The sequence below is a fragment of the Coffea arabica genome, chromosome 6c, assembly GCF_036785885.1.
Source record: "Coffea arabica cultivar ET-39 chromosome 6c, Coffea Arabica ET-39 HiFi, whole genome shotgun sequence".
Classification (NCBI taxonomy): Eukaryota; Viridiplantae; Streptophyta; class Magnoliopsida; order Gentianales; family Rubiaceae; genus Coffea; species Coffea arabica.
In genome coordinates this window covers 31447377-31519465 of record NC_092320.1, presented here as the reverse complement: position 1 = coordinate 31519465, position 72089 = coordinate 31447377, and the positions used below count along the sequence as shown (strand labels likewise).

Sequence of the window (72089 nt, the reverse complement as noted above, 5' to 3'; positions counted from 1 at the left end):
TAATTTGCTTACGTTGCTGCGAAGAGAATGCAGCCTCTGTGAATGTTCCATTTGCCGGTGAAAGGCCATCCCCAGACTCCGAATCAGTGAATTCCCCCTCCTCAAGTTGGTTCGTATCTTGGGGCTTTAACGAACGCATCTCTTCGGTTTCCCTAAACACTTGATCAGCCAACTTATGAATGATTTCACCTGCGGTAGAAACAATGGTCTCCTCTACTAACGCAGCGACAGACAACCCAGGTTGCTGGGGTTGGGGCGAGGGGGGCGCTGCTGGAGAGTATCCACCATCCATCACCTGCTGCCCCCCAGGCGATGGGACAGTCCCTGCCGACGTATGCTCAACCCGCAGCTCGCCCTCTTCCTGCACGCTTTCCAGAGCTTCCTCTAAGGCAACGCTCCCAGATCGCTGCACCTCCAGAGTTAGAGTAGGGTCATCCAGCACCGTGCCCGCATCCACCGTTGTTGCTGCAGCATGCTCTTGCCGCATCCTATCTGCACCTGCCGCCCACACCTGCTGCTGTTCCGTCACCTGGCCGTCAAGCAAGCGACCGATCTCCAGTGTCACAGCAGCCCCGCTGTCCGCTGTTGGTCGGTCCTGTGCTGGAACCTGATCAGATGGGACTTCTCCGATAACCTTCGGCACATACGCCCGCACCAGCTTCGGAACTGCTTTCTGAGCGTCCTTCGCCCGATGCAAAGCTGGGTTCTTCGTAAAACAGCCCGCCTCTTCATGCCCAAAGTTACTGCATTAAGGGCAATACGCAGGGACGTTCTCCCATTCCACTGCCTGCCAGAAGCCAAATTGTTCATCTCCTATCCAAACCCGCTTCGCCGGCGGCGCCGCCACATTTACTTCCACCATTACCCGAGCCACCGACGGACGGCGCAGATCAATGGTTGCTGCATCTACCCGAAGAGGGCGGCCTAGAGTCGCAGCAAGGCGCAGAAGCTGGTTCTTCTGAAAGAAAGGGATTGGGAGTTCTGGGAAAGAAACCCACACCGGAGCTATCGCCAGTTCGTGATCTGCTTTAAACTCCAACGACCACTTCGAGAGTGACATGGGGGAGTTCTGGACGTACCATAGTCGGCGAGCAAACAGTCGTGTGTAGTCTTCTTCCAACGACGGCCGGATGAGGACGTGCTTGGAATCCAAAAGACCCACTGCGCATTCTCCCTTTAAGCCGATGGAGGTGATAAATTTTCGGATGATTTCCATTGGCGGTCTGCTGAAGGGAAACCGACCCACCAAAGCATTCTGGAAAGGCTGTGAAAGTGTGTCAATATCTTGACGGGAAAGGCGCAAGGCAGGTTCTCCCCTGAAAGAGGAAACCTCCCCCAACGCCATGGATTCTGTCGGGGTTGATGAGACCACTACTGCAAAGGACCGCGGCGCTCCGCCTGGCGGAGGCTGCCCCGACGGTCCCTTGGCCGCCATGCTGCTGCGACGAGCGCCGCAGTGGAGCCCTAGCGAAGGTTCCTAGGATTTCCTCATATATCGGACAAGAAAGGCATTCAAATTATCAAACTCTATAATATAATGCTCTTGAGCACGCACACCTTGGATGGCTGTGTTTGAAGTCAAATATTGCCTTTAGTTTGTGTCGCATTTGTTCTTCTCTTTATTCTTATCCTTATTCACTTTTCAAGGAGTTCGATGTGTCTTGCGTACTTTGAGACACCTGGGAATCTATTTATATTCTTAATATAAATGATTGAGTAACTCGCATTCCATGGGCATTCTTAATCTCGCATTCTCCTAATTAATACAGTTTTGTAATTGACCTAATTAATAAGTTTTTATAATTGAGGATTTTTATTGTTTAAATATTGATATAGTATTATGTGTTTGTAAAAAAATCATAAATATTTTTAAATATATATTTAATATAATTAAATAAAAATACAAAAATATGCTCTATTGACTTGGACTACATAATATAAATATTATTTAAATGTAATGATTGTATAAATTATAAATGAATATTATATTAATGTATAAATTATTATATGATAAATATATGTATATACATTTTATGTATATATGTATTAATTCATTTTCAATTCTGCCTTCGCTTATTGTAATTTATTATAATTAATATACATATATATGTACATTTACTTTTAAGTTTGAAAATTTTTTGACATAATCTCCCCTTAAAAGCTTCCCTTAGCTCCCTGCCAGCAAATCCAAAATAGACCACTCCATTTCATCTAAACAATACTTCCAACAACTTGTCCACATTGGTATCATAAAACTACTACAACATAGACCACACATATTCCTCCCCTACACTTAGAATAATATTGAATAACACAATCACACAAGTAGAGTTTTCAATATCAGTGATGTCCAAGTTTTCCATGAGTGCCACATCCTCGAGGTTTGTGTACTCTTTGTGTTCGACGTGGCTGGGCTGGCATCACTATATCGACTTGAGTAATTTGTGACTCAAGTCTGGCATCTAGTGCTTGGGTACCTTGGCCTGCATCTATACCTCCCACATGTTGTTCACCACTGCCGTGATGTAAGTCTGTATTGGTCGTGAACTCCGCCATAGACACTGGGGACCTAGAATGAGCAATAGGTCCCGTAGAGGTGCATGGATGCTCAGTAGCCTGTGAGCTAGTAGCAAATCCAGTTTGGACGGTGGGTTCTGGTGATCGGAATCTACGACGCCGTCCACCACCATGCTAGCCTCCGTGAACATTCCTATGAGCTCTTTCAACGCGACGCGGGTCTACTGGCTGTGGAATTTACTGTGGCACTCTTGGAGGGCGAAATGCAAGTCGGGAAGACTCACCTACAGTTTCCAATGTCATGGATGCAAAGTCCTTCATTGCATTAAAATAATTCGCGTGCTGTTCGTCACTCTGTATTACAGAGGTCTCTGCCATGTAATACACCTGAGTCATAGCATCCATATGATGTGCAAATATAGCGATGCATAAGGATCAATATAGTTAAATCTATAGCGACCTCATTGGGAATCTATTTCATAAATTGTAAGAAAAACTTACCAGATATTGAGCTCTGGCGCTATCACCTTGAAAGCCCTCCGGGAAAGCGAGCTGCCTAGTAGGATTTGAAACATACAGCACTGTCCGCTCGCGATACCACTGACGATACTCATCGGACGGATATCTGGGATCTTCAGCTACAACACCGTCTTCCACATGAGAATGGCGATCAGTCCACACATCAATGTATGCTCCATGTGTAGTTATCCAGTTCTGATTCCCCTTGCCACGACGATCCAAAGAATGTAGTGCTGCTTGATTTTTGGTCAATCTCATATCAGGCACAGACTGATGATATCCAAACTGTCTCATGACGCGATACGGAAGATGTGGCTCGACAACTCCCCAACATATTAGATATGTGACAGATCTCCAAATAGCGCGTCCAGCTGTACAATATGCAGGCAGAGAAGCAAGCACATCCTCCGAATATGGCTGCCATATGAACTGCAAGACAATAATTATTCCAACTTTCAAATTATTTACTATGGTATAATATAGCCAAATTAGATACAGGATAATACAGAGCATAATATATCTAAAAATAAGACCTGAAGATCACGTAGGCCTGTCAACTGATCTCGAAATATGGACACAACATGTCTCGCTACTCTGTGTAGATCTAATTGAACATTCCACCTGCATTGAATAAATCATGACTCTTGACAACTCCAAAATGTCTCGAGCATCTTCTCATTTTTAGGTGCATATATATATCTGATATACATACCGAGCTCCATATGGACCAGGATAGTGCTCTAACGGTTGCACTCGATCAGGACGCATTGTAGGTATCCGTTCCCACGCCCATAGCTGGAAAAAAAAGTTAGATTTGAATTCGACTTCCTTTGATGTTGGAGTAAATTAACAGGTACATAAAGCCAAGATACCAATTACGGTACTGTACCTGTAGCAAAACTAATGGTCCGGCGATAGAAGATCTTAAGGGAGATGTTGCGGCACATAATGAACGATACAGAGTCGCCAAAACCGCACTGCCCCAACTGTATTGTCCAACAGTTTCCAAGTCTCGTAATAATGGCATATACAATAGCGGGACTTTATTGCCGGATTTATCGGACAATAAATGGCCCCCTAACAGCAGAAGTAGGTATATGCGGGCCCGCTGTCGACATTGGACATCCGGGGCATCCGATGGCAGCTCTACATCTAATACTCTAGATAAACACCCCAATTTGAGCCGTTGTCCATCAAAATCGGACATCATTGGAGGGAAACCAAGCAACTCCTCACATAAATTTTTCCACTCCTCAATGGTATGAGACGTATCTATCCCTGTAACTGGAGGTCCATCTGTGGGTAGGCCCCGCAGGACCTCTATATCCTGTAAGGTAATCGTCGTCTCCCCAACGGGGAGATGGAATGTATGAGTCTCGGGGCGCCACCGCTCCACTAAACTAGTGATCAACGCATGATCAATCATCATATATCCACACTCTAATACCCCTCCAAAACCCGCCAAACGAATATAATGCAGAACAGTTTCGGTTATGAATCTTTCTTTCCAAAATGAAGCATTACAATCCGGTCTTCTTAATACATTTGTTAAAAACATATCTTTATACCATCTAAAATCTGATAAGGTTGGACATCTTAAATTTGTTAAAAATGTTTTATTAGAATTTAATTCTTCTTTTGGATTTCCTATAAAATATATGACTATTGTTACAATTAAAAATTCTGCAGCATCAGACTGTATTTGAATATTTCCTTGATCATCTTCGATTTCTTGTGTATGATCTAATATTGATAGTTTATCTTGTAATGTTAAAGCATTATCCCACCAATTTTTTAATTGTCCAGTAAATCCTGAAACTAATAATGTTGCAATATTTCTTTCTTGAATGTTTTTTATTTTGTAAGCTAGTCTAGCCATTCCCATTTCTTGCAAATTATTTAATACTTCATATTCAGCTTTTCCATCTATATTCCATTCATATATTGAATCTCCATCATATTTAGTAGTTCTGAATCTTGATCTTTCTTCATATTGAATATCTGGAGGACTTGGTCTTGGATAATAGTTTTTTGAACTTACCATTTTCCAATTTTTATTGTTATTATAGTTCCTTCTTTTTATTCGATTTATTTGATTATTTTCTTCTTCTTCTTCAAATTGATTTTCTATTGGTAAAAGTATATTTTCTTCTATATCTGAATTTATTGATTCTTCTGATAAATCTTCTAATTCTTCAGTAGAGTTTTCTTCTATTATTCTGTCTAATGTATTTATTTTTGGAGTAGAAGGTTTAGATTCTGTAGTTAAGTTTTGTAGGGCTTGAGATATTTTATTTAATAAATTATCTGTAGTATTTATTTTTTGATTATTAATATTTTGTACTAAGTCTTGCTCTTTTTCTCTTGTCAGGCTTCTAGGTTTAAAATGAGGTGCTGAAATATCATTTGGAAATTTTAAATCTGATTTCTTTATTGTATCAAGCTTAGTATTTAATACTTCCATATGTTGAGATATTGTATGAATAATTTGATTTGTATAATTATTTTGTTGATAAACCTTTTTGATATCATCTAAATTTACATTATTATTTGTACTTGATTCAGCTTCTCTACCCTTTTTAAAAGGTGAGGCTATTATATCTCCTTGTCCTGTTTTAATTTTTACCTCTTGTAATGGGGGATGTATTGAGGTTAATATTTGATCATCTTTTAATTTCCATTTTTTATATAAATTAGTTTGAACATTTATTTGTGGTGTATTATATACATTGTTTATTCCTAATTTTGATGTATAAAATGTTAACCATGTAAAGAAAGGAAAATCAAATTTTTGTTTATCTATTTCATTTTTCCATTCTATAATTAATTTTTCTTTATATTGTGATTCTAATTGGAAAAACCAAATTCTTTTTTCAGTATTTTCTTCATCATCAAAATCTTCTTGTAAATATTTATGATTTATTTTATATGGTCTATCTATTACATTTATTTCTCCTACTTTCATTTGTGAATGTGTTGGGGAATATTCTGTTTGATTTTGATTTATAACTTCTGGAACAGGAGTTTTATATTTAAATGTTGAAGTATTTTCTTCAGGAAAATTTATTTCAGTAGATTCATAATTAGAATGTCTAGCTGGTAGCCAGGAATAACTTGAACTAGGTCTTTCTCTTAATGAAGCGAATCGTATTAAAGTATTTCCATCAGGTTTTTCTATAATATCTTCAGCAGTAGTTTGTTCTATATTTCTTGCTATTTGTGGATTTTTAATTTCAAATTCACTTGGTATGGTTATTTCATTCCATTTTAATCTTTTGGGAGTATAAGTTGTAGGTCTATCTGCATCTACTTGTAATAAAGTTGTTTCTTCTTTAAGAGTTGGAGTCATTATAAATTTTGGATTTAAATGTGATGATAAAGGTCTATAATACATTCTGTATATTATTGCAAAATTCTTTGTATGTTTTTCAAATTCATTTCCTTGTAAATGAACATCTAATACAACTGAATTTAAAATATGTGGGTCTGTTAGATCTATTGAAAAATTTGGAGCACAGTTAAAATATATAGGTCCATTACAAACATTTGTTTGAATCATAGAAAGTAAAGAAGTTTTATATCTTTTTAATCTAGTATCTCTTAATGCTAAATATATAGGGGCATCAACTCCTAAATGGAATAAAGGTTTTACAGCAATTTGTATTAAACCTATATGAATATATCGATATCCTTTACTTAAATATTTTTTAATTGTATTATGATTTAATAATGGAATTGTTTGATATTCTTCTTGAATAGAAATTGTTTCTTCATGAGTTTTAACTGATAATGCTATTTTGAAATCTAACGAACCTATTCTATATATATGTTCTATCTTTTCTTCTGGAATAGTCCAATCTGAATTATTTATAGGTATATGATATTCATGACTTTGTACTATATTAGCTTGCTTTGAATTAGATCCTAATTTAAATTGTCTAAGAAATGCAGCCATGCTTAATATTTAATTAAATTTTACTTAGACGGGAACAACCGAGCACTATGCCTGGAACATCCTATCCTGGACTTACCAACGGTCTAACAAGGCATCAGGTTTTACCAACGTTTTTAGTAAAAGTTTAATAAAATATGTAACATGAATGCATGAAATAGCCAAGTTAAAATAGAAACGTAATTCGAAGTAAAGCAAATATAAATGCAAAGTTTAAATATGCGTATGCACTTTAATCAGGGGTGTGGCTCTGATACCACTTCTACCCAGGCAATATAAATTTGTAATAAGCATGAAGATTTGGACTTATAATATAAAGGACTTACGTGTAATTAGAGATTTGCAACGGAAGATTTGTAGGAATGAAACCTTTAAACTTCTTTATTGAATTCTTGAAAGTTTGTAACAAGAGCTGGAATACAAGGTTTGGTTGAAAGTAGTTGGGAGTAGGTAAGAGCTAGTAAGAGTAGTTGAGAGGTTTTTTATACAAAGAGATTTTGCTCTGATACCACTTCTACCCAGGCAATATAAATTTGTAATAAGCATGAAGATTTGAACTTATAATATAAAGGACTTACTTGTAATTAGAGATTTGCAACGGAAGATTTGTAGGAATGAAACCTTTAAACTTCTTTATTGAATTCTTGAAAGTTTGTAACAAGAGCTAGAATACAAGGTTTGGTTGAAAGTAGTTGGGAGTAGGTAAGAGCTAGTAAGAGTAGTTGAGAGGTTTTTTATACAAAGAGATTTTGCTCTGATAGTTCTTCGCCGATGCCTTGTCTTCTGATTTTGAGTCTATTTATAGAGAAGTCTGTCCCGCATTTCATCTGGATTTGAATCTGCATTTCATTTGTATTTGAATTGTGGCCGACATCTTTTTCAAAAGTCGTTTGGGTCTTGTCCGCATGGTCCACCAAAGGGATCAAAGGTGGATTCGGATGATCCGGCTGACTCCTCAATTTTGTCAGTTTCTTCCTTTTTATCTTGCTTTTGTAAATAACTCAGATATTCTTTTAACATCTCGGGATTCTGCATCATTTGCTTTATAAAAAAGTTACTGGCAATTTCTTCGGATGCCATTTCCGTCACTTTCTCTTTATCTTTCTTTGGAGTGGTTGGATAAGACGTAGTTGTTGGAATAGTGGTTGCTTGTCTTGTCATCTTTGGAGTAGTGGTTGAAGTTGGTGCAGTGGATGACGGTTTCGTCCATTTGAGTTTATCTCCGGTAGTTAAGAATCTGATAACATTTTGTTGATCTCCAAATTCTTGATTGAATCCCGTCCACCATTTAATTTTGAATTCTCTGACTAATGACATTGGGAGTGGTTTTTCCAGTTCTTGATGAATTTTGAAACTCCAGCAAAATATCCACGGAACTTTGAACTCCATATGGAATAAAATTGGTCTTGTATATTCTTCCCCCCTTGCTCTTTTTAGATATGTTTGAAATCCCATAAGCACATTCGGAGGTAATATCTCTGGTTGTGGTCCAAACCATTTCCACCAGTGATTGAACCAAATTGGAAATTCTCTGCTGCAATTTTCTTTGAATGTGAAGAACCATGAGTGATTGAATGGTCTAAAAAGGAAGGCACGATACCATGCCATTTTGTAATCTTGATATGTGAATCCATCCGGAATGAATCTTACTGAAAAGGATTTTTTAGAATAAAGAGAAGTCCATTCTTTTGGAGAACAAACTTTCTTTATTATACATTTTGAGTGGCTAATTATATTTGGATTTTTTCTGTCTGGAATGGGAAATATTTCTACAGATTGAGTATCTGTAAGAATTAATTCATAATAATCCAGATTTTTGGAGGGATCATCTGGTTGCCAAAAACATTTTGGAGGAAAGATCCTTTGAGTAATTTGATTGAGTGTAGAATACAGAGGTACTTCTTGGAATTTGGTTAAAGTAATATGTTGAGTAAATGGCTTTGTAAAATAGGTATTTTCTATGGATTTTTCTAGGGATTTTGGTAGTTGTTGAATTGGTCTAATTTGAGAAGAAGTTGGAGTACAAGCAGCTTGACTATAAGTCAGTGCTGGAAAATCTGATAAGAGTTGGAATCTGTTTTGAGTGACAGGAGTAAGACTCATCTCATAATCCTGAGGAGTCTTTGGCCTGGAATTTTCTGCTTTTGAATCCATAATCCTGCAATATTAATAAACAATGTTTTTAAGCTGGTCAGATAATTTCTTATTTTGCTCTCTGTGATATTGAATAAATTCCTCACTTCTCTCAATTCTTTTCATAACTTTGATACGAATGGTATTTCTCTGAATCTCTCTTTGAATAAGAAAGGCTTTTTCTTGAGGAGTGATTGTAGTGTAAGGACTTTTTCGAATGTGTATGGTATCATATTTAGGAATTTGATGAGCTGGAATACATTGTCTGCCATAGCTGGTTTGGGCAAAATATTGATATCCTCTAGATTGGATATCTTTTTCTTTATTTTGAAGTGTGGGAGAATCCCTTTGAGCTCTCAAATAATTGGTGTATTCTCGTTCTTCTCTGTGTGCCATCATTTCACGATCCATGTCCTTGTAGAAATTCTCTAGTAAGAAAATCTGGTAAAGAATTATTTTCTCCTTTAATAAATTCTATATCAAAATCGAATACAGATAGAATAGCTTGCCATCTAGCAAATATTTGTTTTGAAACAATATTTTGAACGTCTTTCTGTAAAATTTCTTTTGCAGATTTACAATCTATTCTAATTAAAAATTTCTTATTATATAAATCATCTTGAAATTTTGATATACACAAAACTAGGGATAAGATTTCTTTTTTAATTGTTGAATAATTTTTCTGAGGATCAGACCAGGTTCCTGAATGAAATCTAACTAATTCTTCTTTTGAATTATTTATTCTTTGTTTTAGTATTCCACCATATCCTAATTCTGATGCGTCTGTTTCTACTATCATGAATGCTTCAGGATGAGGTAAACATAAACATGGTAAAGTTTCAATTTTTTCCTTTAGATATTTTATTCTTTGAGTATGTTCTTCTGTCCAAGGTTTTGGATTTTTCTTTAATCTATTAAATAATATAGAGCACTCTTGTCTTAACTTAGGAAAGAAATCTGCTATATAATTTAAACATCATAAAAATCTTTGTAATTGATTTTTATCTTTTATCTCATTTGGAAATTTAGTAGTAAATTCTAAAGCTCTATTAATTGGTTTTATTGTTCCTTGATGTATATTATGTCCTAAAAATCTTATTTTTGTTTGAAATAATTTCATTTTTGGAGCAGAAACAACTAATCCATTCTTCTTAATTATTTTTAAAAATATACTTAAATGCTTAAAATGTTGTTCTATTGATTCTGAAAATATTAATACATCATCTATATAGACTATACTGAATGAACTGTAAGGATTAAAAATATCATTCATTATATTTTGAAATTCTGATGGTGCATTTTTCAATCCAAATGGCATAACTTTCCATTCATAATGTCCAAAAGGTGTTGTGAATGCTGTTTTATATCTATCTTTTGGGTCTATTATTATTTGCCAATATCCGGATTTCATATCAAATTTTGAAAATATCTTGGCATTAAATAATCTGTTGAGTAAATCTTTTTTATTAGGAATAGGATATCTGATCCATTGTAATACTTTATTTAAAGGTTTATAATTTATTACTAATCTTGGAACTCCTCTTTCTTTTTCAGCTTGATTCATAACATAAAATGCAGCACAGCTCCATGGTGATTTTGAAGGTGTTATTAATCCTTTATTTATTAATATTTTTATTTGTTTTTTACAAAATTCTAATAATTCAGAATTCATTTGTATTGGTCTAGCTTTTGTTGGAATATCTTTCTCATTAAAATTTTTTTCATAGGGTAATTTTATCATATGTTGCTTTCTATCCCAAAAGGCATTAGGAATATCTGCACAAATTTCTTTTTGAAATAGTTCTTCTAATTTTATTATTCTTTTTTGTATTTTAATATCATTTAGTTGTTCTTCAATTTTTAAATAAGATTTTTCCTCTTTAATATAATTTATATGTTGTTGTACTCTAGTAATAGTATTTATTGTTTTATATATTGAGGATGTTTGTAACGTTTGTAATTCCTTTTGTCTTATTGGAGTTAAAAATTTAAAGGTAATAATTTTTCCCATTATGTTTACTGAAATTCCTTCATTGCTTACTAAAAATGGATATATTTGAATTAAAAAGGGTGTTCCTAATATTACATCATGATTTATATTATTTACAATTATGAAATTATGTCTAATACAATATTCATTATTACATATTGATCCTTTTGTAAATTTATATTTTACTTTTAAATCTTCTCCATTTGCTGCCATTAGTTTTTCATTTGTTCTTTCACAATATTTTGTGGGGATTATTGTGAGGCCCCGGTCCGTTCTACGTTGATATATTCACTAGTTAGGCGGTAACGTTTGGGTTTGGGAGTATTTCGAAAACTCTAAGTAGGGATTAAGATTTAAACCCTAGTTCTATATTAGTTACAAGTTCGAGTGGTGATTAAAGTTAGTTATGTTAATGTGTGCCTTAGTGTGGGTAAGTACAGGATTTAATCCATTTGGTATAGGTTAATTAAGTTTAAGAAGGTTAGAAACCCTAAGTGAGCAAAATTCCTAATGTTAGGATTTATTAGGAGTGTTAAGTTGGGTTTAAACCCTAAATTTGGCCTTGACAGAAAGGTTATTGTTTAATTACTTTTATGTGGGATAAAGTATGTTTAAGTGTAAGTGATTAAGATGAGAAAGTGATTAGTGAAGTAATTAAGTGTGATTACATGTTTTAAATGAGATTAAGTTATGACTTATGGAGTAAATTGAAAGATTATCAAATGTTTGAGGGAACATGTATAAGAAAGAGAAAGTTGAAGTGCAAGGGTTAAAAGTGCAATTGAGGAGCTTTTATGTGATTGGCTAGCCTTAAAAATATCTCTCCTAAGTGGTCTTGCACCACATATTAGTCTCAAGGGTCATAATTAAGTCATTTGTGAGACAAACAAAACAAAAATTTGAGAGAAAAATAGAGAGAGAGGGCCAGCCACCTTGAAGTGAGAAACCAAGAGAAGTGTGTGAAGTTCAATCAATTTCCTTCCATAAATCCTCATTTTGAAGCATAAAGAATCCACTTTGGAGTTGGCCTAAGATCATTAGTCATCTTACATCCTTAATCTTGAGGTAAGAAAGTCTATTTGAAGTCTTAAGTTGATTCTTGATTGATGAACTAGTGGCTATGTTGGTAAAGGATCTTAGTTGTGCTTGATTATGGCACCTCTTATGTCTATCACTTGTTTTTATGAAGTATCATGGTTAATTTTTGTGAGTTATGTTGCTGGAAATTTCGGTCAAGAAAGAGAGGAATTAGGGCTTTTGTTTTAATGCTTTCCTTACTTGTTTTAGTTGAGAAATGAACTTGTAGTGGTTGTGTTTGATAAATTGTCTCACTTGATTGGTTGGTTTCTAGCAAAATTCTGATTTGGGTTAAGAAACCCTAGACTCCATGAGGTTAGTTTAGTTGAGCTTATGGCTATTGAGTTAGGGTTTGGTTAGTTGGATGTTAGTGTAAGTTGATGGGTGCATATGAAGTTAAGTTAGGTGTTGTGGTTAGTATTTGGTAATTTGGTATTGACTTGGGAGGGGAATTTCGGATCATTTGTAGACCATTTAGATGTTAGTATATGTGTGTTTATTTGGTACAAAAGTGGTTGAAAAACCTGCATAAGAACCATGAGAACGAACCATGTGTTTGCGACATTTGAAACCGGCAAAATGGGTAAACAGGGCAACCCAGAACCTGAACTTGAGCTCCATTTTTCCATTTTTCTTGATGTTCCGTGCTGATTCAGAAGTTTTGTAAAACATGAAAGTTGTAGCCTCTTAAGTCCTGGGTATGCCTGCAAAATTTCAGGTCAAACGGGATAGTGTAGCCCGAATTATAGCCAAAACACTTGAACCTGCTTTGGGACACTGGATTTTGTGCGTTTTGCATTTCAGCTTCTGCCCGTGATTTTTCGGTTTTGATCCCGTACGAACTAGGTGCTGATTCCTTCATAAGAAATTTAGATCTTGATCTCAGCTTCGAAACGGTATAAAGTACGTCGAAATCCGAGTTCCGTAGCCCCTGTTATGATCAAAACAATATCGCTCGTCAGAACTGCCTTGTATCTGGACAGTTCTGACGGGTACTTTGGCACTCGATTTTCGTTCTGTTCTGAATGGATTCAGGTCTTGGCCAAAACATTAAAGTTTTAGCCTTATGTCTCAGCTTTCTAACGCCTCTGGAATTTCTTGATTTCGATTTCGGAGCCATAAGTTACGGCCTTGTAAACAGGGCCTGTTTGGTAAACCGCAATGACACAGCTGGAACTATTTCGTGTATTTTTGACCTATATCTATTGCGATCTGGGTTGAGATGTCTAAAGGGAAGTTGTAGCCCTTCCTCTTAGCTTCGCAACGGTACCTCATGTACCTTGATCCGACACTCCTAGCCTAACTTTTGACCAAAACGGTTTGAGATGGCCGATTTGGCCGTTTCCGTTTGCCGTTCCGCGCGAGCGCGTGCACCGTTTTTGCCGTTTCCGCAATTACGTGTGCCAATTTTGTCATTTTACTTGTTTTGGGACTGATAGTAGCCGTTTGTGATATAAAGTGATAAAATCTTCTATTTCAGACAGTGATGAGCTAGGCGGTGCCGGTGGGGCCCACTACTAGCCAACACACAAAGTGATTTCCGCTTTTGTACTACTTTTGGTATTTTGAGTAAGTATTCAGGCCGCTCTTATGTGTTAGTTGTTTATGTGTTTCGTTATGCGTAAAAAGGGTACCTAGGCGAGAGTGTACTTTATCGCGCTCGACCTAAACCCTAATTTGCCCGCTTATTTGTACATGACATATGTATATGAGAAATTTTGGAACTAAAACCCTTGAGCTTGTGGCTCGGGGTGACTTTTGAATAATTTTGTGAATTTTGTGAGTTTGAGGTTGAACTCAATACCTAGATGGACTATTCGAGCCGGTTAGGGCTTGGTCGAAGTCAGTCCAACCTGGATTGAGGTCACCAAGTTTGTGACCCGAGCTTGCGACTCAAGCTCAAGTTTGTGATTTCGTTCGCCTGGGCAAGTTTGTGAGGTGACTGGCCAGTGAGGGTGATAAGGTGTCGGTGGGTGTACAAGTGAAGTTCTACGGACCTTATTTAGGGTCGACGGAGGGTCGACAGGAGATCACGCATGGTAAATGACTTGGCTTTGGAGCCACCCGTATCCTTATTATGTGATGTTACTTTTCTGCTTTTGCTTTACTCTTACTGTGTAATTGATGCTACATGAAATTTACGCTTTTGCCCCTGTTTACTTACTAAGCTTTTAGCTTACCCCATTCCTTTTGTTTTCCTTAGCAGGGGCCGACGCGGGTACGTTTGGGCACACACACTAGTATAGTAGATTGGCTTATAATAGTTGAACCATTAGGATGTTTGTTTTATTTCTGGTGGTTTGTATTAGGATCCTTCTTAGGGTCTACATTTTGATTTTGGTTGTAATTATACGGATGTAATAGTAAGAGCAGGTACTTTTGGAGAATGTAATTATAACCCTTTTGGGATTGTAAATAGTACTCTTTTGGATTTTCTGGCTTTTATTGTTTTAAGTTTCGAGTCCTGGCGCGAGCTAGGCAGGCGGCCCGCCGATACCCTTGGGTTCGCCCTTGGGAGAAGTGGGGTCGTCACAATTATTCCTTCTTTAATACAACTTATATCAGCTCCACTATCTATTAGGGCTACAAAGGTTTCTTTGAAATCTTCTACTGTGATAGTTACTAAGGCAAACCATTTTTGAAAAGTCATTTTTTCTATAGTATTTATATATTGATTTTCATTTACTGGGTTTTCTGCTATTTCTATTTCGTTTGTTTTAACATTAGAAGTTGAAGGTTGATTATTATTTATTAATGTTAGTTTGGCTTCTATTTCTAAGTCTTTTGTCTTTAAATCTATAATTTCTTGTTGTAATTGTTTTACTTGTGTTTTAAGATTATTAATTTCTGATTGAAGATCTTTAGTAGTTTCCTTTTTCATTATATTTATATTAGGATATTTGTCTATTAATTTAGAAATACTAAAAGGTTCTATTATCTTAGGCATTTTGTCTTCTTGAATAATTAAGCTTTTTAATCTTTCTAAATATTCTTTTTTAGCTATTTGATCTTCAATTTTATCTATTATATCCAATAAAAATTCTTTGTCTTCTTTTTGTAGTTATTACATTTATATATTTTGGAGTACAATCCGAAAGTAATATTCTCGAATGAAATGACATCTGTTCCCATTTCTTTTTGTAAATTATCCATTATTCTTTGTGAAAATAAGCTTGGTAATCCAGTTATGAATCTTTCTTTCCAAAATGAAGCATTACAATCCGGTCTTCTTAATACATTTGTTAAAAACATATCTTTATACCATCTAAAATCTGATAAGGTTGGACATCTTAAATTTGTTAAAAATGTTTAATTAGAATTTAATTCTTCTTTTGGATTTCCTATAAAATATATGACTATTGTTACAATTAAAAATTCTGCAGCATCAGACTGTATTTGAATATTTCCTTGATCATCTTCGATTTCTTGTGTATGATCTAATATTGATAGTTTATCTTGTAATGTTAAAGCATTATCCCACCAATTTTTTAATTGTCCAGTAAATCCTGAAACTAATAATGTTGCAATATTTCTTTCTTGAATGTTTTTTATTTTGTAAGCTAGTCTAGCCATTCCCATTTCTTGCAAATTATTTAATACTTCATATTCAGCTTTTCCATCTATATTCCATTCATATATTGAATCTCCATCATATTTAGTAGTTCTGAATCTTGATCTTTCTTCATATTGAATATCTGGAGGACTTGGTCTTGGATAATAGTTTTTTGAACTTACCATTTTCCAATTTTTATTGTTATTATAGTTCCTTCTTTTTATTCGATTTATTTGATTATTTTCTTCTTCTTCTTCAAATTGATTTTCTATTGGTAAAAGTATATTTTCTTCTATATCTGAATTTATTGATTCTTCTGATAAATCTTCTAATTCTTCAGTAGAGTTTTCTTCTATTATTCTGTCTAATGTATTTATTTTTGGAGTAGAAGGTTTAGATTCTGTAGTTAAGTTTTGTAGGGCTTGAGATATTTTATTTAATAAATTATCTGTAGTATTTATTTTTTGATTATTAATATTTTGTACTAAGTCTTGCTCTTTTTCTCTTGTCAGGCTTCTAGGTTTAAAATGAGGTGCTGAAATATCATTTGGAAATTTTAAATCTGATTTCTTTATTGTATCAAGCTTAGTATTTAATACTTCCATATGTTGAGATATTGTATGAAGAATTTGATTTGTATAATTATTTTGTTGATAAACCTTTTTGATATCATCTAAATTTACATTATTATTTGTACTTGATTCAGCTTCTCTACCCTTTTTAAAAGGTGAGGCTATTATATCTCCTTGTCCTGTTTTAATTTTTACCTCTTGTAATGGGGGATGTATTGAGGTTAATATTTGATCATCTTTTAATTTCCATTTTTTATATAAATTAGTTTGAACATTTATTTGTGGTGTATTATATACATTGTTTATTCCTAATTTTGATGTATAAAATGTTAACCATGTAAAGAAAGGAAAATCAAATTTTTGTTTATCTATTTCATTTTTCCATTCTATAATTAATTTTTCTTTATATTGTGATTCTAATTGGAAAAACCAAATTCTTTTTTCAGTATTTTCTTCATCATCAAAATCTTCTTGTAAATATTTATGATTTATTTTATATGGTCTATCTATTACATTTATTTCTCCTACTTTCATTTGTGAATGTGTTGGGGAATATTCTGTTTGATTTTGATTTATAACTTCTGGAACAGGAGTTTTATATTTAAATGTTGAAGTATTTTCTTCAGGAAAATTTATTTCAGTAGATTCATAATTAGAATGTCTAGCTGGTAGCCAGGAATAACTTGAACTAGGTCTTTCTCTTAATGAAGCGAATCGTATTAAAGTATTTCCATCAGGTTTTTCTATAATATCTTCAGCAGTAGTTTGTTCTATATTTCTTGCTATTTGTGGATTTTTAATTTCAAATTCACTTGGTATGGTTATTTCATTCCATTTTAATCTTTTGGGAGTATAAGTTGTAGGTCTATCTGCATCTACTTGTAATAAAGTTGTTTCTTCTTTAAGAGTTGGAGTCATTATAAATTTTGGATTTAAATGTGATGATAAAGGTCTATAATACATTCTGTATATTATTGCAAAATTCTTTGTATGTTTTTCAAATTCATTTCCTTGTAAATGAACATCTAATACAACTGAATTTAAAATATGTGGGTCTGTTAGATCTATTGAAAAATTTGGAGCACAGTTAAAATATATAGGTCCATTACAAACATTTGTTTGAATCATAGAAAGTAAAGAAGTTTTATATCTTTTTAATCTAGTATCTCTTAATGCTAAATATATAGGGGCATCAACTCCTAAATGGAATAAAGGTTTTACAGCAATTTGTATTAAACCTATATGAATATATCGATATCCTTTACTTAAATATTTTTTAATTGTATTATGATTTAATAATGGAATTGTTTGATATTCTTCTTGAATAGAAATTGTTTCTTCATGAGTTTTAACTGATAATGCTGTTTTGAAATCTAACGAACCTATTCTATATATATGTTCTATCTTTTCTTCTGGAATAGTCCAATCTGAATTATTTATAAGCATATGATATTCATGACTTTGTACTATATTAGCTTGCTTTGAATTAGATCCTAATTTAAATTGTCTAAGAAATGCAGCCATGCTTAATATTTAATTAAATTTTACTTAGACGGGAACAACCGAGCACTATGCCTGGAACATCCTATCCTGGACTTACCAACGGTCTAACAAGGCATCAGGTTTTACCAACGTTTTTAGTAAAAATTTAATAAAATATGTAACATGAATGCATGAAATAGCCAAGTTAAAATAGAAACGTAATTCGAAGTAAAGCAAATATAAATGCAAAGTTTAAATATGCGTATGCACTTTAATCAGGGGTGTGGCTCCGATACCACTTCTACCCAGGCAATATAAATTTGTAATAAGCATGAAGATTTGGACTTATAATATAAAGGACTTACGTGTAATTAGAGATTTGCAACGGAAGATTTGTAGGAATGAAACCTTTAAACTTCTTTATTGAATTCTTGAAAGTTTGTAACAAGAGCTGGAATACAAGGTTTGGTTGAAAGTAGTTGGGAGTAGGTAAGAGCTAGTAAGAGTAGTTGAGAGGTTTTTTATACAAAGAGATTTTGCTCTGATACCACTTCTACCCAGGCAATATAAATTTGTAATAAGCATGAAGATTTGAACTTATAATATAAAGGACTTACTTGTAATTAGAGATTTGCAACGGAAGATTTGTAGGAATGAAACCTTTAAACTTCTTTATTGAATTCTTGAAAGTTTGTAACAAGAGCTAGAATACAAGGTTTGGTTGAAAGTAGTTGGGAGTAGGTAAGAGCTAGTAAGAGTAGTTGAGAGGTTTTAATAGATAGACCATATAAAATAAATCATAAATATTTACAAGAAGATTTTGATGATGAAGAAAATACTGAAAAAAGAATTTGGTTTTTCCAATTAGAATCACAATATAAAGAAAAATTAATTATAGAATGGAAAAATGAAATAGATAAACAAAAATTTGATTTTCCTTTCTTTACATGGTTAACATTTTATACATCAAAATTAGGAATAAACAATGTATATAATACACCACAAATAAATGTTCAAACTAATTTATATAAAAAATGGAAATTAAAAGATGATCAAATATTAACCTCAATACATCCCCCATTACAAGAAGTAAAAATTAATATAGGACAAGGAGATATAATAGCCTCACCTTTTAAAAAGGGTAGAGAAGCTGAATCAAGTACAAATAATAATGTAAATTTAGATGATATCAAAAAGGTTTATCAACAAAATAATTATACAAATCAAATTCTTCATACAATATCTCAACATATGGAAGTATTAAATACTAAGCTTGATACAATAAAGAAATCAGATTTAAAATTTCCAAATGATATTTCAGCACCTCATTTTAAACCTAGAAGCCTGACAAGAGAAAAAGAGCAAGACTTAGTACAAAATATTAATAATCAAAAAATAAATACTACAGACAATTTATTAAATAAAATATCTCAAGCCCTACAAAACTTAACTACAGAATCTAAACCTTCTACTCCAAAAATAAATACATTAGACAGAATAATAGAAGAAAACTCTACTGAAGAATTAGAAGATTTATCAGAAGAATCAATAAATTCAGATATAGAAGAAAATATACTTTTACCAATAGAAAATCAATTTGAAGAAGAAGAAGAAAATAATCAAATAAATCGAATAAAAAGAAGGAACTATAATAACAATAAAAATTGGAAAATGGTAAGTTCAAAAAACTATTATCCAAGACCAAGTCCTCCAGATATTCAATATGAAGAAAGATCAAGATTCAGAACTACTAAATATGATGGAGATTCAATATATGAATGGAATATAGATGGAAAAACTGAATATGAAGTATTAAATAATTTGCAAGAAATGGGAATGGCTAGATTAGCTTACAAAATAAAAAACATTCAAGAAAGAAATATTGCAACATTATTAGTTTCAAGATTTACTGGACAATTAAAAAATTGGTGGGATAATGCTTTAACATTACAAGATAAACTATCAATATTAGATCATACACAAGAAATCGAAGATGATCAAGGAAATATTCAAATACAGTCTGATGCTGCAGAATTTTTAATTGTAACAATAGTCATGTATTTTATAGGAAATCCAAAAGAAGAATTAAATTCTAATAAAACATTTTTAACAAATTTAAGATGTCCAACCTTATCAGATTTTAGATGGTATAAAGATATGTTTTTAACAAATGTATTAAGAAGACCGGATTGTAATGCTTCATTTTGGAAAGAAAGATTCATAACTGGATTACCAAGCTTATTTTCACAAAGAATAATGGATAATTTACAAAAAGAAATGGGAACAGATGTCATTTCATTCGAGAATATTACTTTCGGACAATTATTTGCTTTTGTGAAAAAAGAAGGATTAATGTTATGTTCAGAATTAAGATTACAAATAAAATATGGATCAAAACAAAAAGAAGTAGGATCATTTTGTGATGCATTTGGAATTAAAAGAATTAAGTCACCATCAGCATACAAAAAGAAAGTTAAAAAATATTCCAAGAAAATAAGATATAAAACCCCTAAAGAAAATGAACCAACTAAGAAGAGGAAATTTATTAAAAAGAAAATTGTTTGTTATAAATGTGGAAAAATAGGACATAAAGCAAACAAATGTAAATTAAAAGAAAAAATTGCAGAAATCTGTGTAAATGAAGAAGAAATTAAAAATAAATTAATAAATTTGTTAATAAATGAAAAAGATAAAAGTTCTGAAGAAGATTATTATGATGATATTACTAATTCCGAAAGTGAAGAAGATTGTAATTGTACTCCAAAATATATAAATGTAATAACTAGAAAAGAAGACAAAGAATTTTTATTGGATATAATAGATAAAATTGAAGATCCAATAGCTAAAAAAGAATATTTAGAAAGATTAAAAAGCTTAATTATTCAAGAAGACAAAATGCCTAAGATAATAGAACCTTTTAGTATTTCTAAATTAATAGACAAATATCCTAATATAAATATAATGAAAAAGGAAACTACTAAAGATCTTCAATCAGAAATTAATAATCTTAAAACACAAGTAAAACAATTACAACAAGAAATTATAGATTTAAAGACAAAAGACTTAGAAATAGAAGCCAAACTAACATTAATAAATAATAATCAACCTTCAACTTCTAATGTTAAAACAAACGAAATAGAAATAGCAGAAAACCCAGTAAATGAAAATCAATATATAAATACTATAGAAAAAATGACTTTTCAAAAATGGTTTGCCTTAGTAACTATCACAGTAGAAGATTTCAAAGAAACTTTTGTAGCCCTAATAGATAGTGGAGCTGATATAAGTTGTATTAAAGAAGGAATAATCCCCACAAAATATTGTGAAAGAACAAATGAAAAACTAATGGCAGCAAATGGAGAAGATTTAAAAGTAAAATATAAATTTACAAAAGGATCAATATGTAATAATGAATATTGTATTAGACATAATTTCATAATTGTAAATAATATAAATCATGATGTAATATTAGGAACACCCTTTTTAATTCAAATATATCCATTTTTAGTGAGCAATGAAGGAATTTCAGTAAACATAATGGGAAAAATTATTACCTTTAAATTTTTAACTTCAATAAGACAAAAGGAATTACAAACGTTACAAACATCCTCAATATATAAAACAATAACTACTATTACTAGAGTACAACAACATATAAATTATATTAAAGAGAAAAAATCTTATTTAAAAATTGAAGAACAACTAAATGATATTAAAATACAAAAAAGAATAATAGAATTAGAAGAACTATTTCAAAAAGAAATTTGTGCAGATATTCCTAATGCCTTTTGGGATAGAAAGCAACATATGATAAAATTACCCTATGAAAAAGATTTTAATGAGAAAGATATTCCAACAAAAGTTAGACCAATACAAATGAATTCTGAATTATTAGAATTTTGTAAAAAAGAAATAAAAATATTAATAAATAAAGGATTAATAACACCTTCAAAATCACCATGGAGCTGTGCTGCATTTTATGTTATGAATCAAGCTGAAAAAGAAAGAGGAGTTCCAAGATTAGTAATAAATTATAAACCTTTAAATAAAGTATTACAATGGATCAGATATCCTATTCCTAATAAAAAAGATTTACTCAACAGATTATTTAATGCCAAGATATTTTCAAAATTTGATATGAAATCCGGATATTGGCAAATAATAATAGACCCAAAAGATAGATATAAAACAGCATTCACAACACCTTTTGGACATTATGAATGGAAAGTTATGCCATTTGGATTGAAAAATGCACCATCAGAATTTCAAAATATAATGAATGATATTTTTAATCCTTACAGTTCATTCAGTATAGTCTATATAGATGATGTATTAATATTTTCAGAATCAATAGAACAACATTTTAAGCATTTAAGTATATTTTTAAAAATAATTAAGAAGAATGGATTAGTTGTTTTTGCTCCAAAAATGAAATTATTTCAAACAAAAATAAGATTTTTAGGACATAATATACATCAAGGAACAATAAAACCAATTAATAGAGCTTTAGAATTTACTACTAAATTTCCAAATGAGATAAAAGATAAAAATCAATTACAAAGATTTTTATGATGTTTAAATTATATAGCAGATTTCTTTCCTAAGTTAAGACAAGAGTGCTCTATATTATTTAATAGATTAAAGAAAAATCCAAAACCTTGGACAGAAGAACATACTCAAAGAATAAAATATCTAAAGGAAAAAATTGAAACTTTACCATGTTTATGTTTACCTCATCCTGAAGCATTCATGATAGTAGAAACAGACGCATCAGAATTAGGATATGGTGGAATACTAAAACAAAGAATAAATAATTCAAAAGAAGAATTAGTTAGATTTCATTCAGGAACCTGGTCTGATCCTCAGAAAAATTATTCAACAATTAAAAAAGAAATCTTATCCCTAGTTTTGTGTATATCAAAATTTCAAGATGATTTATATAATAAGAAATTTTTAATTAGAATAGATTGTAAATCTGCAAAAGAAATTTTACAGAAAGACGTTCAAAATATTATTTCAAAACAAATATTTGCTAGATGGCAAGCTATTCTATCTGTATTCGATTTTGATATAGAATTTATTAAAGGAGAAAATAATTCTTTACCAGAATTTCTACAAGGACATGGATCGTGAAATGATGGCACACAGAGAAGAACGAGAACACACCAATTATTTGAGAGCTCAAAGGGATTCTCCCACACTTCAAAATAAAGAAAAAGATATCCAATCTAGAGGATATCAATATTTTGCCCAAACCAGCTATGGCAGACAATGTATTCCAGCTCATCAAATTCCTAAATATGATACCATACACATTCGAAAAAGTCCTTACACTACAATCACTCCTCAAGAAAAAGCCTTTCTTATTCAAAGAGAGATTCAGAGAAATACCATTCGTATCAAAGTTATGAAAAGAATTGAGAGAAGTGAGGAATTTATTCAATATCACAGAGAGCAAAATAAGAAATTATCTGACCAGCTTAAAAACATTGTTTATTAATATTGCAGGATTATGGATTCAAAAGCAGAAAATTCCAGGCCAAAGACTCCTCAGGATTATGAGATGAGTCTTACTCCTGTCACTCAAAACAGATTCCAACTCTTATCAGATTTTCCAGCACTGACTTATAGTCAAGCTGCTTGTACTCCAACTTCTTCTCAAATTAGACCAATTCAACAACTACCAAAATCCCCAGAAAAATCCATAGAAAATACCTATTTTACAAAGCCATTTACTCAACATATTACTTTAACCAAATTCCAAGAAGTACCTCTGTATTCTACACTCAATCAAATTACTCAAAGGATCTTTCCTCCAAAATGTTTTTGGCAACCAGATGATCCCTCCAAAAATCTGGATTATTATGAATTAATTCTTACAGATACTCAATCTGTAGAAATATTTCCCATTCTAGACAGAAAAAATCCAAATATAATTAGCCACTCAAAATGTATAATAAAGCAAGTTTGTTCTCCAAATGAATGGACTTCTCTTTATTCTAAAAAATCCTTTTCAGTAAGATTCATTCCGGATGGATTCACATATCAAGATTACAAAATGGCATGGTATCGTGCCTTCCTTTTTAGACCATTCAATCACTCATGGTTCTTCACATTCAAAGAAAATTGCAGCAGAGAATTTTCAATTTGGTTCAATCACTGGTGGAAATGGTTTGGACCACAACCAGAGATATTACCTCCGAATGTGCTTATGGGATTTCAAACATATCTAAAAAGAGCAAGGGGGAAGAATATACAAGACCAATTTTATTCCATATGGAGTTCAAAGTTCCGTGGATATTTTGCTGGAGTTTCAAAATTCATCAAGAACTGGAAAAACCACTCCCAATGTCATTAGTCAGAGAATTCAAAATTAAATGGTGGACGGGATTCAATCAAGAATTTGGAGATCAACAAAATGTTATCAGATTCTTAACTACCGGAGATAAACTCAAATGGACGAAACCGTCATCCACTGCACCAACTTCAACCACTACTCCAAAGATGACAAGACAAGCAACCACTATTCCAACAACTACGTCTTATCCAACCACTCCAAAGAAAGATAAAGAGAAAGTGACGGAAATGGCATCCGAAGAAATTGCCAGTAACTTTTTGATAAAGCAAATGATGCAGAATCCCGAGATGTTAAAAGAATATCTGAGTTATTTACAAAAGCAAGATAAAAAGGAAGAAACTGACAAAATTGAGGAGTCAGCCGGATCATCCGAATCCACCTTTGATCCCTTTGGTGGACCATGCGGACAAGACCCAAACGACTTTTGAAAAAGATGTCGGCCACAATTCAAATACAAATGAAATGCAGATTCAAATCCAGATGAAATGCGGGACAGACTTCTCTATAAATAGACTCAAAATCAGAAGACAAGGCATCGGCGAAGAACTATCAGAGCAAAATCTCTTTGTATAAAAAACCTCTCAACTACTCTTACTAGCTCTTACCTACTCCCAACTACTTTCAACCAAACCTTGTATTCTAGCTCTTGTTACAAACTTTCAAGAATTCAATAAAGAAGTTTAAAGGTTTCATTCCTACAAATCTTCCGTTGCAAATCTCTAATTACAAGTAAGTCCTTTATATTATAAGTCCAAATCTTCATGCTTATTACAAATTTATATTGCCTGGGTAGAAGTGGTATCAGAGCCACACCCCTGATTAAAGTGCATACGCATATTTAAACTTTGCATTTATATTTGCTTTACTTCGAATTACGTTTCTATTTTAACTTGGCTATTTCATGCATTCATGTTACATATTTTATTAAACTTTTACTAAAAACGTTGGTAAAACCTGATGCCTTGTTAGACCGTTGGTAAGTCCAGGATAGGATGTTCCAGGCATAGTGCTCGGTTGTTCCCGTCTAAGTAAAATTTAATTAAATATTAAGCATGGCTGCATTTCTTAGACAATTTAAATTAGGATCTAATTCAAAGCAAGCTAATATAGTACAAAGTCATGAATATCATATGCCTATAAATAATTCAGATTGGACTATTCCAGAAGAAAAGATAGAACATATATATAGAATAGGTTCGTTAGATTTCAAAACAGCATTATCAGTTAAAACTCATGAAGAAACAATTTCTATTCAAGAAGAATATCAAACAATTCCATTATTAAATCATAATACAATTAAAAAATATTTAAGTAAAGGATATCAATATATTCATATAGGTTTAATACAAATTGCTGTAAAACCTTTATTCCATTTAGGAGTTGATGCCCCTATATATTTAGTATTAAGAGATACTAGATTAAAAAGATATAAAACTTCTTTACTTTCTATGATTCAAACAAATGTTTGTAATGGACCTATATATTTTAACTGTGCTCCAAATTTTTCAATAGATCTAACAGACCCACATATTTTAAATTCAGTTGTATTAGATGTTCATTTACAAGGAAATGAATTTGAAAAACATACAAAGAATTTTGCAATAATATATAGAATGTATTATAGACCTTTATCATCACATTTAAATCCAAAATTTATAATGACTCCAACTCTTAAAGAAGAAACAACTTTATTACAAGTAGATGCAGATAGACCTACAACTTATACTCCCAAAAGATTAAAATGGAATGAAATAACCATACCAAGTGAATTTGAAATTAAAAATCCACAAATAGCAAGAAATATAGAACAAACTACTGCTGAAGATATTATAGAAAAACCTGATGGAAATACTTTAATAAGATTCGCTTCATTAAGAGAAAGACCTAGTTCAAGTTATTCCTGGCTACCAGCTAGACATTCTAATTATGAATCTACTGAAATAAATTTTCCTGAAGAAAATACTTCAACATTTAAATATAAAACTCCTGTTCCAAAAGTTATAAATCAAAATCAAACAGAATATTCCCCAACACATTCACAAATGAAAGTAGGAGAAATAAATGTAATAGATAGACCATATAAAATAAATCATAAATATTTACAAGAAGATTTTGATGATGAAGAAAATACTGAAAAAAGAATTTGGTTTTTCCAATTAGAATCACAATATAAAGAAAAATTAATTATAGAATGGAAAAATGAAATAGATAAACAAAAATTTGATTTTCCTTTCTTTACATGGTTAACATTTTATACATCAAAATTAGGAATAAACAATGTATATAATACACCACAAATAAATGTTCAAACTAATTTATATAAAAAATGGAAATTAAAAGATGATCAAATATTAACCTCAATACATCCCCCATTACAAGAGGTAAAAATTAATATAGGACAAGGAGATATAATAGCCTCACCTTTTAAAAAGGGTAGAGAAGCTGAATCAAGTACAAATAATAATGTAAATTTAGATGATATCAAAAAGGTTTATCAACAAAATAATTATACAAATCAAATTCTTCATACAATATCTCAACATATGAAAGTATTAAATACTAAGCTTGATACAATAAAGAAATCAGATTTAAAATTTCCAAATGATATTTCAGCACCTCATTTTAAACCTAGAAGCCTGACAAGAGAAAAAGAGCAAGACTTAGTACAAAATATTAATAATCAAAAAATAAATACTACAGATAATTTATTAAATAAAATATCTCAAGCCCTACAAAACTTAACTACAGAATCTAAACCTTCTACTCCAAAAATAAATACATTAGACAGAATAATAGAAGAAAACTCTACTGAAGAATTAGAAGATTTATCAGAAGAATCAATAAATTCAGATATAGAAGAAAATATACTTTTACCAATAGAAAATCAATTTGAAGAAGAAGAAGAAAATAATCAAATAAATCGAATAAAAAGAAGGAACTATAATAACAATAAAAATTGGAAAATGGTAAGTTCAAAAAACTATTATCCAAGACCAATTCCTCCAGATATTCAATATGAAAAAAGATCAAGATTCAGAACTACTAAATATGATGGAGATTCAATATATGAATGGAATATAGATGGAAAAGCTGAATATGAAGTATTAAATAATTTGCAAGAAATGGGAATGGCTAGATTAGCTTACAAAATAAAAAACATTCAAGAAAGAAATATTGCAACATTATTAGTTTCAAGATTTACTGGACAATTAAAAAATTGGTGGGATAATGCTTTAACATTACAAGATAAACTATTAATATTAGATCATACACAAGAAATCGAAGATGATCAAGGAAATATTCAAATACAGTCTGATGCTGCAGAATTTTTAATTGTAACAATAGTCATGTATTCTATAGGAAATCCAAAAGAAGAATTAAATTCTAATAAAACATTTTTAACAAATTTAAGATGTCCAACCTTATTAGATTTTAGATGGTATAAAGATATGTTTTTAACAAATGTATTAAGAAGACCGGATTGTAATGCTTCATTTTGAAAAGAAAGATTCATAACTGGATTACCAAGCTTATTTTCACAAAGAATAATGGATAATTTACAAAAAGAAATGGGAACAGATGTCATTTCATTCGAGAATATTACTTTCGGACAATTATTTGCTTTTGTGAAAAAAGAAAGATTAATGTTATGTTCAGAATTAAGATTACAAATAAAATATGGATCAAAACAAAAAGAAGTAGGATCATTTTGTGATGCATTTGAAATTAAAAGAATTAAATCACCATCAGCATACAAAAAGAAAGTTAAAAAATATTCCAAGAAAATAAGATATAAAACCCCTAAAGAAAATGAACCAACTAAGAAGAGGAAATTTATTAAAAAGAAAATTGTTTGTTATAAATGTGGAAAAATAGGACATAAAGCAAACAAATGTAAATTAAAAGAAAAAATTGCAGAAATCTGTGTAAATGAAGAAGAAATTAAAAATAAATTAATAAATTTGTTAATAAATGAAAAAGATAAAAGTTCTGAAGAAGATTATTATGATGATATTACTAATTCCGAAAGTGAAGAAGATTGTAATTGTACTCCAAAATATATAAATGTAATAACTAGAAAAGAAGACAAAGAATTTTTATTGGATATAATAGATAAAATTGAAGATCCAATAGCTAAAAAAGAATATTTAGAAAGATTAAAAAGCTTAATTATTCAAGAAGACAAAATGCCTAAGATAATAGAACCTTTTAGTATTTCTAAATTAATAGACAAATATCCTAATATAAATATAATGAAAAAGGAAACTACTAAAGATCTTCAATCAGAAATTAATAATCTTAAAACACAAGTAAAACAATTACAACAAGAAATTATAGATTTAAAGACAAAAGACTTAGAAATAGAAGCCAAACTAACATTAATAAATAATAATCAACCTTCAACTTCTAATGTTAAAACAAACGAAATAGAAATAGCAGAAAACCCAGTAAATGAAAATCAATATATAAATACTATAGAAAAAATGACTTTTCAAAAATGGTTTGCCTTAGTAACTATCACGGTAGAAGATTTCAAAGAAACTTTTGTAGCCCTAATAGATAGTGGAGCTGATATAAGTTGTATTAAAGAAGGAATAATCCCCACAAAATATTGTGAAAGAACAAATGAAAAACTAATGGCAGCAAATGGAGAAGATTTAAAAGTAAAATATAAATTTACAAAAGGATCAATATGTAATAATGAATATTGTATTAGACATAATTTCATAATTGTAAATAATATAAATCATGATGTAATATTAGGAACACCCTTTTTAATTCAAATATATCCATTTTTAGTAAGCAATGAAGGAATTTCAGTAAACATAATGGGAAAAATTATTACCTTTAAATTTTTAACTCCAATAAGACAAAAGGAATTACAACGTTACAAACATCCTCAATATATAAAACAATAAATACTATTACTAGAGTACAACAACATATAAATTATATTAAAGAGGAAAAATCTTATTTAAAAATTGAAGAACAACTAAATGATATTAAAATACAAAAAAGAATAATAGAATTAGAAGAACTATTTCAAAAAGAAATTTGTGCAGATATTCCTAATGCCTTTTGGGATAGAAAGCAACATATGATAAAATTACCCTATGAAAAAGATTTTAATGAGAAAGATATTCCAACAAAAGTTAGACCAATACAAATGAATTCTGAATTATTAGAATTTTGTAAAAAAGAAATAAAAATATTAATAAATAAAGGATTAATAACACCTTCAAAATCACCATGGAACTGTGCTGCATTTTATGTTATGAATCAAGCTGAAAAAGAAAGAGGAGTTCCAAGATTAGTAATAAATTATAAACCTTTAAATAAAGTATTACAATGGATCAGATATCCTATTCCTAATAAAAAAGATTTACTCAACAGATTATTTAATGCCAAGATATTTTCAAAATTTGATATGAAATCCGGATATTGGCAAATAATAATAGACCCAAAAGATAGATATAAAACAGCATTCACAACACCTTTTGGACATTATGAATGGAAAGTTATGCCATTTGGATTGAAAAATGCACCATCAGAATTTCAAAATATAATGAATGATATTTTTAATCCTTACAGTTCATTCAGTATAGTCTATATAGATGATGTATTAATATTTTCAGAATCAATAGAACAACATTTTAAGCATTTAAGTATATTTTTAAAAATAATTAAGAAGAATGGATTAGTTGTTTTTGCTCCAAAAATGAAATTATTTCAAACAAAAATAAGATTTTTAGGACATAATATACATCAAGGAACAATAAAACCAATTAATAGAGCTTTAGAATTTACTACTAAATTTCCAAATGAGATAAAAGATAAAATCAATTACAAAGATTTTTAGGATGTTTAAATTATATAGCAGATTTCTTTCCTAAGTTAAGACAAGAGTGCTCTATATTATTTAATAGATTAAAGAAAAATCCAAAACCTTGGACAGAAGAACATACTCAAAGAATAAAATATCTAAAGGAAAAAATTGAAACTTTACCATGTTTATGTTTATCTCATCCTGAAGCATTCATGATAGTAGAAACAGACGCATCAGAATTAGGATATGGTGGAATACTAAGGTGATATGAGAAAAATTCAGCCCGAGGATATACTTTGATGGCTTTGTAAACCTTGTTGAAATGTGCCCGATGAACTGAGCCTACTGGTATAACATCATACACAAATGGACCCGGATGTGGGTCTGGCTGTATAGGGATGTCTGCCATACTAAAAATAGGTATCTTGCTCTACAATATGCATACGTCAGAAATACGACCACACACATTTTACCAGTAGAATAGGAGATCTAGATGCGAATTCATATTATATTGACTTTAAATATGCGAAAACGCTCAAAATACATGAGAATAACACAAGTCATGAAAATGTTTCATAGAAGTAGGTATCACATATAATATACTACTTCGAAAATCCCACCCAGGTACGATTAGTACAATGGATGTATTGGCTAAGACACAAAATCAAGCTCTAAGATTAGGGCAATTTCTTCTGTTGTGGCCCGACTGATGACAATTTGTACACCTTCTCGGTTCCTCCGGGTCTCTCTCATCCATCTCATTCCGAATTCTTCTAGCTCGTACCCTTCCAGCCCGACGGGCAACATATTTACTTCTATCTGCCTGCAGCTCCCAATCTGGTTGGAGCCAAGTATCCCGATGTGGCATAGGGGTAAACTTTCCTGAATACTGCACTGCCCATCGCCTTTTTGTGAACTGAGGGTCTACAAGCGATCCTGGATTATCCTTTCGGTGCCTGCACACAGCCAACACGTGCGAACATGGCAGTCTGTAGCACTGCCACTTTCCACAAGAGCAAGTTTTTTCAAAGTATTTGACCGTTTGTGTATTACCCCCTTTGCCATCCACACGTCGGCCAGTCACAACTTTATACACCCCGGAAGAGAAATCGAACTCAACAACCCTGTGACTTCCCGCCTTCTGGTCCAAATTCTTAAACTTCCGCCATATCTTTGGAGGAAATGGATTACGGCAATGTCTGGCCTCCTCTGTTCTTTTTTTAAATAACTCAACTGTCCGATGAAAAGTCAAATTAATACAAGCCTGGATAGGCAAATGACGTGCTCCTCTAAGTACATTATTCCAACTTTCGGATATGTTGGTTGTCAGAATACCCCACCGATGATCACCGTCATGCGTTAGACACCACTTTTCGATTTCAATGTTGGACAGATAAGTCCATGCGTCTGGAAACGTGCTCCTAAATTCTCGTTTGAATGCCCGCCACTTGCGCAATTGTCTGGCTCTTCCCATTGCCCAACACAACCTTCTTAGGTGCAAACCTTTGAAGTGAGTCATTAGGTTACTCCTAACGTGTCGTAGGCAAAACCTATGAAAGGCCAAAGGTTCTTGCCAATAGTCAAAATGTGTCATCGAATGAATGATACCATGATGCCGATCTGAAATGACACAAATAGGACACCGATCACGGGCTACGTTGTATCTAAATTGCTCCATGAACCAAGACCAACTAGAAATAGTCTCTTCGTCGACTATGGCATAAGCTATTGGAATAATCCTGTTGTTGGCATCTTGCGTGACAGCAACAAGTAGTTTGCCTTTATATTCGCCTCGCAAATGCGTGCCATCAACACATATAACCGGTCGACACATGTGAAATGCATCAATAGCCGGTCCAAAGGCCCAAAACACATACTTAAATGTCTTCACGTGATCCGTACTATCAGAATGGTTCAACCACCTGATCACAGTACCGTGATTTGACTTCATAAGTGCATCAACATATCTTGGTAGGTCAGCAAAATTGGCATCCCAAGAACCAAATACAAGTTCAATAGCTTTGCGTCTGCCGTACCAAGCCTTTTTATAAGAAACATTCACCTTCAACACTTCTTTAACATCACTTACTATGCTCTTTACTTTGTACCCAAGATCGTCTTCAATGCTATGAACAATGTGTCTAGCAATAATCGACGATGTGAGGCTAGCATTGCTATTACTGATCAAATCACCTAGACAATTGTGATCGTTCACCCACTTAGTTATTTGCCACAATCCATGTGTCTTTTTTTTCATTGCTCGGACACACCAGTCGCATGGAGGTTCCGATGAGTCGGCCGCGGTGGTGAAACTCCTTTCGAATGCAGATTTACATTTGGCAACCCAGGTATTCCTCTTGCTCTCAACAACCCTAAACTCCCTATTATTATTGATAGACCACAATCTAATAGCCCCGTTCAACTGTTGTTTGCTTTCAAATCTCATATGCATCCTTATATTATTATTCTCCTCACTGAATGTCACAATGCGCTCCAACTCACTTTCATCAGTGAGATGCTCGTCATCATCTATGTTTCCAAGATTACAGAAGAATTTCAATCCTCGTGGAGCATATGACAGGTTGCCAGATGCATCAAAGGGCTGATGGTTCTCGAGATTCTGGTGGACTCCACGTTGTTCATTTTCACCATCCGAGTCACTACCTGACACATCAACCGACTCAGATTCCTCTACATCTTCCACATCATGCTCCGAGGATTGAAATAGGGGGCTGTTACAATGACTTGGACTGGCAGTGAAATCCAAGCCATAACTACCAACATGTTCCGGTGATTCTCGATCTCTAAAACTTTGAATCGAGTCTAGGCCTTGAACATATTCAACATCCGTCCTTAGGCCTGATGGAAGACGTGGCTCTAACGAATCCCTAACACAATCCCCCTGGGTCATTTGTGATACCGATGTTGTCTCAGGTACTGCTGTACTAAAGTTTGGTCGAAACCTTGTTGGATCCATGCATGCATGGACAAGCGACATCATCGGACCACAATTGGTATTTGGTGAAATGAATGTCCCGGTGACTCTCGGATTTTGGCCGATTTCCTCCTTCTCGATATAAAGTTCTGCGATGTATGGGACAATTTCATTCCATACATCATACATTATCTCCAGAGTTTCATCATCCACCACTGGGGAGACATTATAAGAGCTCCGGCCACAAGGTTGGCGGAGAAATATATTAAACTTGAACAACCCCCTATCGACCCCCATATATTGATAAATTCTATCCACCAACTCATCATATCCAATTCTGGATCGTAATGAGAATGTACGGTTGCACGTACGAGGCAAGTAATAAATTGATCCATCCTCGTAGTGTATTCTACCTCCCCAATAAACAGACACTCGCAGAGGTCTTTCTATAGACATACGTGTGAAAAGACTCCCTATTTTGGAATAATATAAATTAGCTCATGTGGTACAAGAATATATAACACATAACAATAGGTACTTTTTTATGTGGTCCAAATTTACCACTTAATTACCCAGGAAAAATGCAACAAAATAGCACAACCCACATGATTTTTTCATCCAAATTTCACACAAAATCTAAACTTTGCATCACATTCAAGAGTGTAGGTATAGTTTTATTATCCTCTTGTTTTTTCCATATATAATGGTTAGAATGATGAGGATAATTTAAACAGAGGTTAACGTAAGAAGACTAAGTTCAGAAAATCCCACTGTTTTTGCAAAAGGTATAGGTTCCAAATAGCGATACTAAATATAGGATTGGTATAAAAGACAAAAGTAGTGCAGCGGGAATATTAAGCATTTTCATTTCAAACCTTGCCTTTACCTCCATAAATGTTAGCTTTAGTAAGGGGTGTTTAATATAAAGTTCGTACACAGGGAAACCCAAATTTGTAAGGATAAGGGAGCTGTTATTCAAGTATAATTGTTTGAGCGAGTTCTTGTCATTAATAACAAGTTGGCATGAAATTACCCCCTTTGTAGAATATCTTTTTTTTCATCACAATTTAAGAATTTTCTCATATTTTAGTAGTACAAGCAAATGTGATACATGCTTGTCTTGTATACATATTTTTAGTTATATACCTAAGTTAATATTCCCTCTAACCGCCTATACATTATTACGAATCATGCCAAAATGTTAGTCAAGAATTCCTAATTAAATTGAGTATAAGTTTATTAAATGCGGGCAGATATCTTGTTTTATTTAACGTTTCCAAGCATTCCACCTTTTCAGTCCATATTGTCGCCAATTCGTCTTATTATACTCTTAAGGCAATCACTAATCAAAAACACCCAAAAATATTTTAAAAATTTTTTGACAGAGTTTCCCCTGTAATTGGGCTAAAACCCCCTGTCAACCAACATAGGCACATCGATTTTCAAACAATTGAGAAATATGACATAATTTAGACCACTGCAAATACGGTACAATAATTTCATATACAATAATTTCTTAAAGAACACAAGAAACTGTGATATTTGACAAACCTACAATAATAATATAATGTATATAGATTAGTGTGAAACAACAGTAATTTCTTATACTCCCCTGTCAACCGACATAACATGCAATTAAAAAATATACTACATTAGAGGGTCTCACTATACATTCATGAATTCACCATAAAATTAATCCAAGCAAAGTTCAAAAAATTAGAACATTAATATGACTACAATTAAATCTACATGTAAACTACATGACTTACCCAATGATTTGCCTCAAATTCTGACGATGCACTTGTGCGGACAACTTCCTAGTGGTACCAATCAAAGCCTCTTCAAGTCTCCTGGCTTGTGTCGAAAACTTTAAATGCACCTACATGAATATGATGGAGATCACAGAAAACCAAGATAAGGTACTGGAGCAGAGGATCTGGGGTGCAATGAGGGATTTGTTCAGATGAACCACCTCGTTCCCGTAGATCTTGCTTGTTCCGATATACCTTTTTGGATCTATTCCCCCAATTTCAAAGAAAATATGCGTTGGTAAACTAAATAACATAGGTATAGAAAACATAGTTATAGAAAATAAAAAAAAGGTCCTACAAATGACATGGAAGGAAATAATTCGGGGTCCTGCAAATGATGGCAAGGAAAATATCTAAATACATAGGAAAGAAATGAAAACACAGTACATTATGATCTAATTTCAAAACATCTACAACCCTAGATAAGTGGTAGCTAGAATACGACAATGGCAACAAGATTGGAATGTTTTCTCAAAGTATATCCTTTTGACGCTTCATAGCTAGAAAACTGCCACAAGACAACAAATAGCTAGAAAATCTTCCAAAATAGACATAAAACTACTACAGCAATATAATCACTAAATCAGTAGCAAAATTATGAAGAAAAAGTTAATTATATACCTTTCAAGCAAAAAGGGCACAGTTTTGGCACCCTTCTATTTGCTATCATTCATTGTTCTAGTTAAATGATTTTGAATGGTGATGCACATTAGCTAATTTTTTTTCTAGATTTGGACCATAGAAACAGATATTCCACAAGTGGCTTGGATTCTTTTCCAATTTTTTCCCCCTTACATGTAATCTATTCCACATGCATTATAAATTGCCAACCCTAACAACAACAATGTCCAATAATTTGCCAAATCATAAAAGCCACTTCAATTCGTACAAACAAATAATCCCAGAAATAAATTAAAACTCAGAAAACAAAAATCTTATAGAAAATGCTGTTTCTGGTGAAAGGAATGGAAAATGGAGAAGAAAAGAGATGCCGGACTTAAATGGAGCTAGCTACCACAGATGGGTTCCCAAAGGGGAAGCTCTGCAATGGCAGAGAGCTTCCGATGACAGCTTCGGAAGGGAAGAAGTTCGCCTGAGGAGATACGCCGTACCTCTACAAAATTCCAGAGCTTCCGAGGAGAATTCCGACGGCTTCCGACGACAATGCTGTGGCTCTGATTTCCGATGACAAAGCTCAGACCAACATTTTATCTGAGAGTGAGGGACTGAAGACTGGACTGAAGACTCTCGACTGAAGAGTAAAGGGAGTCTTGACTGAAGAGTAAAGGGACTGAACACAAATGCGATGCTGGGAAGAGTACCTCGCATTCATGAAATGCGAGGTACTCCATCTCGCATTCTTCTAATGCGAGCTGACAAACCTCGCATTAGAAGAATGCGATTTATTTTTCTTTTTTCGTGAAATTACTGACCTCGCATTTGTGAAATGCGAGGTACTTGAACTCGCATTTCACAAATGCGAAGATCACAAGTCTAGAATGAACTCTACAAATTACCCCCTTTGTAGAATACATTTTTTTTCCATCACAATTCAAGAATTTTTTCAAAAATCTGGAATAAAGCTCATACGAAAAAGATGGTTTGTTCTTTTCCAGCAAGCACTTGAACGTGATTCAAACATTTCAGCCCCTAAACATACACACCCAACACTCTTGTCCAATTCCTTTTCAACCCGTACCCCAACACCTCAAAACATGCAAACCCAGCTAGCAAAAAAAAATGGATGGCTGAGGCTTTAATCAGAAAATGCAGGTAAAAGAAAACAGCCAAGCATGAGATGCAGCAAAAGAGAAAGGTGAAGCTTGCGGCAATATTCATCCAGAATTTTTGGAACTTCAAGCTTTCAAATGCAGGTTTCAAGTAAACTTCAAACAAAACCAGCAAAGACTATCACTTGACCACATTTAACATCTGGACACTTTGATTAACACAACAAAACTGAATATGCAACAAAAAGAGCAGCAAAACCACCCCCCAAAAGCTCATGCAACTCAGCCAAAGCTGCCACGAATATCCACAGATACTGTTGCCTTTTGTTGCCAAGCTCGCTTCAAGCGTGGCTTGTTGCAGCAGGTTTGTATGCGCAGAAACTCAGTCCAAGGCAAAAACTAAGACAAGCAGGAGGATCATCAAGCATGCGATTTTTCCATGATCCCGGGAGTTTAGCACATGCAGATTTCCTTTTTTATTCAATCATTTAACACTTTACCCATTCAAAACTAGAATAAAAACCTCAAAGTATAGGTTTTCCTTTTGCATTTTTTGAGACAAAACCGTGACAAAGATTTTAGCAAATCAGGCATGCTTAGGAGCAGAGAATGGGCATGGACGTTCACATGCTTCACCAGCCAAATGACTGTCTGCAGACTTGATTCAAGCAAAACACAATAGGAGGAACAAGACCAAAAAGCAAGTTCTAATATGCTTCAAATCCTAAATGCAAGAGCTCGAGACAGAAAGGAAAAGGACATCCAGCAAAATTTTTAGGTACCAAATAAAAATGACTTGAATGTCTACTAATCTTGGACCCAACATCGCAGTCGAACATCACATAAAACATACGTTAACCAAGACATAACTTCAGCCATAAAAATCCAATCTTTGAGGCTTATCAAAAATCACAGAAGGAGAAACCGTAGATGCCATTCATTTCATTTTTGTACGCAAGAGAGGAGACACGAAAGCCAACAGCTTTTAGTTCATAAAAGCACACAAATTCTAAACAGAGCCACTGGAATCACAGCTCATTTACCCGATCATGCCCAGCATACAACTATGAAGATCTGTGGTTTCTAACTCACAAACTAAGGACAAGATTCAATGACTTAAAGGGAAGAAGGTGCAACTTACAGTGATGATGCTTTCCCTCGGTGAAGGCAGTGACGGACGTAAGGATGAACAGCTCCAGTGACTTTTTTCTTTTTTTTTTTTTTCCGCCTGAAGCTCTTCCTCTCCTCTGATTTGTTCAGCCGTCAAGTCCTCCGCTTGTCTCTTTTCGGGTTTCCTCTCCAGCCCATTCACCAAACCCCAGCCGTTAAAAGCCTTCAGATTTTTCTCACTCAGCCGTTATCTTCCCAAAAAACTCTCTCTCTCGCTCTCCTTCTCAATTCTTTCTCAGCCCTCCTTATACTTTCCTTTAGCCGTCTGTAATCCTTTTCTCAGTCTCTCTTGCTTTCTCTTTGTTTTCCAGATTCCACCTAAGCCCACTCTTTCTCTCGGCCGCTGTTTTCTGTTCTTTTCTCTCCCCAGATTTTCAGCCGTTCCCTTCTCTCCCCCCCAAAACCTTGCGGCTGCTACTTCTTGTTCCTTTTATATCACCTCACTAATCCATAAACCCTCACCCCAATGGTGAGGATGAAGGCTTACCCTTGCCTTCACATCCAGCCTTCCAAAGGGCATCCGTGGCTGTCCTTTGCACGCTGCAAAAAATTGCAGCGTGCATGCTGCGGTAAAATATTTTTTTTTTTTTAAAAAAACAACTTGGTAATTACAGAAATGATAAAATAAAATAATAATAACAAAATTACACAAACCAGGTAATAATAATAATAACAAAACAAAAATAATTTTAAACAAAAAAACTAAACAAAAATGGCCATTTTTAATTTTTAATTTTTAATTTTTCATCATTTTCTTTTCTCAAAATAACTTAATAAAAATAACTAAAGTGCCCAAAGATTGAATTTAAAGAAATAAACATATTTTTGTGAACAAATTTTCCTTTTTCTTTCTTTTCATTTTTCCAAGCCAACTAAAGCCTATTTTTTGAATTTTTCTTCTTTTTCCTCTTTTTCTTTAATTTTCTCTTTTCTTTTTTTTTATGATTTTTCATTTTCACTTTTCCTTCAAGAAAGCATTGAATAAAAACAAAATGACTAAAACATATTTTTGATGTTTTCCTTTTCTTTTTTTTCTAAAAAAACTCTATGCTAATCTTAAACTTAAAAGCTAAAACTAAAAACTAAAACTAAAAGTAAATAAGAATGAATAGCAAATGAAATAGGTCAACTAAAAGGGCGAAAATGAATAAAACTAAAATATCATAACAACTAATAGTGCAAAACACACAATAACGAACTAAAATGCAAGCAATCTAAAATGAAAATCATGAAATAGATGATACATACAAATTATTCAAAATTTGGTGTCTACAACAATTAAAAGGATATGGGAGCTCTCAGGAGCTAATCCACGAGCGATCCAAGCTCAGGTAGTTGACCCTCCGTCAACTTTCACAGTTATCCATGTAGAACTCCACTTACTACCTCCAGCCACCATGACACCCTCTTGGATCCGTAACCAAACAAACATGTAGGTGGTATCACTTAACAAGTATACCTAGCAAGACCCCTTATTTGGATCAAGTTATAACACTTCCCAAGGTTCACCAAGTTTCTCGACCAAGCCCTGGCCGGCTCGAGTTACAAGGCTTGCCAATGGGTTGGGGCGTCCCCCCCTCCCATTCACTTTTGGGTCAATGAGACGAATCTCCAATCGACAAGATTTGGTCATAGCATTGAGACGGAATGAGCGGTACCTCCCACCCTAAAAGGGCGTGATACATTCTGCCGTTCAATGCTCACGGAAAATACTTTCATTTACATTCACATGTAACACTTATCACTTATCAAGCAAGCAATTTCATGAAAGAGAGGACAAGGGCGGTAAAGTACACCCTACCCTCATTAACTAGCAAGTACGAGAAACATTTCATTTAAACACTTAACATGCACTTGACACTCACCAATAGTCATGAGAGAGAAAAAGTTAAGCGGCTAAACGGGTTCTCCGGAGTCCTCATATTCACCTGAGACATGTATAATCACGATCATTCACGTACATATTCAAGGCCAAGCAAAAATATCAAGTCGTTTTCATATTTATTGTAAAAATCAGGAAACTGGAGGTTTATGGTAGAAATCTTTAGAAAATCGTAACTTAATATTTACAAGTCCAAAATTTGCATGGTTGATACCGTTGGAAACCTAATTGAAATGGATAAAACTTTGTAGAAGACACCTTGATGAGATTCTATACGGATTTTGCTCAGTTTTTTCGTCAATAGACTGCTACAGTAAAATGCAGGGCAGGGAAAATTCTGTTTTTCCAACGGACTTTGAAAAATCACCAAAAATCACAGAAAATGAGTTTGCCCCTGAAATTTACATGGTTTATAACCTTATACGTCTAGTTTAAAAAAAACAGACGGGACTCGATTTGAAGTGGTATACATGAAAAAAGAACTTTTTTTTTCCGAAACTAGTCTGATGTTCCAGAAAGCAGATTTCCAGTTTTCACTTTAGCAAGTATACTCCTTTCTTTTCCTTTGAAGAGCCAATCGGTTTAATCAACCCAAATACACTTAAAATCCATTATTTTGGCAAAACTTTAACTCAAATAAAAGCTCCAAAAATCTGAAATTTTGTCCCAAAAATTTCGGCCAACATGAAAGATTCAAAACAAAAATTTTTCCTCTTGCTATACTTAAACACACACAAGTTCATCCATCCAGATTAAGGAATATCTTGCAATAATTAACAATCCAAACATGTAATAAAGCAAGATTTATCACATATATGCATCTAAAGCTCATAATACCTCCAAATCTCTACCCATCATCAAGCCAAAAACAAGAAAGCAATTAAAATCCTCAAGCTAGTCACCCCGAACCAATGCTCAAGGGGTTCAGCCACAATAATCACAATAATCACCCCGAACCAATGCTCAAGGGGTTCAATCACAATTCACAAATCACATCACATATCACACACACAAGTCACATCCAATACACAACATCCAACCAATGGCCTTAGGTCGAGTGTGATAAAGTACACCCTCGACCAAGCGTCCAGTAATCACATTGACCACATAAACACATTGGTAAACAAGTCACTCAAATAGTGGAAAGTCACATGTCCTTTGGCGAGTGCAATAACGTACACACTCACCTAATAAGAAAGTACAGTTTGCAAATCCATTTACCAAATCCTTTTAGCAATTTAAGCACAACTCGAGCTACACTTATTGGATTGAAACAAACAATATACCATTTCGAAGCTCAGACATAGCTCTACCATTCTTATGAAGACATCTCAATCCAGTTCTCACCCTAACTAGGTCAAATTTATCAAAACAGCCCCAGTTTCTCGGTTCAATTCTCACTGACACAATTACTAATAGTCCCGATTCAGTTAATCATAACTCAGCACACACAACTCCGATTCAGGCGATTCCAAAGCCATTTGAAAGCTAAGATACAAAACTACAATTCTTAAGAAGACATTGACAACCAATTCAGTAATATTCCTGGTCAAACTAACCAATTACAGAGGCTGATTATCAATTCTGATAGAAACAGGGCAGCAGGGGCAATTTTGTCATTTCACAAGTTACCCTGCTCCGATTGAGCTGAAAATTTACAGACATAGTTTAAACTCAATTCTCTACAACTTTCATGTTATGTGCTAAGGCTAATTTAGCCCCAAACATTTTTTCGAATAATCACAGAAATTTCGGACCGTACTCTCCCTTGAAATTTCCAGATTTGAAACCTTCTTTTGGAACCATTTTGCAACACCATTTGAAGGGGGTTTTTTTTTTTGTAAGAGAAAATGACAGCTTAAAGCTTGACTTTTTAGCTCCCAAATCAATCTTTAAATTTGTGAAAACACAGCCAAGAAAAATAGAGAAAACAGAAACCATTCGGTCCCCCCTCTCTGTCTCTCTCCCCTTTCTCCCGATTTCTGTTAAGGTTCTTCCCTTCCAAAGTTCAAGCCACAACTCCAAATATTCACACATATACCAATCAAAAATCATGCTAGCAACCAAGATCATACATTTGTGGGAATCCCAAGAGCCCGTACCTTAATCAAATCCAACAAGAATTCAACCCAATGAAGTTTCAAGATTCACTCTTCAAGAGATAACATAAAAGCTCTAGCTTTTGGGTTAGAGAACTACCTCAGGTTCTAGCTGATTTTCCCAAAGTTAGGATGTCCAATCTTCACCACGAAGAGATCTCTTTCCTTCTCCAAGAATCTGGCCAGCCACCACAAGGAGCTCCTCTCGGTTTCTCCCTCTCTTTCTCTTGGCTAGAACAACAAAAAAAAAAGGAGATGGAGTAAAGCTAGAAGTTGGTTGGTCATGGAGTTTGAGTTGAGGAAGAAGAAGATAGAGCTTTGGCTAGAAAGAGAGAGAGAGTGTGTGAGGGTGGTCGGCTGATAAGGGAAGAAGAAAAGGAATGAAAGGTTTGAAAAATTGGGAGCATTATAATGGGAAGAGAAGGATAGGACTTAAAGCCCTATTTTAAGGATCATGTCCCCTCTTGCATTTTAATGTCTTAAGAGTAAATTTAGTGGGGATGAAAGTGATTATATTGGCTAATGAGGGAGGGGGATTCTCGACTATAATAAGGAAGAAAGGAAAAGAAATTGAAGTGAATTGGAGGAAATTAAATGGAGAAACAATGGCAAGATTAAAACTTAGTTTTAGCGGAAATTGTCCAACTTTGACCAATGCTTATGTTCCACTTAAATTTGTCCACTACACTTTTCTTATCTATCTTAGTTCTATCTCATTTATAATTCTTTAAAAGCTACTCATAGTCTAATCTTTCACCAAAGTTAAATTCCCCGACACGGCTCAAAAACTAAACTTAGCACTAGTCGGTCAAACATTGGAATATTGTTCGAATGAAAATCATTTAATTATGAAAATGTGAACTATGCACATAAAGATCATGTAATTTTATATAAATACATAATATAGTTATTTTCACATTTATTATTTAACTTTTCAAAAAAAATATATATATAAAATAAATAAAACAATAAATAAATAAATGAAATAGTAATAATAATATTATTATTAAATAATAAATTTTGAGGCCCTCACAGCGGCAGTATGTACCACACTCGATCCGAATGAGAGGTACCTCTCATTCCCGTCTCCGTACTTTTATCTCGATTCAGTCGATTGGAGATGTTATCTCATCGAATTCTTGGAAACCCAAACCCCACTGGCTAGTTAATCGAGTCGAGGCGGCAAGGGCTTGGTCGATTAGATAACAAACCATGGGTATCTAGTGTTGTCGAGTAGAGTGTTATCTCCTCGACTAATCAGTATACTTGAGTATTACCACCAGTGTTTATTATGGAGTTCAAGCCCGGTAAGGGGTTTGGTTGGTGGACGGAGATTGGAGTTAAGTGGTGTACTACTGGACTAGTTACTTTACTTGAAAGTTGACAGAGTGTCAACTAATACTTGATCAAACTCTGGTGAAGAAATGGGAATTTGGCTCATGAGAGCCATCTGTATCCTTATACATTGATTATTATTCGAAGTGTTATTGTTCTTTTGGAAAACAAAAAGAGTTTTCACTCGCTCATTTTGACATTTGCTATTTGATATGTTATTGCTCACTTTCATGAACTTGTTATGCTTGCTATTTTACTACGTGATATTTGTACTTTTCAATAATGGTCAACTTGCTATTTGGAATCTCACTGGGTTTTTAGCTCATTCCATGCCATTTGTTTTCCTTATAGGGGGTACGAGCGAGGCGTGAGACTGGTACAGGCTAGCGTAGTCTAGTAATTTTTGAATTTTACGATTGTACTCGCACTAGTGCTCAATTAGGACTGAATGTATCTGAAACTCACATCTTTTGATATATGTAGGATTGTACGAATGTTTGAAACAGAAATGAAAGTATATGTATGTTTCAAGTTTGGAAACTGGTATTTCTTTTCCCCTTGAGGTTATAACCTATTATACTTGAAGTGAGTGAGTGAGTCCTGGCGAGAACTGGGTAGGCGGTCCGCCAAACCCTTTGGTTCGTCTTAGAGGAAAGTGGGGCTGTCACAGTTGTGGCTACCTTGTTGCATGCATGCAGTGATTTAATCACTGCAATTATAGTCGTGTTTGTTGCGGTTTTGATAGCAACTACAATTGTGCCTTCATAAGTATGACTATTAGAGAGTGACTTTGATGAAGAACTTTACTATTTTGTTTAATTGCTGATGAGCCAATTAAGAAATGTGCAAAAGACAGCAACAATTTGCTGCTGGAATTTACATGAAAAATGCTGACTTGCAGTGATTTTTTTAATGCAATTTCACAACGGCTATTTTGCTGCAATGTTTGTTTTTTCTTCACTTCAATTTCTAGCCATGAGATGGTTGTGATAATGAAGTTCGATTGGTTGATTGGTGCTGGAAATTTTCTAGAGAAAAGGAAATTTAGAAACAAATTAGTTTCCAAGGGCAAATAGGATTTGGTCATTGATTTCCTTTCATCTTTGGATTTCTAAAATAACATGAAAATTTCCTATAATTCTAATATAATTAGAGTTAAGCTATATGTTGGAAATTTTCTAGAAAAAGGAAAGTTAGGCAACTAGTTAAATTCCTATGACAAAATGTTTAGTCATTGGTTTCCTTTTGTGTTTAGTTTTCTAAACAAACATGGAAAGTTCCTATATTTGTAATATGATTAGAATTATTGTATTTTTCTTGAAATTTTAGAAATCCAAGTGGAACAAGAAGTTGCTCAATTAAGTTTTGGAAACTTACTAAATTTTAGGGCGACTAAAATTAAGAAAGTGTAACCAACTTTAGAAACTTCCAAATTTGATGAGATTAAATTTGGTAAGTCTTCGTACTTTTAGAAACTTTCTAATTTAACGGGGTTAAATTAGGAAAGTGATCTAAAGTTAGTATTTGAAATTCTAAAATGGTTTAAAGGAAAATTTCCAAACCTAAGTGAACTAGGAAATTTTAGTTGGACTAAAAAATTCTAATTTTGACTTGGACTTGTAATTAGATTATGATAAGATTTTGTTCATGGTTTTAAAATAGGGATAAATTTAGAAACCTACAATTTCACTGAGCTCTCCTAAGGTTTGGAAAATTACACAGACCCCTCTCGATTTGATAGTTGTAGTAACATAACTTAAAAATAATAGTGATTTGGTCAAATTTTTAAATGAATACCCAAAAATGCACTTGTATAATGAGTTTTAATTTACTTCCCTATAGAATTATAAGATTATCTAATGTAATTACAAAGAAAAGGTGCCGAATTTTTTATGTCCATACCTACTATTTGACAAGCAACTATAATAATAATTTTATCATTATAATATGATACTTTTGATGGTATTTTATTATGGATTTAGATTTATAAGAAAGAAATAAAATGTGGAAACAATTGATTTAGAATTTATGAATTTTTGAGTAGTGGGAATAATTTAGTAGTGATTTTGAGCAATTGTTTTTGATTTATTGTTAATTTTAATACCAAAAAATAGAAAACAAAAATTAGCAAAAAAAAACATTGGATTATGTATAAAGTTAACTCATCAAAAAAATCATTAATTCAACATTTGGTTACAATAGAAACTAAAGATAATAACGGCAATTTTACAATTTTATTGGCAAAAAATTAAAATAAAAAGGAATAAGAAGGAAAAGGAATGAAAAAAATAATTTTAAAGTCATTCTAAGTATAAGCATATATAACAAGGGAATTTCATTAAAATATTTAAAGGTAGTATTATCATTTTAAATGACAAAGGAGGTATGTGTAATTTTCCAAACCTCAGGGGAGGTTTCTGAAATTATCCCTTTAAAGTATTGAAAATTGTTCTAATGAGAGTAGAAAATGTTTTCCATAATTTTAAAATAAATACAAAAAGGAAAACTTCAAGAATTGAAACTTCAAATAGTTTAAAGTTTGAGCATATAATGATTCATGATTGGAATTAAATAAATATTTTATTATGCTTTCTAATAGATATTTGTTAAGAAAGGTGATAGTTTTTTGAAAACATTGTTATTAATTTGAGAAAGTGTCTAAATGTTTTCCTTTTTTGTTGAAACAATAGTTATATTGATGTGGCAAAAGTTATAGTATTTGAACAAAAGTCCATAGAGTTATGGACAAAGATCTAATTAGCTATACAAGTACCATTAGCACCTAAGAATAGGATTAACCCATTCTTCATCCAACCAAATGCTTAAAGCATAATTGTTAAGAAGCATAATGCTGTCTAATTTATCTATGTGTACAAAACAAATGGAGCATTGTAAAAACAGTAAATTGGGGGATATGATATCTTCAATAATTGTTGCTTCTCGACAACCCTTGTGGCAAAATTTTGAATTTGTGTGAGCAAGTATTTGTTCTCTATTTGTATTTGTATGATTCTCCAACCTGGTTTAGTTGCTTTGATTAATGCCAGTTTCACAGCCTCAACAAGGTCCTGCATAGAATCTCTAGACTTCCTTTCTCTGGTAGCCCAAGTAGCTTGCATTTGACCTATGCAATTTCTAGCCATGATGTCTATTCCCACATATTGAGAGATACTTTTTGCTATGCATGAATTTTGATGTAAACTCTCCTTTGCTCCTGCTGGCAACTTTAATTAATACTCTCTTGCATTGTTGTTTCTCCTCCTTTGATCCTTTCCTTTGGTAACATCATCGCATTCCATCCATTCCAGTTGTGCTTTTCCAATGATTCTATAGGGGTTCCTTTTCCTTATGGTTGAACTCCCTATCATTCCTAGATTTCCATAATTGCTAGAGTACATTAATTGTCTGATACATGTGATCTTCAATCGCTTTGGTTTCCTATGCCTTAGTGATTGTTGTCCACCAATTAGCAAAGTATCCTATAAGTTGATTAATTCCATCCCACTGGATTGGAGCCATCTTCCAAACTTCCTTTACCTTTTTGCACTGGAATAATACGTATTCCATAGTTTCTTCATGCTCTCCATAACCTACGCAGATAGGGTCCCCTTGCATTGTTCTCTTTTAGATGAGCTCCTTTGTTGGCAAAGTATTGTTTAGACATTTCCAAATAAAAATCTTTAGCTTTTGCTTCACCTTCTGTTTCCATAGCACTTTCCAGACATTGTTTCTGTGATAATTGTAGCTATAGTCTCTTTCAAAGTTTATCAGTTCTTTCCCTTGTTTCCTCTCTTAGCATTACTTGGTAACCTAATTGAACTGTGTATACCCCATGCTATGAATGAGCCCAGTAGTAACGATCTTATCTTCCTATCATACTACAGGAATTCTCAGGATATTTTCTGCATCTTACCTCTAGAAAAGCTGAAATAAAAGTGGCCTATTCCATCTATGGTTAACGATTAAATCAGATACTTTCTCAATCTGACATCCCACTAGTCTTGTATTAACTAGCTTTCCACCGGGATTATCTAGAATCCAATTGTCATCCCAAATCCTAGTCCTTTTTCTGCTTCAAATTCTTCTTCTCATCTCCTTTTCGATTTTTGCTCTCATTCACGCAATGCTCTGCTAAATCAAGAGGCATTCTTTGGAATTCTATATTAGAAAATTGACTAGCTATGATAATATTTTTCCTTCAACACCCTACTGACTAGTAAATTTGACTAAGATATTAGCTTCCAAATATGCTTAGTCAATAGTGCCTTATTGAACATTTGCAGATCCTTGAATCCTTGTGAGGATCCGACAATTTTCTTATTTTTATCAAATATTACTGGTTTATTTAAATAGTTATTCACTCTTTTTCTCCGAATTATTTAATTTGACTACTTAAAATCCATTTATATGGAAAAACGCCTCTCTTATGTTTTTAAAACGTTTTGTTAGAAAATTTACTTTTCGAAAACTCGTTTAGTTCAAAACAACAAATACACATTTTTCGAGACTATATTTGAATCGAGAGTGTATTAATTTTGGAGAAGTAAAAATGATCAATAGTAAATTAAGAAAAATTAATTGGAGATTTGAGGAATTAAAACTCGACTTATGTAAGGACTCCCAAAATTTCCTATTTTAACCCCTTATTACTAGCTTATTTCAATATTTAATTGCCCGTTTGCCTCGAATATTTTATTTCAACCTCTTTACACTCAATTGCATGGAACTATAACTTACTTATATTTTTAAAATGACTTGTTTCAAAATTTAATTTTTGAAACCTTGTAAAGTGAGAATAGTGAATACGCGATTGGAAATAATAATCGATTCGAGGATACAATAACCTTGAAAAATTGGAGACTTGTACATTAGTCTTGAAATAGCTATTTTTATGTTTAAGTATTCAATTATTAGTTAGTGATACTATCGTTATAAGAAATTCTTGAAAATTCCACTTTATCGCGCACAAATCAAAAGTACGCGTTTTTACGCGCGCGATTAATTGAGGGACTTAAAACCATTATTTTTAGACCATTAAGAGTGAATAATAATAGTACAACTACAAGTGCATTAGAAGTTTAGAGCACAAGTGAAACAAACTCGAGAGGAATCGAGCACGAAACGCACGCGTACGCACACTATCTTTAGTTGACTTTTGGAGCAATTTTGGCCACACATTCTTAAGCTTCTCATGGAAGCATCACACCAGATCAAAACCCTTCTTTTCTCACCTCAAGTGCACGGCTGAAACTCTCATTTTCTCACCTCAAGAGCCGGCCAAAACAAGAAAGAAAAGAAAGGAAAGAAAGCTCTTCATTTTCTTGCTCATTCCTTGTCCAAATCACCTCAAATTTTACGTACAACTTGCTAAACACTTGGTGAACAACATTAGCTAGGAAAGGAGCTGCCTCTCATGGTTTTTCTTCAGCTCAAAGTGACTGAAATTTCTGCCTTGACCATTTAAGAAAGTAAGTGATGATCAACCCCTTAATTGTTGATTTATGGAAGTTAGATTACACTCATGAGCTCTTGGATTCTCATGGGTAGCTTTAAATTGATAGAAATTTGATGTGTGGGCTCTATGAACTCCCACTTTGGTTTGATGGAATGATTTTGTGTGTTTTGATGTTAATAATGTTGGATTAGTGCTTAAATTAGTGAAAATGAGTGATATTAGGGATGAAAGTTCAAAGGGGAGTGAAGGTGAAAATTTTCCATTTCTGCCCCTATGTTGTCCGTGACCTTTAAAGTGATTTTTCGTGGTTCTAATGACTTGGTTATGTTGTATATATGTTGTGTGAGTTGTGTAGAAAGTTTAATCAAAAAATAACGTGATTTGGTTGGCCAAATGATGTGTTTTCGGAAACCAGCAAAACTGGAAATATTTCCCGCAACTGCTCTGGCAGTGTTATTGTTTTGGCTATAACTTTTTGCTCCGATGTCAAAACCGAGTGCCATTTGTTGAACTGGAAACTAGACATTCCCAGCTTTTCAATGGTATCAAATGGACATTCTGATTCCACCTGAGTAGTCCATACCAATTGTTTGAACATGATTGTCTTGTTTCGCGTCTACACTAGGAGCTCTGTTTTGAACAGCGAATTGATGCTCAAATATGAGCTAGCTGTGGACAGATTTTGAAAACTATTTCTTCCAAGAAATTATAGCTTTATGAATTTAGTTTTCAACGCCACTGACCATGCTCGATTCCAAGTTGAATTGAATGAGTTGTGGCCAAAATTCGAAACTGATTCAATGATTTGAAACCCTCTTTTTGGCTAGTAAATATCTAAATCTTGATTGGGACTTGTAGTTTCGAAATTCTTGGTGTTAATCACCTACCAAACACAAGTTTCTTAGACATTGTATACATAAATGAACCATATTTGAGATGTTTTCATTGGCCGAATATTTAGAAAAGGAAAATTTGCATACAAAGACAGATTTGCCTTGGAAATTTGTGGGACTTTAGTGATTTTGTTAACAGACTTTCCGTACGTATTTTTCTATGAAATTTTATAGAGAAATAGTTCTTATATGGTAGTGTAATACTGCCAAATTTGGTGCCATTTCGAGTTCATTTCGATGCTCAAACAAAGTCCCAAAGTTTGTAAATTAAACCTGGAAACTTGCCTAACCGTCTCAATTTTTCAGCAACTTTGAGCTACCATATTTTGGTGCTCAAAACTCCAATTCTTGTTCCACCTTTTGTGTTGAAAACTTTGCTTGTAACTCAAATTGATTTCAAATTTCAAAGGCTAGTTCGCATTGTGGAAATTTTGCCAAATTTTCAAAGTTGGCCAAAAAAAAAACCAACCCAAATCTGTCTTGACTTTCCAAAACAGCAATTTTGAGCCAAATTTTGAATGTTTTCCATTTCGAATCTTGAAGAAATGTCTTCTAGTAACTTTTAGTACTCGGAAAGTAGTATCAAACGGTATCAAGTTTTTCAATTTTGGACATACGGAGAGTGAGATACGATTTTTCAAAGATCGAACCTCAAATCTGAAATTTTCAAACTTGACGGGAATTGAGTTTTTGAGACTCTTCCCTATCCTGGAATACTAATTGACCATTTTGGACTTTTCTTCATGAAGTAAACCAATTTTTTCCTTGTGTTGATAAACACTACTTTTGAATCTTGAATTTTGGGCAAGCAAAGCCCCATTCCATGGTATTTTCTAGATTGTACAAAAGTACAATCTTTCCTGTAACAAGGGGGTTTATAAATAATGGTGTATGATAGTCAATTACTATTTGGTCAGGTGCTCAAAGGAGATCTTCAAAAGGATCTCGAGGGGAACACCTAAAGGCTTGTTTACGCACTTACTCCCTCGGTTCGATTGGTGAGTGTCAAGTGCATGAATTTGTTGCTAAGTGGTTAACTGTTTCTTATCCGTTATGCGAATTTGAAATTTTGAGACGAGTGTGTATTTTACCGCATTCGTTCTTTTTCGAACGAAATTATATTCGTATTTTGCCATGTGAATTCATATTTGACTTGTACTTAGTAATGTGGATGTGATTCGTATTTGTGATTCATATATGTGATTCCTATTTGGAATCATCGATTTGAGCGTTGCTCATCGACTTATATTCGTATTTGTATTCGTATTCGTATTCGTATTCGGGGGACGTCCAAACTCGTTGGTTAACTTTGCAAATCGAGCCAGCATGGGCTTGGTCAATAAGTTTAGTAAACCATGAGATATTCGTAGAGTATGATCTATTGGAGAGATCTTGCTCGGCATTACCTGCGCAGTATTGCCATGATATACTCGAGTATTATCAAAACTTTGATGAACGGGCCCGGCAATGCGGTGTAACGGTGACGAGATTCGAAAAAAAGTGGTGTATCTATGGATTTGATACTTATGTGGTTGACGGAGTGTCAACATGAGATGTGATCAAGACTTTGACTTGACTACGTGGAATTTAGCTCCTGAGAGTTACTGTATCCTTGAATTATTTCTGTTTATTTTCCTATTCGAAATGTGGATTATTCAAACTTATAGCTTTACTACCATGTAATTTGTGACTACTTGGATTACGTGTTTGCATGTCTGTTTCTTGGCCTCACTGAGTATTGGCTCATCCCATTAGTTTGTTTTCCTTAACAGGAACCCGATTGGAAGGAGTTAAGCAAATGCCGACTTGAGACACTTTTGTATTAGTGTTTTAATTATAACTGACTAGACACTTTTGGATGTTGTATATTTTGGGGAAGTAATTGTAAATTTGAATTTGTGATGTAAGACTGGATATTTATGTATGGAAATGACTTCGTACCTATATTCCGACTTTCATTGTTAGTATTAGACTAGGTTTGAATTGGTTTTCTCTCGAGTCCTGGCGAGAGTTGGGCAGGCGTCCCGCGGATACCCTTTGGTTCGCCCATGGAAGAAGTGGGGGTGTCACAATCTTGTCCCACTACAGTTCCTATTCTTTGGCATATTCTGCCACCCTACCTAGTGTATCTTTGTCTTACCATTTACTTCACTCCACCATAGTTATCCATCTTAGAGCTTATATCTTTGCACAGTTTGTTAAGTAATTTCAAACAAGACATAGCATATGTGGGCATGGCCATGACTACAGCTTTGAGCATCACCTCTTTTCCTTCTTGGCTCAACAATTTATTTTTCTAGCTTCACAACTTCTTATCTATGTTACACTTGCTGAAACTGTGACGGCCCCACCTCCCCCTAAGGCGAACCAGAGGGTTCGGCGGGCCGCCTGCCCAACTCTCGCCGGGACTCAGTCGATCACTACAATCCTCAAATGAATTACAATATAAATCTCAAATATACATCACATGGTCCACAAACATACATCCAAGTCTCCAATAATTACATGTCACAAATGCAGCGGAAACTGATTCCAATCGTGGAATGTATACTTACATCCATATCAATTTCAAATATTTATACAAAACCAACTCGTACATAAAATAGATCCAAACTTAAACTGTACACGATATAAGCCATCCAGTCACGTGAATAAGCACAACAAGCCCTTCCTTCGCCTTGAGCCCTGTGGGGGGGGAAATAAAATATTTTTGGGGTGAGCTAAAAGCCCAGTGAGTAACCAGTAAAATCAGTAATCAAATAGTTTTCACAAAAATTCATTTCATTGATGTCATGGTTCAGAAATCAGATGTACGTATTTTTGCTCTCGTGAGCCAGTGAAATCATTGTAATGTTTTAGAAGTTCAATAAGTAACCGGGGGTAAAAATGTAATTTTGTTACAGGTCAACATTTGCACAGTGAGAGTAAAACAAAAGCAGAAAATGACACCACATGGTAATTCCACAAAGCTCAATGAGCTAAAATCTCAATAAGGTTCCGAACATGAAATTTCATAACAAAGCCAACACATTAACCATCAATAATCAATAATTCAAGAAACAATTACAATGGAAAGCGATAGTAACATATTCATTAAAAGGATACCGCTCACATGGAGCTATTCATTTGTTCGTTCCCCTGACATTTCCCCTTATTCCTCCAATTATTTGAAAATTTCATTTTTATAAATAAACCCTCGTTCATCTTTTTATTCGTTCATCCCCTTTTCCGGACGTTGACCGGACTCCACCCATCCGACGTTGGCCGGACTCCACCCATCCGGACGTAGCCGGACTACAAGGTAATACTCGAGTATACCAAATTCACCCAGGGTCACCATATCGCCCGACCGAGTCCGCTTCTGGCTCGAGTCGATCGGTAACAAAGGGCAGTGGCCAATTCAGCCCAAAGGCTTACATCATGCGCAACTAGCATTTAATCATTAATCATTGAAAATTTCATATTTATTTAGGTCAAGTGCGATAAAGTACACACTCGCCTAGAAAACTCGTTTTAACAATCATCGAAAGCACTTAACACATTATCAATCAATAATAACAAGCCAATAAGTCAAGAATTACAGCAAACAAGGAACACTCATATGCAAGCACGCATGATATGCAAGAAAACAATTCAAAAGTAACTTTGGAAATAGTTTAAAAGTAAATAATGCAAGAAAACGGTACAAAAGTAACTTCAGAAATAGTTTGAGGTTACTCACTTCAATGGCTCAGAAATCATCCATCATGTATCATTGCCTTGCTCAAACCCAAGTCTTAGATCACAAACTCAATGCAAACAAATCCTTTAAAAGTTCGGACAGCACTTCCCCTACATTTGCTAACTTTTCCAGCCATCATGGCTTCATTATTTCCTCAGCCAGTCCCAAAGGTACACACACAACAACAAGTTCATCCATAGCCATTCAGCAAGCTCCAAGTAATACTAGTGCAAGTCAAGCTAGGGGGAAAAAATCCGGAAATGAAACTTAAGCTCAAAACCAGAAAAACAGTTTTGACGTCATTTTGCGGTAATGGTACCAAAGGCGTTATGATTGTCGGAAGAAGGTGCAAGACCCACCGTTTCGAAGATAAGAGATAGGTCTACAACAATGTAGAAGGCCACTCAGTCCAAATCCTAGCACAACTAGGTCAAATGTGCCAAATACTCAACCGGAAACACCAAAAACAGGTTTACAAATCACATAATGCTGTAATTACTATAACTCAGTCTATACAGGTCCAAATGCCGAAATTCCAAAGGCATATGGTAGCTAAGACATCCAGCTACATTTCATTAGAAGACACCAACACCTAAATCCAAAGCAATTCCAGTCAAAATGGCCAATTACAAGTGCAGTTTTCGCATTCTGATCAACCCAGAACAGCAACAGTAAAATCGGCATATCTCACTCTACACTAATCCAAATGACCTGAAATTTTACAGGCACTTCAAACTCATCAATACCTACAACTTTCATGTTTTGAGGAAAGTCCAATTCGGCCTCTAACATGGTGCAATAAATTCGGGCAGAATGAAGAACTACAAAACCTAATTTTCTGAAATTTCTTCCAAAACAGAAATTGATTGCACTTAATCACTTTTTCCACCTCCTAGAGTCATTAAACATAATTTCCAATCATCATACATGACCACCCAATCATATCCCTATGAAAACAGAAAAATCCCCAAAATAATAAAACTTCACCAATTCAACCAAACTCAAGAAATAATCCATGAAATTGCATCTTATAACACCACTAATCATGAATTGAACATCATTAGAGGAAGGAGAGGTGTTCATCCACCACTTACCTTAGCAAAACAAGAGGGAGAGCTACTTGTCACCTTAAGCTTCCAAACAACTTCACCAAACAACTCACTATCACTAAAAGAAGAGGGTTTATGGAGTAGAAACTAGATCAAGCAAGTGTTTTGGAGGATTTGAGCTAGATAATTGCCAAACTTTGAAGAGGTTTTTTCTTCCTTCTTTGCTAGAGAGAGAATCAGCCAAGAGGTTGAAGACAAGAATGAATTTTGTGTGATTTTTAATATATTTAAGCAATTGGTCAAAAAGTCAAGAAAATGAATAGTAAGTCATAAGCTATTTCCAATACAATGGTGACACTTGTCACCTCCATAAATGCAATCTTATCTTTTCTTTTTCCTCTCACATCAATCAATTCACATCCTCTACTTATCCCTTAACACCCGATAAATTTTACACAGTATCCGGAATTTAACCTAATTGGCCGAATTTTTCCGAACTTTTCGCACTTGTGGGTCCCACGTCCGTTATATATTCTTAATTTTCTAAAAACTCTCCAATACTAGGAAAATCATTTTAAAACTATTTTTGCTCATAAACTTTATCTGGGGAATTTTTCTAATCAAGAAAATGTAGAAAAACGGGCGATTAAAAAAATAAACCCTAGAAAATTACAAAATTTCCGGGTTCTCAAACTCATTTTTTTTTCGGGGCGTCACAGAAACTAAATATTTGCTCTTTTGTCCTTGTAAAAACCATTGGTAATCCGCTATATTTCCCTTGACTTACTTGCTGGATTGCCCCCAATAAATGACATACTTCATTTTTCTAGTGTTGTTCCATATTCTTGCTGGAAAACACTGAGGACTTTTTCATGTTGATGAGCTAACCAAATACTTCTTCATAGATCTTCAGAATCTTGATCAAATGCTCAGCTTCTTGGGTGTTGGCTTTGCAAAATACTAGTGAATCATCTACAAAGAACAAGTCCATCACTGCTAAACCATTTTTGCTAATCTTCAATCTTGTCATCTTTTTTTAAAGTGCTGCTTTTTGAAGTATGTTTGAGAAGCCCTCTAAGCATAATAGGAACAAGTAGGGTGAGAGAGGATCACCTTGCCTGATCCCTCTTGAAGGCTTGATGTACTCCTTGAGATCTCCATTTATGTTGAAGGAATCTATTACTGTATTGATATATGTCATGATTCACTTAAACCTGTGTACAGCAAAATCCCATCCTTTCCATAATTGCTAGTAAGTATTGCCATTCAACCCTATCATAGGGTTTAGACATGTGTAATTTCAGAGCTGTATAACCTTCCCTACAATGCCTTCTATTTTTTAGAAAATGCAAGAATTTATGAGAAATGTTAACATCGTCTTAATTTGCCTACCAGGCATGAAACCTGACTGGTTCTTGCTAATACATTTGCTAAGGAGAGGTTTGAATCTATTGATCAAGATTTAGTACTGCTTTGTAAACTACTTGGCAAAGACTGAAGGACAATCCACATTTGAAAATTAATCAGAGGATAGTATGATTAATGGTTTTTAACAACACATCCTTATAAGCAACCTTAGATTGCATTTACCAGATCAATTTTAACTATGTCCTAGAATTTTTTGAAAAATAAGGGAGACATACCATCACTACCTAGTGCTTTGTTAGGATCCATAGAGAAAAAAATTCTTAATTTCCTCTTCATCAACTTGTTTAGCAAGCTTCTTATTCATGTGCTCAATTATTGAAATAGGAATCCTATCTATTGTTTCATCAAAATCCCCTGTGGATGTAGAAGTGAATAGCTACTCATAAAAGAAGGCAATCTCTTTTCCTAACTCATCACATCCTTTGTCCATTCACCATCAGCTTTCCTCAAACTTTGTATTCTATTCCTCCCTAGCATGATAATATTGAATGTTCTTGTCTTCCTCCTACAGCCACCTTAGCCTTGCCTTTTGACTCCAATAGGCTTCTTCATCCTTATAGGCCTCCTTCAGTTGCATTTTGGTATCCAGCATTAACTATTTTTTGTTATCTTTGTCAGATTCTCTAATGCTATCAAGTTGCTTCTTCAATTGAGTTATCCTTTCTTTTGAATTTCGTTTCTTGTTGCTGCTCCACTTGAGTAATGATAACCTATAGCTTTTGATTTTCCTTGTCACCCTGAAGCATCTAGTTCCTTCACAGTGTTCTTGCCAAGCTGTTTTAACCACCTCTTTCATATCTTCATGTTTTAACCACCTCTTTCATATCTTCATGTTGTAGCCACCTTTTTATCAAAATGAAATCTTTCTTACTTTTATTGCCAGTAGGATAAATATCCAATAATAGCATGCAATGGTCAGAAGCATGTGTCCCAATATGTGTTCATTTTGCAACACTAAAGTATTGAGTCCATTCTATTGTGCATAATTCTCTACCTAATCTTTGTCTCGCTTCACAATTGCTTTCCCAATTTTACACTAGGTCCATGGCTTACCTTCAAATCCAATATCTAGTAATTGATTATAGTCAATAAATTGTCTAAAATCTTAGAAGTTCTTTCCTTCCCTATTTCTCATCATTGGAGATTATATCATTGAAATCCCCCATAATGATTCACTTTTTTCCCCATAAGGATTTCCTCCTATTGATTAGTTCCTATTGTCTTTTTTTGACTTTATCATCACAACTAGCATAAATGCTTATAAACTGCCAGTTATCCTTGGCTTCATCATCCTCAATTTTAGCTTCAATGGTGAACGCTAACACTTGAACATTAGTGATTTTGATGTCGCTTCTCCACATTAAAGCTATCCCTTCTTACTTCTTCATGGCTTCCACTACAAAGCTATTCTCAAAATGCAACTTATTTTTGACTTTTTCCATTACATTTTTTTTTCATTTCAAATAGAAAAACAATGCTTGGGGAGAAGAGTTTGGTTTCCTCCTTCAGATGGGGAATTGTCAATGGACTCCCCACACTTTGACAGTTCCACGCCAAGACTCTTATGATTGGTTCAAAAGCCAAGTTAGGCTAGTCTCTTCCCTTTTCTTCTTGGTTGATAACCTTTCCTATCTCTGTAGCTTTATTCCTCTTGGTTGGTTGTTTAGCCTGGTCCATGTTTGGCATGACTACATTTATAATCTAAAGCTTTCTCTTGGTATCTTGGCAATGTCCATCTTCATTAATTTGATTCTCTTTTAGTGGTTGATTGCCTTTAGCTATGGTTTTCCTAGCAACCCTAATCTTGCTTTCCTTTTTCTTTGCTGTGCCTCGTGTCTGATCACTGCTCTTAGAATCAATTTGCATTTCCATGTCCGTAGTTGTGTTGCTTCCATCATATATATTGGATTTTTCATATTGTTTAGATTCTTTGACCTTTTGTTTTGTTTTCTTTGCTATGTCTAATTCCATTATCTTTCCCTTCGCTACATTCTTTGGAAGTTCTATTATCCTTGATTTTGCTTAATTTTTTGTTAGCTCAACTTCCATATGTGTGTCTAATTGGAGTTCACCCCTACTCTGCAATGTTCCTATTGCCATCATGTTGCTGCTTTACTGTGTATCTCTTTTGTATGCACTTTCCTATCCTTTCCCTATTATGCTGTCAATGAATTGCACCTTGCCTAAATTCGAATTGTTTGACTTTAATCCAAAACTGGATATGTCTTTCCCCTGCATTGACTCAACAAATGTTATTGATCTTAGTGAAGTTTGTTCAGTGTATTTCTTGACTAGCTTTCCAATTTTGAATCCTTAAATCTATCTCTCGATGTCATATTTGCTAGCACTGTTATCCTTTTGTGGTGATCCTTTCCCAACTTGTGCGCATAGCCACGGTCCATATTGATTTTTGTTTTGCCCCTTACTTATCACCACACAAGTCTTGCAGTTTTTCTCACTATGCCCTATGAGTCCACAACTGTAGCAAAAATCTGGGCATCTTTCATATTTGAAGCTTGCCCACTTCAACACCCAATTCATTATAATAGCTATTTCTCTTAATAGAGATTGGGTCACATCTACTATTACTAGCAATTTTAGATATTTTCCTTCCTTCCCCCTAGTTTGAGAAATGATCACATCTCTGACCTCCTTAAACACTTTCTCAATTTTTCTTTCTACTTCCTTGGAGATCTATTGGATTGGTAAGTTTCAAACCTCCTCCATATCTTCTTTTATGTCAGCTACCCATTCACTGAGTATTAGTATTTGGTTATTAATTAGCCAAGGTACTCAATTGTAGAATCCTATTCCTGTCCTTCTTTGAGGGAATAGAAAATTGGAATAGGTTGGGCCCTAGTTTAGTCATAATAAGGCCTTTCGGGTGTCCCCAAACTGCAATTGCAAAGTTCTTGACCCTCATAAAGTTGGCTACTTTCCCTCATCTAACTCTCCCAATCAAGCTATTCTACCACTTATGTAGCCCTATATTCACATCGTCTACTTCCAAACATGCCTCATTTTGTTTAAGGTTGGAAAATGCAAATTTTTTCATGATATTCTCTACTTCATATGCCATGATTTTGTAATGAGATACTAGTAGGATTTCGTGCTCCAATAGCTGACGATGAAATGACCCTTATAAAATAGTAAGTAAAAGAAAACAAGACTACTATTTTCCCTAGGTAAATATAGATTCTGGTAGGCAAATGACTAAACCTTACAAGACCAAAAACAAAATTTAAACACAGGCATAGTAGATGGTTTTAAGGCTAGAAATACTTGTCAGATAGCTAAATGCTAGTTATTAATTGATGTACCCAGTATCAAGTCCTTCCTATCACTCATTGAATGGACTTCTGTATAGAGTTCAAATGCATTTGATTTTTGTCCGAACATCCTCTGTTAATTACCCTCAGAGTGGTTGGAGCTGAGTTGAGATCTCTCTTAACTCCTTTAATAGCTTGAGAAAGTAATACTGGTCTTGAATGTGGTTTGCATCTAAATTCCTAAAGGATGATTGGTTGAATCCATGATGGGAATTGGTGAAGTACAAGCTTTGTTGTTTGAATTTTTGGTGGGAAACTAGTGTTTTAAGTGGTTTGAATTTTTGAAAGTTTGAAAAATGTGGAAAGTTGGAAGGATTTGGAACTCCCATCTAAGGGAGAGAGAGCTCTCTTTTTTGTAGAGAGAGAAAGGGCCCTCAAAGAGAGAGATCCCTCTAGCAATTGTCAATTTTTTTGGTTAGAAAGTGTCTAAATGTAAGATATGTAGTAAATGTGAGTATCTAAATCCTCTAATTTGCAAGGACAAAAAGTAAAATGAATGGAGAGACCAAGAGTTGAAACTTAAACTTTTCTTTTCTTCACTTGCAAAAGCAAATCACTTAGAGGAGACAAAGGCCATTTGCTAGCCATTCAAGTTAAAAGTTGAGAAATGAATTTCAATTGATGCAAACTCGTTCGACATTGCATTTTTTGGGAATTTTTGTAGAAAAATACGCTGTTGCACATTTTTAAAGATGTGATATATGTGAGAAAAGGTGATTGAAAAATGTAACAACGAATTTTCTCATGGAAACCCAAAAATTATTTCCAACCAAAAATGCAATTCAAACAAGGAAATATTAGCTAAAATTCTAATTTCCTTGTGTGACCTACTGAAGTACATTTGGTTTTTGGGTGGATTAGAAATCCTAACCTTGACAAAATTCCCATATATTCTCAGGGATTTTTGTTGAGGATTTCAAAATTAAATCAGTCCAAATTTCTCAATCCAAATACCTTCTCAAACTCTTCTCCAAATCCAACTTTATCAATTCAAATGCAACCTTTGTGAAATCAAAATATGGATCTAAGTGGACTTATTGCATATCAAGTTTCGACAAGTGCCTGCAATATAATACATACTGCTTTGAAATGTGTTATGTGACGACCCCACTTCTCCCAAGGGCGAACCCAAGGGTATCGGCGGGCCGCTTGCCTAGCTCGCGCCAGGACTCAAAACTTAAAGCAATAAAACGAGATAAATCGAAAGAGCACTATATACAATATATACAATCCCAAAAGTTATATTTACATCTTCAAAATTCTCGAGTCAAACCACTCTAATACACTATAACCACAACCAGCAGAAGATAGACCCTAAGAAGGGTCCTTATACAAACCACCAAAACAAAAACGAACATCCTAACTGTTCAACTATTACAAGCCAATCTAACTATACTAGTGTACGAGCCAAATGTCCCCGCGTCGGCCCCTGCTAAGGAAAACAAAAGGAAAGGGGTAAGCTATATGCTTAATAAGTAAACAGGGGCGAAAGCATAAATTTCACGTAACAACCGTTACACAGTAAGAGTAAAGCAAAAGCAGAAAAGTAACATCACATAATAAGGATACAGGTGGCTCCAAAGCCAATTCATGTGCCATGTATGATCTCCTGCCGACGCTCCGTCGACTACAATTAATGGTCCGTAGAACTTCACTCGTACTCCCACCGTACACCTTATCACCCTCTCTGGCCAGGCACCTCACAAACTTGCTCGAGCGAACGAAATTGAGCTTGGTTCACAAGCTCGGGTCACAAACTTGGTCCACATAATCGGTGAACCGGATTCACAAACTTGGTGACCTTAAACCAGGTTGGACTGACTTCGACCAAGCCCTAACCGGCTCGAATAGTCCATCTAGGTCATGAGATCGGGCCCCAAACTCACAAACTTCACAAAATTTATTCAAAAGTCACCCCGAGCCACAAGCTCAAGGGGTTTAGTTCCAAAATGATTCATATACATATATAATGTACAAATGTGTGCGCAAATTAGGGTTTAGGTCGAGTGCGATAAAGTACACCCTCGCCTAGGTACCCTTTTCATACAAATCGAAACACTTAAACAACTAACACGTAAGAGCGGCCTGAATACTTACTCAAAATACAAAAGTAGTACAAAAGTGGAAATCACTTCGTGTGTTGGCTAGTAGTGGGCCCCACCGGCTCCGCCTAACTCACCACTGTCTGAAATAGAAGATTGTGTCACAATATATCACAAACGGCCACTAACGTACTTAAAACAAGCAATACGGCAAAATTGGCACATGCGTGCGCGCGGAACGGCAAACGGAAACGGCCAAATCGGCCATCTCAAACCGTTTTGATCAAAGGTTAGGCTGGGAATATCGGATCAAGGTGAACGAGACACCGTTTCGAAGCTATGAGGAAGGCCTACAATTCTCATGAAGACACCTTAAACTAGATCCGAATCAACACAAGTCGAAATCATGGAAAACGGTACCAGAAGTTTGCACTTTGAATGACAGACAGGGTCTGTTTACTGGACCATAACTTCTAGCTCACAAGTCCAAATCAGGAAATTCCAAAGGCATTAGAAAGCTGAGACATAAGGGTAAAACTTTGATGTTTTGGCCAAGACCTGAATCCACTCAGAACAGAACGAAAATTGAGTGCCAAAGTACCCGTTAGAACTGTCCAGATACAAGGCAGTTCTGACGATCAATCTTGTTTTGGTCATAACGGAAGCTGCGGAACTCGGATTTCGATGCACTTTATACCGTTTCGAAACTGAGACCAAGATCTACATTTCTTATGAAGGAGTTGACACCCAGATCATACGGGATCAAAACGGAAAACCCACGGTCAGAAGCTGAAATTTAAAACGTACACAAACTAATGTCTAAAACAGGCCTGAGTGTTCTGTCTATAACTCAGAATACACTACTCCGTTTGACATGAAAGTTTACAGGCATATTTAGAACTTAAGGGGCTACATTTCATCAGAAGACCTCAACATCCAATTCCAAAGAAATTCCAGCCAAAACAACCAATTTCAGACGCAGTTCTTACATTCGGATGAATCCAGAACAGCAATAGTAATTTCGACTTTTCTCATTCTACACTACTCCGATTGACCTGAAATTTTACAGGCACCTCAAACACATCAATACCTACAACGTTCATGTTTTAAGCCAAGGCCAATTCGGCCTCTAACCATGAGATACAAAACCGGACAGAAATGAGGGATATGAAACCCTAGTCTTCCAAATTTTCTTCCAAACCAAGAATTGCTTGCAATTATCAATCATTTACACCTACTAGAGTTATTAAACATCATTTCCAATCATCATAGATAGCCACACCATCATGATCATATTAAACCAGAAAAATCACCAATAAATTGAAAACTTCATCAATTCATCCAAAAGCAAGAAATAACCACAAAATTCATCACTTTAACTATCACTAGGCATCAATTAAGCTTCATTAGATGAAGGAGAAGGTTCATTCATTAATCACCTAGTAAAACAAGAGAGAGAGAGTTGCTTGACACCTTAGCTTCTCCAAACACTTCACCAAACTACTAAATAACACCTAATGAAGAGATTTTATGGAGTAGAAACAAGTTTATGTGATTGTTTTGGAAGATTTGAGCTAGATAGAAGCTAGAAATTGGAAGAGTTTTCTTTCTTCTTTGTTCAAGATGGCCGACCAAGAGGGAGGAGGAAAGAGTGAATTTTTGGTAAGTTTTTGAGATATTTTAACTAAATGGTAAAAAGTCAAAAAGGTGAATAGTTGTCCAACAAGTCCAACCAATGAGATAGTGACACTTGTCACTCCATTTAAAGCATCTCTATCCTTTTTCTCTCTCACATCAATCACATCACAACCTCTACTTATCTCTTAACACCCGATAAATTTCGTCCAGTGTCCGGAACTTAACCTAATTGGCCGAATTTTTCCGAACTTTTCGCACTAGCGGGTCCCATGTCTGTTATATATCCTTAATTTCTCAAAAACTAACCGATACTAGAAAAATCATCTAAAACCCATATTTACTCATAAAAATTATCCTGGGAATTTTTCTAATAAAAAAAATGTGGAAAAAGGTGGGCGATAAATAAAACTCCACTTAAGCTTTCTAATATTGTAACACTAGAGGTTTGCTAATCCAGAGTTTGCCATCCATTTTCAAACTTGTTAAACCTCTGTAAACTATAACAAATCCTATTTTTACTTGTGACAAAACACACACTAGAATAACGCATAAACTAGGGTTTTTTTCATAAGCAAAGTTAGGGTTTTCAATCTTAGCCGAGCTTAGGGTTTCTCCTTAACCCTAAAACCTTAATTTAACCGTACAAAATAATGAATAACCCTAATATCAACTTACGAACGGACTGGGGCCTCACATGTTACATATTTAATAAATAGATACTTGTTTTGATGTTTCATGATATTATAGTTCTGTCACAGTTTGCCCAATAGTTGAATCATTGATCATATCATTTTCTCATACTAATGAACAAGTTGGGTCTTTGAACTTTCGCACAACCGTGTAACATATCCCCCAAAATGATGAGGTTGAAATGCATTAAGATGTAAAAATATAAGGGCTTTCTAGTGACTTGCTTGAAACATAAAGGACCAAAGATGAAAATTGCTTCCCTATAAAAACTAAGTAAAGGGTTTTTCTGTACCCTAAACTACTTGATCTTATCTGAGCGGTGGTGGCGAAGGCGGCGGGATTGAGCGAGAGAACAAGCGAATAGCCACCCGCCTCCCATCGTCCAAACGGTCGTTGGTGGGCTGTAGGAGGCTTTCTCTCTCGTCAACACTGTCTTCCGTTGTCCTTTTGCCATTCCTACTGCGATGAAGACTGCCTGCGATCGGAGCCGATTCAGGCGATGATGGACGAGCAGGCTTTTCACAGACCAAATTAAATACCAAAATTTTAACGTTTTCTAGTTGTGTTCTTTTTAAAAATTTTTGTGTGTACTTATGTTGGTGACTCTGCTCTCTTTTTTGACACGTTACTGGATTTTTCGTGCAAATTTCAAGTTTAGAACTCTGCAAGTCTCTGGGGTAGTGGCCGGGGATAGCGCTTAAGTAACCGGTGCTCCCTTTCGATTTGCAATTACCGCTAAAAGACAGTCATCTCATACGTGTAGCCAGAGAACAAAGGTATCGAAGAGATTATGGCAGATCATGTTCACCAAGAAATGACCCGAAATTGGTTCTTGGTCTATTTGAGATTGTTCCTTTTAATCGTAATCAAAGATGTTGGTATCTTCATACATCCCTGCGCTGAAAATTTTGCTTGCTAGATCGGATTGAGATTGATCCGCTGACAAACTTTTGCCTCTGTCCTTACTGTCCATCCGTCTCCTCTGTTGCGGACTTTATTGTTTGTTTAAGCTTGTTGATATTCAAATTCTTTATATGTTGATGGGCATGTGCATAAGCTGCTTAAAATTGATAAAATTTTTTTATGTTATGCTATCATAAATTCAAGAAAAGAAAAATAAAACTCAAAATAGATTACCTATTTTCTTGGGCCATTACTTTGGTTCTTTTGAGTATTGATATTTACATATTGAGCTTTCCTGTTATAGCTATGTTAAATCAAATTGGTTGCTACTGCTTACGGTTACTGTGTTGCTAAGGAATAGTTTTAGATGTTCAAATGGTTTTGCAGGGCCTCGACTTTTCACTGGTATGTGATTTCTTGTCTGCTTCTTTCTTTTACATTCTGCTCAAATTACTGTAATTTTGTACTTATTAGCCAAAACCCACTTGGAAAAATCATTTCTTTACATGTCTGAATAAGAAACCAGCAGGTGTAGTTGTGAAATTAGGTGTAGTCAATGGACAACAATCAAGAAAATAGAGAAAGACAGTGGAAAAGGTCATAGGAAAGGTGAAGGAGGTTGATTTTGAGTGAAGGAAGAGATCAGGCTGAGAATTATGGGCCTGTATGCGCTGGTTGAGTTTTCATGCAAGATAAGGACCCTAATCTTCCAGGTTTTTATAAGAAAAAGAATGTAGAAGTCAGTGAGATTATAGAGGACGAGGATAAGGAGGATTTGGAGGGTTTAATGGATGATGAGTTTGAAGATATGATGATGAGGATGAGGAATTTGACGATGGCATTGGGATGGGGGGGGGATTAGTAGGGAGTGATTATGGATTTGAAGGAAGGTTTGAGGGTGGAGATGGGGTTGATTGGGATTTGGAAGAGTTGGAAAACAAATTTGGGAAAGAAGATGATGAGTTAAAAGGAATTGGATGGGGTTGGTCCAGCTGGTGTTGGCTATGGTAACATAACAGTAGAGGTAGTGGAGAAGGGGAAGAAGATAAGCTTGTTGAAAGCAGAGAGAAAAAGGATGGATAGGGAAGCTCAGAAGGAGAAAGAGGAGGTGACAGTATGTGCTGTCATTCTTTAAGGAATTATGGGCAGGTTAAGAATCAAGTAGCTGAGAATTTGATACTGGATTTTGATTTTGATCGGTTGATAACTACTAAGTTAATGAAGCTGACAGGTGTTGCTGATGCTGCGGTTGTGGTTATGGTGGTTGATTGTGTTGATTTTGATGGTCCATGTCCTAAGTGAGCAGCAAAGTCTTTGTTCAATGTTGTGGAAGGAAGCAGAGATGGTTTCAGGTCTAATAAGAAGCTTCCAAAGCTTGTTTTGGTGGCTGCAAAGATTGATCTTCTTCTGTCACAAATTTCCCCAGCAAGGTTAGATAGATGGGTCCATCACTGTGCCAAGGCAAATGGAGCATCTAAGCTGAGTAAGGTTTGTCTAGTTAGTGCTCATAAGGACCTGGGAATGAGGAATTTGCTGTCAGTTTTAAGGAGTTGGCTGGACCAGGAGGGAATATCTGGGTAATTGGAGCTCAGAATGCTAGGAAGTTGACATTGATCAATTCATTCGCTAGAAAAGGAGTTGTCAAAGTCACAACGGTTACTGAAGCTGCTGTTCCTGGGACAACACTGGGGATGTTGAGGATTGCAGGAATATTATCTGCCAAAATAAATATGTATGATACACCAGGCCTGCTACATCCATATCTCATGTCCATGAGATTAAACAGGGAGGAGCAGAAATTGGTCGAGATACGGAAGGAGCTTCAACCTCGAAACTATAGGATCAAGGCAGGCCATTACTCTTATTTGCATGCCAAAGCTTATCAAAAACTTCTTTCTATTTCAGTACAAACATGCATCAAGGTGGTTCTTTTATGTGAGTTATGGATAGAAATCCTCACCCTTGTTCCAATAGTTAGATGCAGTTGATTAGTTCTGGCACATTGGCGTAGATAGGGGTTTTCGGGCCTCTAACTAAATTTAATGCCTTTTATTGAAAATGTAATGGGAAACTGATGACTAATGTAAGACAAAGCCTTAGTCTTGCTGCTATTCCTCTTTGACATGATCCAATCTGATTTGGTTTGATAGTTGCTGAGAATTTGGTCTTGAGAATGGGGTGATGTTGAGATTTTATATGTCCATGAGATCCAAAGAATTCACTTTTGTTCTTCCACCCAATATAGCATCTTCTGTTACCGGCTCTAACTGAGTGATGACTAGAAAAGTTGCTTTAATAGTCCAAGTTGGGGAAGAGATTAATATAAGGAGTTATAGTTGCAAGACAGAAGTTCATTATTCTGTTACAGCCATGAATTAATTCTTTTCTCTACTGTTTCAGTTTGATTCATCGAACTTTTGGAGCCCATGCGGATATATTGTTTAATCTTGAACTGCTGATAGTTTTTAACCCCCTCCCTTGCCAGCATTTTGCTTTTGTTATGCAAATATATTTCAGTATTGCAATGTGGAAATGCCAGAGCATAGATGTCGATTTATTTTCAAGATTGTTTTCTCTTTTGCAGAAACACCTTTTTTGTTGGCTCTAATGGAATTCGTTAACATTCTGGGCAGGTCAGACTGTAGATGTTGGTGCGTTAGTAAGACTAGATCTTATCCAGTCTTCTGTAGAGACAATCTATGTCAATGTCTGGACATCTGCAAATGTTTCTCTCCATTTAGCAAAGACAGAAAATGCTGATGAGATCAAGATCAAGCATGGGGGAGTCAGGTTTCAGGCAATGCGCCGACTTATACGCCACCTCTATCACGCTTGTTGCTGTGAAGGCTTCTTATCAGTTTATTGCACACTACAGATCTCATGATATTATAAATTTAGTCTGAATCAAGTTTTGGTACAATTCCTCCTTTTGGGTTATTGGCCTACTGGGAAGACAAACATATATAGATATCCATGTTGGTACTTGAGTACATGCTGTGTAATATTCTACTAGATTGCCACTTAGATGAATTAGAATTAAGTTGTAAACACCCATTATTCCAGTCTGGTGGCAGTGGAACAATGTAAAACGATGCCCATGTATCTGAACAATACGCATGTGAAAATCATCTGGTCTCTTTTAGTTATACCCAAGGTCTAGACAATGGTGCAATTTATGTTCTATAAAAGATTCATCACCAAAATTTAAGCAGATGGAGGTTCTGAGAGTACTCTCTAGCTCTTTGAGGAACATCTGTCTCACTTATGAGTGCTTTAGTTTTCTTTTTCTCCCAAGAACAAACGATATGCTACAGCTATGGCATATAATCTAAAGTTGATGACAGAAATGCGTAAATAATAGCTCTCAAGAAAGTTAAAAATGGAAAGAATTCATTCCAAACATTTAATGTCCTACCTTTCTCTGCTTGGAAAAGCGCAGCTGATGTGCGTTGGCTCTTTGCAACCATTTTTTTTTCTTCCTTATAATAGCAATATTTTCCTGTCTTACATTATGCAATGTTGGAACAAATTTAGACAACCTCTTTGTTTGATTTTCTCATACTTGCAGAGATTTTTGTTTTTACTTCAAAGACTGCTTCCTCAAATGGGTTACAATCAATTTGTCCCATTAACATTTGGTGTCACTATCAATTTCTCTCTTAGTATTATTTTTTAATCATTTTACCCTAAAGACTAACGATCAAATTTAATGGAGTTTATTAATTCAAGTGATAAGACATGTTTAACTCTTAAAATTATTATCACTTCATCTCCATAAATTATAGCATTATTGTCAATTAATTTCCTAGAGTTATTTTTTAGGTAATTTATCTCACTATTAAACCAACTTAATAAGTTAAAAATTTTTTAAAAAAGTACCATTCTCTTTGTATAATAAAAACAATAAGAAAATTAGAGTGGCTCTTCTTCTTTTAATATCAAGAAAAAAAAGTCAAAACATTAATATTTTTTCTTCTTAGCAATCTTATTAATATTGAGAGAGAGAGAGAGAGAGAGAGAGAGAGGGCTCAATTCTTTTTTTAATACAAATAAGAAAAAAGTTCATATTTTTATTATTTTAAAATTAATTTTCTATTTACCACCCAATTCTAATTCTAATCCTGACTTTATTAAAATAATGCGATAATATTAGATTCTTCTTTATTTTATTTTTTTTTTGAAAATCTAATTTTCTGTATCTCTCTCTTATCTCCTTATCTTTTTCTAATATTAATAAGTGTGAAAAAAGAAATTTGAAAAAAATCCTTTTATTTTTATGTTTTTGAAACTCTTAGAGTGAAAAAAAGGAAAAATAACTATTCCAAAATTTTTTTATTTTTAAGTATATATAAAAAGTGTAAATACATTAAAAAATTTTTTGAACATACTTGTTAGATTAACAATGGGATAAAAGGCCTAGAAAATAATTTTAGAGAGTAAAACGATTGTATCATTATAATTTAAAGGGACAAAATGATAATAGTAATGTAGTAATGCTATAAAATAAAAGGGTATTTTTGTCCAAAATTTGTTAACATCCTAAGTTGAATTATCTACAAGAGTAAAGTGACTAAAAGATAATGTTAGGGGATAATATTGAAATATTGATATAGTTTAAGGGAGTAAAGTAATAATAACCCTTCCTCAAATGCCGAATTACAACAGTTTAAAATGTTCTACAATACTTGTTAGTAAATTTCAATGTTAAGCACCTTGACTCTCCTCATCAGAAAAGTGAAGAGATGGAGGAAGGAATTAGATATTGTGACGCTCCCACTTCTCCCTAAGGCGAACCAAAGGGTATCCGCGGGATGCCTGCCCAACTCTCGCCAGGATTCGGTACAATTTCCGTTCAATCTTAATACAATACTAGCCATCACAACAAGATAAAGTAAGAAAGAGAAGTCGCTTCCACAATTAACATTCAAACTTACACCACAAGCTCCAAAATATATCAAGTACCCAATTCTTACATCAGAATCCCAAAAGATACATCAAATCCCAAAATATACAACAGCCACAAGTCTAGTCAATTACATTTGAAACCCTAACACAAAAGTACAACAGAAGGGTTTCTCCGAATTCACTCCAAGTCCATGCCTATTAAGGAAAATAAAACTATGGGGTGAGCAATCGCTCGTGAGATCAAAAAACACATATGCAACCACGTTGTCCAAATAACAATCTCAATTAGCAAGAAAACGATAATAATCGAGTAATTTACAATTCAAGTGAAATATAAATAGAAACAATTCAAGGATACGGTAGCTCTCAGGAGTTATGTTCCACTTGCTTTGTCAGGTTTCAATTGTATACTTTCCCGTGGTGACTCTCCGTCAACCGGGTCGATATTTCTAATCCGTAGTACTCCACTTACTTCTCATGTCCGTCCACCTTACAACCCCCCACTGGACCCGAATGACGATAAAGGCGCTACTACACGAGTAGGCCAAGCAAGATCTCTCCAATAGATCAAACTTATCATGTTATTCTCATGACTCACCGAGATTCCCGACCAAACCCATGCCGACTCGAGTCCTAAGGTCGGCCTATGAGATTGGACATCCCCCCATGTAACATTTGTGAGTCGAGGAGATTCACTCCAACGACGTATGCAGCCATAGCATATCATTTCATTTAATTCAAGCATTCAATCATTCATCTCATTCAATCAAGTCATTCATAATTTATTCGTTTCATTTCAATCAATTCAATCATGAGTCATTTATTTCAAATGAGAACGAGTGCTGTTAAGTACACACTCGCCTCCATTTTCAAAATCTTCAATCAATTATAACAATTAAACATGTATCAAGTACTCATACACTTGACACTCACCAAGTAAACAAAGGAGAAATTGTCACTCGAAGGGTTCAGGCGTCCACCGTGGGATCTTCTTGAAGGTTCTCTTGTGTGCCTGAGCAAGTAATGACGAACTACTACTTAGAAACCCCAATTATCGAAGAAGATTGTACTAGAGTATAATCTAAGAAAATCTCAAGAAAAATGAACCTTAATTACTCGTAAATCGAGGCTCAAAGGTGGGGTTTTAAAACACAAGAGAAATCTGGTTTTCATCTTTGAAATAAAGTGTAAAACGATCAAGTGATATCAAAGGAAAAGAGAGAGTTTGAAAAACTCCATTTCCTCTAAGTTAGGAATTTTCAGATTTGTTACATGTATTTTGAAAAATCGTATCTCACTCTCTACAAGTCCAAAATTTGAAACTTGGTACCGTTGAAAACTACTTTCAAAGAACTAAAAATTCCTAGAAGACACTTTTCCATGATTCCAAATGAAAGATATTCAAAATTCGGCTCAAAGTTGCTGTTTTGGAATGCCAAGATAGATTTGGGTTGATTTTCTGCAAAGTTTGGAAATTCGGCAAAATTCACACAATGCGAACTAGCCTCTGAAATTCGGAACTCAATTAGAGTTATAATCAAAATTTTCAACACAACAAATGGAATAAGAATTGGAGTTTTGAGCACCAAGATATAACGGCTCAAAGATGCTGAATTTCTCACTGAACAAAGATTTTCCAGGTTTAAAGCTTGAACTTTGGTACTTTAGTTGGCATCGAAATGGACTCGGAATGGTGCCAAATTTGGCAATATTACACTAGCATATAAGGGCTATTCCTTTGCAAATTTTCATGCAAAAATTCACATGGAAAGTCAGTTAACCAAGTCATTAAAACTCCAAGAATTTCCAAGGCAAAACTGCCTTGTAGTTCCGTTTTCCTTTTCTCCAAACGTTTGGCCAACAAAAACATCTCAAATATGACTCATTTGTGTAGAAAATGTCTAAGAAACATCCAAGATACATTTGATAGGTGATTAACACCAAGGATTTCGAATAACAAGTCCCGAATAAAGATTAGCTATAAATTAGTCCAAAATTAGGGTTATCTTTCACGAAGACAGCTCTGTAAACTGGCCACAACTCACTCAATTCAACTCGGAATTGAGCGTGGTCAGTGGATTGAAAACTGCATTCATAAGGCTATACTTTCTTAGAAGAAATTGTTTTAAAATTCTATCCACAACTAGCTCATATTTGAGCATCAAATCGCAGCTCAAAACAGGGCTTCTAGTACAGATGAGAAACAGAACAGGCAAATTTACAAGGTTGGTACGGCTTACTCAGGTGGAATCAGAGCATGCACTTTATACCATTGGAAAACTGGAAATGTCTAGTTTCTATTTCCTTGAACAGCACTCGATTTCGACGTCGGAGCAAAGAGTTATAGCTGTTTGAAAATCACTGCCAGAGCAATACGGGACACAATTCCAGTTTTGGTAAAATTTCGAAATCTCAACATTTGCTCATCCAAATCACGTAATATTTTGTGGAAACTTTCCACACAACCTATATTACACATCTACATCAAAAAAAAGTCAATTAGACCACAAAAAAGTGCACCAAAATGCATGGCAATAGCAGGGCATAAACGGTAAAATTTCCTTTTCACTTCCTTTGAACTTTCTTCCACAATACAACTTATTTTCACTAGATTAAGCACTAATCCAACATAATTAACATAAAATCTCATCAAATCAGTTCATCAAGCCATTGTGAGATTTCATAGAGCCCACTCACAAGATTTTCAACAATATAAAGCTACCCATGTGAATCTATGAGCTCATAAGTGCAAGATAACTTCCATAAACTAAGATTTAAGAGGTTGATCGTTGTTTACCTTAGTAGATGACTAAAGCAGAAAATTTCAGTCCTTGGAAACTAAAGAAAACCGTGAGAAGCAAGCTCTTTTCCTAGCTTAGGTTGATCTCCAAGTGGTTTGCAAGTTGTGTGTAAATTTTGGAGTGATTTGGATGAGATTTGAGTGATGAAATGAAGAAGAATTTTGGTAGCTTTCTTCCTCCTTGTGGCTGGCTGCTATGGTGAGAAAGAGAGAGTATGTTTTGCTGAAATGAAGCTTCCTTGAGAAGCTTAGGTGTGTGGTTCAAATTGCCTCAAAAGTCAACTCTCTCCTCGC

General features: G+C 34.4%; 1 protein-coding gene and 1 pseudogene across 1 annotated transcript; one reads left to right on the top strand and one right to left on the bottom strand.

Moving 5' to 3' along the window:
• Positions 1-2340: 2340 nt before the first annotated feature.
• On the bottom strand, positions 2341-4465 carry LOC113693514 (serine/threonine-protein phosphatase 7 long form homolog). The gene is made up of 6 exons (XM_027212042.2): positions 3926-4465; positions 3749-3831; positions 3570-3657; positions 3019-3465; positions 2806-2904; positions 2341-2691 (listed from the first exon to the last, which is right to left on the bottom strand). The coding sequence occupies exons 1-6, from the start codon at positions 4463-4465 to the stop codon at positions 2341-2343; spliced, it is 1608 nt and encodes a 535-aa protein (XP_027067843.1).
• Positions 4466-36691: 32226 nt separating this feature from the next.
• On the top strand, positions 36692-67236 carry LOC113691825 (GTP-binding protein BRASSINAZOLE INSENSITIVE PALE GREEN 2, chloroplastic-like; annotated as a pseudogene).
• Positions 67237-72089: the final 4853 nt, after the last annotated feature.

Excerpts from the sequence above, each read along its gene's own strand:
- LOC113693514 (XM_027212042.2), bottom strand. The coding sequence starts at position 4,465 with ATGATGATTGATCATGCGTTGATCACTAGTTTAGTGGAGCGGTGGCGC. Across the intron at positions 3,832-3,925 it reads GACCATTAGTTTTGCTACAG|CTATGGGCGTGGGAACGGAT; the intron begins GTACAGTACCGT and ends TTTTTTTTCCAG. Across the intron at positions 2,692-2,805 it reads CATCCATGACATTGGAAACT|CATGGTGGTGGACGGCGTCG; the intron begins GTAGGTGAGTCT and ends CACGGAGGCTAG.